This window comes from Myxine glutinosa, chromosome 5 (genome assembly GCF_964187855.1).
Source record: "Myxine glutinosa chromosome 5, kmMyxGlut1.1, whole genome shotgun sequence".
NCBI classification, from domain to species: Eukaryota; Metazoa; Chordata; class Myxini; order Myxiniformes; family Myxinidae; genus Myxine; species Myxine glutinosa.
In genome coordinates, this window is record NC_136265.1 from 51185420 (window position 1) to 51257508 (window position 72089).

General features: G+C 47.0%; 1 protein-coding gene across 5 annotated transcripts; it reads right to left on the reverse strand.

Annotated features, from left to right (window-relative positions):
* Window positions 1-9906: 9906 nt before the first annotated feature.
* LOC137427546 (uncharacterized) lies at window positions 9907-45208 on the reverse strand. Of its 5 annotated transcripts, none has more exons than XM_068117125.2 (9): window positions 44924-45208; window positions 42695-42917; window positions 33906-34128; window positions 27933-28254; window positions 21370-21429; window positions 12493-12822; window positions 11937-12112; window positions 11051-11266; window positions 9907-10720 (listed from the first exon to the last, which is right to left on the reverse strand). In XM_068117125.2, the coding sequence occupies exons 3-9, from the start codon at window positions 33936-33938 to the stop codon at window positions 10130-10132; spliced, it is 1728 nt and encodes a 575-aa protein (XP_067973226.2). In that variant the 5' UTR covers window positions 33939-34128; window positions 42695-42917; window positions 44924-45208; the 3' UTR covers window positions 9907-10129. The 5 variants fall into 5 exon arrangements, 4 of the variants coding, with proteins under 4 accessions (XP_067973226.2, XP_078634147.1, XP_078634148.1 ...); XM_078778021.1 differs by lacking the exon at window positions 44924-45208 and adding an exon at window positions 44253-44330; XM_078778022.1 differs by lacking the exons at window positions 42695-42917; window positions 44924-45208 and having other exon boundaries at window positions 12499-12822; window positions 33906-34366.
* Window positions 45209-72089: the final 26881 nt, after the last annotated feature.

The window sequence follows — 72089 nt, forward strand, 5'->3', positions numbered from 1 at the left end:
GTCGAAGGAACTGCTTGCAGAGCTCAGAGACAGGATTGTGTCGAGGCACAGATTTGGGGAAGCCTACAAAAAAATTTCTGCTGCATTGAAGGTTCCCAAGAGCACAGTGGCCTCCATAATTCTTAAATGGAAGAAGTTTGGAACAACCAGGACTCTTCCTAGAGCTGGCCACCTGGCCAATCTGAGCAATCGGGCGAGAAGGGCCTTGGTAAGAGAGGTGACCAAGAACCCGATGGTCACTCTGGCTGAGCTCCAGAGATCCTGTGTGGAGATGGGAGAAACTTCCAGAAGGACAACCATCACTGCAACACTCCACCGATCTGGGCTTTATGGCAGAGTGGCCAGATGGAAGCCAAACAGTTCAATCTTGGTTTCGTCAGATCACAGAATCTTGTTTCTCACAGTCTGAGAGTCCTTTAGGTGCTTTTTGCAAACTCCAAGCAGGCTTTCATGTGTCTTTCACTGAGGAGAGGCTGGTGCCTTGGCGTAATGCATTGCTCTAAACCGGGGGTGCAGAGTGTCTGATGACCACGTGCAGAGTTCAGAGAGTCAGATAAACATGTGCACCGAGAGGGAGCAGGGGTGTCCAGCCCTTTTTCCTAAGGGGCCACATTGGAAATTTTGCCCCACATGGAGGACCGGTGAGCAAATCTCAGAAAGATGAAGCATCAATTATATCATACCAACTCAGGTTTTTTTTTAGCCAATCGTTTACATGCTTACCTATTGACTTAATGTCCTAAGTTTGGCGCTACCTGTATGCGTGTAGCACCAAAGGTACACATTCACATGGGGAATCTTTCCCCAGCCCCAATCCCACACATCCCCGCATGCTACCCCCAACACAAAGCTGTATTTGAACCCCGAGTTTGGAGTTTGTAACTTAAATGGTGTGGTCATGCATAGAACACATAAAAACAAAGAGAAACAGAGATTTTTGGCTTTTGTAAGTATACATTGTTGCAGTTTTGGGAAACCGCTAAGAAGTAATGAGAACCACTATACAGGTCCCTTAGAATAGTTATTTCATAGCAGAACATTATCTTAGTCCCTTCCCCTTATATGGGTTAGTTTGTCGTTATGCGTTGGGGAGGGAAAGACAGGCCCTCCACTCATAAGGGGAAGCAAAGATTGCATCCCTGCTTCTTCCCCCTTCCAACTTTCACCTTCATCTCCCCAAACCTTCTGCCTCGCTCTTCCCCCTCCTCAAATAACACCTCACTGTGCCTCACCCAATCTCCATCAAACCTTTTGTCCACCCCATTCTTCCCTTTCTCCAAGCTATTCTGAAATCTCTGAAATCTCTGACACACCTTCAACAGCTCTCCCTACCTCTTCCTCCTCTTCCACATCTTACCCTACCCCTCCCCCCCCCCTGTTCTGGACCCGATGCTCCCCCTTCCTCTTCATTAACGGTATGGACCTCAAACATCTGGGGCCTTCGCTCAAACTTGACTGACCTCTCCATACAGGTTGCTTCTGACAAACCAGATGTGATCTGCTTAACAGAAACTTTCCTCCTTCATGATGTCTCTGATGCCTTGGTATCTCTCCCAGGTTACTCCCTCCTCCGGTATGATAGACCTGAGCCTCGTCCTGGAGGTGGGGTTGCTATCTTTATAAAAAACTCTCTTCCTCACTCGCCCTCCACTGCCCTCTCTCCACCTCACCCCCAGGAATACCTTTGGCTACGGCTTCCCCTTCGCTCCCACCTTTTGTTCATATGTGTGTTGTACCGTCCACCAAACAGCGATGACTCCATCTACATCTCACTGTCTGATAATATGGACCAACTTATATCTACCCATCCCAACTCTCTCTTCCTCATATGTGGTGATTTCAATTGTCACCATGCCAGTTGGCTGGGGGTGGGTACCTCTCTCACCAGCCATGGCTCTTCAGCAAAGGACTTCTGCGACTCACTGGGACTGACACAATCTGTCAATTTCCCGACCCGGATCTCAGTCAACGGAGCATCTTCTCTTCTGGATTTGGTTATGACAAACTTCCCTGAAAATGTCTGCTGCTCTTCTTCTGCTCCAATCGGCTCATCTGATCATGTGCTTGTCAAAGTGAACATCTCTCTGACCATTCTCAGAGAGCCTCCTCAGCGTCGACGAGTCTGGCATTTCACTCAGGCCAACTGGCACGATCTTCAAGCAGCCATCAATCATCTGGACTGGTCTCCCATCTCTACCACCTCTGACATCAACTCATCCTGGGAATTCTTTCAAAGTAAATTGCTCTCTCTCATGCACAGATTTATACCATCTCGTCTTCAGTTGTCATACCCTTCCTCCCGTCCATGGTACATGGAATCTTGTGGTGAGGCTGTTGCCCTGAAACAACTTGCTTTCGTCTCCTGGAAAGCAAATCCAACGGAAGGAAATCTCATTTCCTTTCACAAAGCCCGAAACAAGTGTGTGTCCACCCTCAGGGGAGCCAGGAAACAATATCTCACCATTCTCAAGACCGAACTCTCTTATCTGTCTCCCTCTTCCAAATCCTGGTGGCGTCTGGTCAAATCTGTTTCTGGTGTTTGTTCCCCCTCCATCCCCTCCCTCACCTCAAACGGCTTAACGGCTGACTCCGCACGTGAAAAAGCTGAATGCCTCAACTCTGTGTTTGCCTCTAAATCTTGTGTCCCAAACGCATCTCTCTCTGTACCCACCGTACCCAGTCGTACCCAGCTGCTCCTGGACTCTGTGTCCTTTCCTCCTGACAAGGTGGAAAAGTTTCTGTCAACCCTCGACTCTGATTCTGCAACTGGTCCTGACGGCATCAGCCCACGGGTCCTAAAATCATGTTCTTCTGCTCTTTCACTCCCTCTTTCTGTTCTCTTCACCCTCTCTTTTGCTCAAGGTCATCTGCCATCTGCTTGGAAATCAGCCAACATCACCGGTTTGCACAAAAAAGGTGCAAAAACAGATCCCAGCAACTACAGACCAATCAGCCTTCTCCCAATTATCAGCAAAGTCATGGAATCCATCATTGCTTCAGATATTAAATCTTTCCTCTTCTCCAATGGCTTGATCTCTGATCATCAATTTGGTTTCAGACCTGGTCACTCTACTCTGGACATGCTGCTTCTGCTTTCTCAACAATGGATGGAGGTCCTCAACGCCAAACAGGAAATTAGAGCTGTCTCCCTTGACATTTCACGTGCCTTTGATACGGTCTGGCACCCTGCTCTGCTCACCAAACTCTCCTTCTTTGGTATCCATGGAAATCTCCACGCATGGCTGGTGGACTTCCTCTCTGGTCGTAGTCAACGTGTGGCCCTGAATGGGTTTCTCTCAGCTCCTCTTCCTGTTCAGGCTGGAGTTCCCCAAGGTAGTGTTCTGGGCCCTGTGCTTTTTCTGGTCTTCATCAATGATCTCTCTGACTCTCTTGAAAATCCTCTCTATCTCTTTGCTGACGACTCTACTCTCTGTCGCTCCATTCCTCATCCCTCAGATCGGCAGTCTGCAGCCTCCTCACTCTCTGCAGACCTGGACAAAATCACAGACTGGTCAAACAAGTGGAACATGTGTTTCAATCCTGACAAATCTCACACTCTTACAATGTCTCTCCGAAAGGACCGACTGGACAACCCTCCCATCTACTTTCTCAACAATCCTCTCCAAGAAGTTCTGTCGCTCAAGCTTTTGGGTCTCACTATCTGCCATGATCTTTCTTGGGAAAACCACATTTCCAAGCTGGCCTCCAAAGCCAGTCGCCGACTGGGCATCCTCCGTCGTGCGAAGTCCTTCCTTGGCACACCTGAGCTCCTCACCACATACAAGGCTTTCATCCGCAGCTCAATGGAATACTGTTCCCCCCTCTGGGCTGGTGCTCCTGCCTCACACCTTGCTCGGCTTCACGCTGTTGAGGCCAAAGCTTTCAGAATCATTGGAATCTCCTGCGATGTAGTCAACACCGAGGGCCTTTCACTCACTCACCGCAGGCAGGTTGGTGGTCTTTCTGTCTTCTACCGACTCCTCTCCGGCCTTGCTCCCCCAGCTCTCTCTGTGCTCTGTCCCCCCAATATTCCTTCAGGTCGCACAAGATCTGCCTGCAACCCTCTTATGGTTAAACTGCCAAAGTCTAGGCTCTCTGCTCACCTTCACTCTTTCATTCCCCTTTTCTCCCGCCTCTGGAACAAACTCCCCCACTCCCTTCAATCCCACTCCTCCCTCCAGGTCTTTAAAACAGCTGTTCACCACCATCTCTTATCTTCCCCCATCGAAAACCTTGATCTTTTCTACCCCCGGTAATTCACCCCAGAGTCCTTGCAGTGTTCATATGTTTTATTCCTCTCCCACCTCCCCCTAATGTCCCTGCTCTCAAATGTTGTGTTTGTGTCCTTCCCTCTCTTCCCCCTCTCTTTTGTGTCCTTCCCCCTCTCTCCCCATCTTGTCTGCCGCTCCCCTTGTTTTTTGTGTTTTGTGTGTCGGTTTGTCTTTTTGTGTGATTAATGTTAGCTCTTTCACGAGCCTCGATCTTGTATACAAAAAAAAAAATCCACAGATATTGATTCAAAGTCTTGAAGGACAGAATACAGGCCAAAGGCTTCAAGGGTGGATGGAAGCAACAACATTTTGTGGACAGGGAACTTTTCAAAAGCATTAAAGCCCATTGGATTATGCACCAGGTAAAAGTCCCCTCGAGAGGTCTTGTGAGGGCAGCGTGACACAATGGGCCACTAATCAACACCAGAGGAACTTTGGAGAAGGCTTGTGTCGGCAGGGGAAGCGACACTACACCAATCGGCAGCCCGGAAAACACCTTCAAACAGCCCCCCACCCTCGCCCGGGCCTGACAAAATGGCCTTGCGCACTTGATTCTCACTCTTGGCCGGTCTCTCTCTGCTCCTTCTTGCTGAATGTGTGCACGACACGTTCTCTCAGGCCTCAGCACGTGTACTTGATTAATCTCTCTCTCTCTCTCTGCTCCCTCTCGGTGCACGTGTTCATTGGACTATCTGCACTCTGCATGTGTGCATGAATTGGACTCTCTTTGCATGTGCCTCCTTGCCTGCCTGTGTTCGTGCTGTGACTGCCTCTTCGTGTTTGTGCTGGGACTGCCTCTTCGTGTTCGTGCTGGGACTGCCTCTTCGTGTTCGTGCTGGGACTGCCTCTTCGTGTTCGTGCTGGGACTGCCTCTTCGTGTTCGTGCTGGGACTGCCTCTTCGTGTTCGTGCTGGGACTGCCTCTTCATGTCCGTGCTGGGACTCCCTGCCCGTGTTTGTGCTGGGACTGCCTGCCCGTTTTGAGCTGCTCATGCTCATGCTGGGGACTGCCCTTTGCCGGTGTGGTCACAAGCATTTCACAAGCAAAGGTCCTGGTAACATCGTAACCATTTTGCTGACAGGATCCCTACGTTCGTTCCCCCTCCCCATCCCCCGTGAATGTGTGCTGGGCACCCTTGTTGTGCTTATTCATAGTTATCATCATAAGGCAAAGATTAAGCTAAGTTTCTGCGTCTTGTCCTTTTTCTCTCCTATCGATAAGCTGCACTGTAAATACTTGTAAATAAATTGAATCGTTAAACGTTTCCTTTCTAACTGTCCGTGAATGTCCTTTCTTTCATTGGTCCGTCACTGCTCTCACCCAGAGTATCGATCGGCCATAACAAAATTAGCATCAGCCCGGCGGGTAACAACGGTTGCTCAGCCATTCAAATTTCAATCCAGGAACAAAAGTGGTACACCGCTGGAGGGTATGTTCCCCGATTGGAACCGTCACGTGGTACAGGTAAGCGGTGCCAGACGATTGGACCCTGCTATTGTGCGACAGACCAATTGGCGTTCATAGTTGCTGGTTCGCAACCTGCTGAAGTACAAAGTTATTCGCACGCGGCAGCCTCAGATCTGGTAAGTTTGGGAGGTGCGTGCCTGAGTGTGAGGGTGCATGTGTACGGTGTGCAAGTCCTGCGGGCGCGCCGTCTGAATTCATGTCCGCAGCGCAGACGTGCGTGGCGGAGACCGAGCAGCCGGTTGGTTAAGTGAGCACTTCGGTGCTAGCCAAACCATCTGCGCGGGAGGTCGAAGCTGCGCATTTCGTGCATGCCGACACGAGTGAGTGCAAAGGAGTGATTGTGGCGCTGGATCACGAGGATGTGGAAGGAACGCGATTGGGGGAGCCATTGGTAGAGACAGATGGTTTAGTTTTAAATTTAAAACAACTTCCCCATTGTGGTAAGGATTTGAAGTAATGCCGAGTAAGTATGGAGTAAGCCGAGTAAGCCGAGCCATAATGGTATGGAGTAAGCCGAGCGGAGGGGTGGTGCAGGGGGTGCTGTATGTGGGAGCAATAGCGGTTTGGAAATGCTCCCGTCGGGTTTATATCGAACCCGGCGGATGAAACAAATGCTGCCAATTGGGTACGTTTTATCGCTCCGGTAAGCCCTACAGAGAGGGACGGGGCAGCAAAGCCAGATTTGGGCGACGGGGAATCCTGAGAGAACCCTGGTTAAAGGGTGTGGGAAGCTAGGGAGATTTCCATGGTGCCCCTGCGCTAATTGGTGGGTTAGCGAGGGTACCTGCAAGCCTGCAGGTAGGGGTCACGTGGGGACCTGGGGTTATGTGCACGCCAGACCATCAGGCGTATAAGAGGATGGTCGTGCTTGCAAGCACGGCGTGACGCATGGCGCACGGAACGTGCCTTGTGGGGGCAGTACTTGGTGCACGGCAGGAGGAGGTGTGACCACCGTGGCTGTGGTCAGGGCCCACATGATGCACTTTGCGTTTTGCGGGGCCTCCGTGAGACAGCACCGTGGGAGGTTCGCGGCATGAGTGGCGTGTTGGGCATGCAGCACGCATGTGGAGGCAAGGAGGAAGACATGGTGTCGGGGTTTCCCCAACACGCGTGTGTGGAACCAAAGGTGAGAGCCTGGGTCCGTGGGGGAACCACGTGACCCAGAAGGTACGTAAATTGTAGATGGCATTGGTGTAGAGACAATGTATGTCGATGGCAGGATGAAGACTGTGTTATGCTAAGTTCCCACTTTCACGATTTTGAGGATGATTCACGCCGATGTACCAAGATCTATAAATCGTCATCAGTCGCGGCCCGTCGGCACTTTTAGTGCAAATTTCCGTCACGGACATGAGGTTGTTACGATCTCGACGAGGCGAGTACGACAGTGCTACGACACTAGTACGATATGACACGAAACTAATATGAACAACCAAGACATCGATACGATATGCAACGAATTGGCACGACATCCCAAGACATTAACACAATATGTCACGAATTACAATGATCTCCCACGAATAAACTACGAATTACCTACAAGTCACCTTCAACTATCCACGGTGATCTCACGACCATACTACGATGCCACCACGATGTAATTGGTCACGTGGGAATGCGCTCGTCCAGGCCCTATAAATATTGGCTGTGGCATAGTTTTCTCATTCTGCATGTTCACCAACGAAGAAGCACTTCAAGAGGCTGCCATCGAGGAGGAGGAAAGCCTGCTGCTGGCTGCTGCGGCCCTGTTGATACGTGCAAGGCGGCGGAGAAGGCCACATAAAATACCTACGAAAAGGACAGTGTGGGTGAAACCTTGGCTGTTACGTAGGCCTGAATATGAACAGTATGAGAAGCTTTTGGCTGAATTGCATCTAGAAGACGGCAGGGGCACCTGCGCATTGCGCACCTGGTTGATGAAACCCTACCCCCACCGGCTCATGACCAACGCAGAGCGCATCTTCAACTACAGGCTGTCCAGGGCACGTCGAGTGGTGGAGAATGCATTTGGTATCCTGGTGCACAGGTATGCATGGCAGAACTTTCTGCGTGTTGATCCAGACCTCTTTCATGAGCTGGTGCAACGTCTGGGACCCTGAATCGAGAAGCAAGATACCTTTATGCAGAAGGCACTGGAGCCAGGCATACGTCTTGCCATAACACTGTGTTACATGGCAACTGGGGATTCCTACAAGTGATGGTATTCCTCTTTAACTGAAAGAAGAGGCAAGTTTGAAGAAGCAAGAGTGGTTTAATAAAAATCGAACAACACAATTGTGGAGCGCGTCCGAAGATGCAGAGCTTTGTTACACAAAGCAGTACAAGTTCGAGCCACACTGAAAATACTCTGAAACAAGATCCCTTATATAGGCTGGACAATGTCTGAAAAACTCTCCGCTGAAGTAATGACCTTCAGATAAGGACCATGGGCTAGCACAGCCCCTGTCGACGTTTTTTCCTGTGAGAGGGCTGAGGTTTAAGGCACCGATGTGAAAGTAAGATATTTCCCAAGCTATTATCTCAAACAAGCTGGGCCTACAAGGCCAAGGGACGTATTCTCACAAGGGAGTTCAATTGTGTTACACTTGGCAGTAAAACATATTGGGCCAGGGCATGAACATGAGCATACAAATCAAAGGATACATATTACATCATACTCTGCTCAAGGTTAACTGAAGGCAAACAAGAATTAAATGGCAAACTATTCCCATAACTCTTCTCCCTTTGGCAGACGTTGAAAGACATCTTCAAGGCCAGTTCTGACCAAGCCGTGAAACAACATGTTTTGCAAGTGAATCGAACTTTTTGAAGCAAGCAAAGGAAAGACACAATTATATATATAATATCAGGTGCCCTGGGTCACGTGGTGTGCCCCCCATGCCCGACACAAGTCTCCAGTTTGGTTTCAGAGTCGCTCACCACACCATCAGTGAAATAGTGCCGGAGACCTGTGAGGCCATAGTTAATGAATACCTCGATGGGGGTCCTGCCATGCTCAAGGACCCCAGATGCGTGGAAAGAGGTCGCCCAGAACTTTTCAACATGATGGAACTTTCACAACACCATCGGTGCCTTGGATGGCAAACACATTGCCATCCGGTGTCCACCCAATGGGGGATCATTGTACTACAACTACAAGGGCTTTCACTCCAGAGTGCTGTTAGCCCTTGTTGATGCCAACTACATGTTCTTGTATATAAACATCAGTGCCAATGGTAGTTGCTCAGACAGGGGTATCTTCAAAGAGTGCAACATTCGTGAAGCTCTGGAGCAGGCACTGCTGGCCTCCCTGATCCAGAACCACTTCCACACGATGACCAGCCAATGCCATATGCCATTGTGGGAGACGACGCCTTCGCATTGCGCACCTGGTTGATGAAACCCTACCCCCACCGGCTCATGACCAACGCAGAGCGCATCTTCAACTACAGGCTGTCCAGGGCACGTCGAGTGGTGGAGAATGCATTTGGTATCCTGGTGCACAGGTATGCATGTTTTTGTGTTTCTACATAGGACTGTTAACTGTAATAATTTCAATGATTTAAAGTCTTACAACAAGTACCAATTTTATGTCAAATGTTACACTTAAATATTACCTTTAAATGGACAACTACAAAATATGCCACTTTGTTTCGAATTAATTTATAACTTGTCAATGTTGTGACTTCAGGTTCCGCTGCATGCTGACCCCAATGCAACAGCACCCAGATAGAGTTCAGTCCATAGTGTTGGCAGCCTGCCTGCTGCACAACCTGCTCCTCATCCGGTATCCCAGGCAAGCCAACCAGGAGGTGGACAGGGAAGATCAAACAACCCATGAAGTGATCCCCGGTTCCTGGTGGGAAGATGAGACCCTTCTGGGACTGGAGTCCCTGTCCAGGAACACATCTGCCAAGGTGGCCAAGGTCCAGCGTAACTACCTGCGGGATTACTACAACTCCCCAGTTGGCAAGGTTCCGTGGCAGGACACGATGATATAAGGTAAAGTACTCAATATTATAAAATTATATTTTTTTGCAGAGATCCATCTCAACCAAGCCCCCTCCCCCTCAAAACATTTGATATTGTAAGCCCCCCCGCCCCCCGGCCGACCTGCTTTTGGGCCCAAATTACCCAAGTCCCCCTGGCAAATGGCAAAGCATTCAAAACACAAGACTAGAAGTAAAAAAAATTAAAAACTTTAATTGTAGTAACAGATCCAGATCCACACACTTTTTCAAAGTCCTGCAGTCTCACAAGTTTACATTTGGCACAATATGTTTGAAGTTCCATTTTTAAATTAAGGATTCTTCAATGTTCATGGTAATGTTGATGGCACAACATGTTCAAAATTTCACTTTTAATTTAAAGTTTCTTCAGTGGTCAAGGTTCATGGCACAAAATTTACAAGTTTAAATGTTCTCATAAATGGTGGAGGAAAGCATTACATCAGATGAACGGCTGGTGGCCTCTGGTGTCTCTTTGCCAGTTGCCACTTGCGATGGAGGTGGCGCTCCAAAGTGTCCGGTGCTGTACTGCTGGCTTGTAGAGGCGCTGGACATGAAGCTGGACACTGGGGTAGCGCTGAAGCTGGGCTGCTGCTGCTGACCGTAAGCAGGGCTACGTGCTGACACGTATGAAGAGGGCGTAGGGGGCAGGGGTCTTGGTGCTGGGGACCGCATGGTGGTGTAGCTCCTTGGTGGGGTACTTGGTGGGGGCATGACATACCCATATTGTTGTGGTTGCTGGTACTGCTGCTGCTGTTGGTAGGACATGTCTGGTGGCACATGCTCCTGGTAGCTTGCAGGCTGCTGGCCACGGGTGACAAAGTCGTTCATCAACCTCATGGCTTCCATGCTGAACTCGCACCAGTCTTCCCTGCGAATCTGCCGTAACTGGGTTGAGATGTAGCCAACAAACTGCTGGACCGCCTCCTCGTGTGGGAACTTGGGGACTGTGTGAGTGGCCAGGCTCTTCCTCAACTCTGCGGCTTTGTCCGCCCTCTCAAGGAGCCACAACACACAATTGAAAGCATTTATTAATATCATGTTAACATTGTTGGTGATATATACAATTACATGTCATTACAGAAACAGTGTGAATTTGTTTTTCCTTCAACAATAATGATAAGTTTAATGTCAGAACTTTTCTGGGCAAGTACAGCAATATATTAAATTTGATTTAAATTTTTTGTCATTTGCCAGAGTAACGATGTCATGATGACAATTATTTTAAATTTAATTTAGGAGTACTTTCTTTTTATGGCAAAGTTAAAAAATTCATTATTTGCTAATATTTTGTAATATTTGTAAAGACAAAAAAGTTATATTTACCCTGGCTATCATTTCATCACTGTCAGGTGTACTCTTGTCCTCGCCCTTGCCCTTGGCCACCCTTTGGTCAGGCTTGTCATCTAGTGATGGCAGTGGTGGTGGGGCATCCATCTCTGTCACATCATCATCTTCTGTCCCTGTCATGGCCTCTTCCTCCTGGGATTCTTGTGATGTTGTTGCAGCGCTCTTATTAGACTCGGCAGCCCCTTTTGGAAACTGAAAAACATAAAACAACAAGCATTCTGAGTATTGCGCTGCAATACATGTCCCCTACCGGCAGTCTGTCGTCCGGAAAACTGTTGGGGAAATTACCAAAGTTCAAAGTGCCATAACTTTGTCAAAAATGATCGAAACGTCGTGAAGTTCGAACTTGATCTGTAACTTATCATTAGGAAACCATGTACCAAGTTTGAAATCATTAGCATTAAGAGTTTAGAAAATAAGTCCGGAAAGCTGTTCTTTGCGTGACAGACTGACAGACTGACAGACGGAGGGACGGAGTGCAAACCTATAGTCCCCTCCGGGGTACACCGGTGGGGGACTAATAATCAACATTAAACAACAAGTACTTTAAATGTTTTTGTTTGCTTGTATGTCGCAGGTTGTCTGGTCAGGTCCTGAAGCAAATGAAGCTACTCAAGTTGGACTCAAGTTGGCAAGAAGATCCCAACAGCAAATTCATGAAATAAAAAAGATGGAAATTCTTGAAGTCTTTGCAGTTCTCCATTTCAAAGTCAATGCCTTGTAAATAATGTATGTATTGTAAATAAAATTTGCTATTGTACATTTGAAACAATTGTCTCGGTTGTTCTTGGTAATTGTTAACATTTAAATTAAATTAAAATTAAATTTAGATTAATTGACATGGTTTAATTATTCAACACACCTTGGCACTCTGGCGGCTCGGGCAGCGCTTGATGTGGGTGTCCAGGAACCTGTAGGTGTTGTAAATGGTCTGGTCCCTCTCAGAAAGTTCCTCCACAGCCCCCTGGCCTGACTTGAGCGCTGTAATCTTCCCATATCTGGTCCGCATACTTTCAAAGAGAGTCTTCAGCTGCTGGTCTGGAAAAAAAATAACAAAATATTTAATGTCTGCCAAGACTTGTAGCTATTATTTCACTGGAAAAGCATACCAAGAAAACAGCCAATACCCTGTATCCCTGCGACATTTACAAATTGTGAAGGACCCTCTCATTACAGTTTCTTGACATGAATTATTTTAAAAGGACAGGCAGCCTGCATGGTAATATTTTGTCACAATTGGTACAATATTAAGCAGCATTATTTGGCCAACATCTTCGCAATATTTTAGCAATGAGCCCTATTGGGCAAATGTTTGCTTACAATTTCAAACACAAAAATAATGTCCATTGGGCAAAATTTATGGGACATATATTCAGGACATTGGAAATTTTAAATGAAACATTTTAAGAGGTACTTACACGTACAGGGGGGTTCCAACCTTGCTGCCTTTTCCTCCAGCAGCCGCCTCTTCATTTCTGTGTTCTTGAAAGCCTTCAGTTTCTTGTTGTAGAAGCATTCGTTCTCCCGGTACCACTCCGCAAGGTCCACCTCCTGTCGGTCGGTGAAAATGTACGTGGACCCACGAGTCCTCTTCTTCTTGGGTCCCTGTGTTGTCTGGCCGCCTTCTTCTGGATCGTCAGACAGTTCATCTCTCTCCTGGCCAGCCTTTCCCCCCTGTGTATCCTTTTCACCCTGGGCAGCCTGGCCCCCCTGGGCAGCGTGGTCTCCCTCGGCCTCCTGGATGTCCTCTGAAATTTTTGAACATTTCAAAATTAGCGCCACGACGTAAAAGTGCCCACGACATGACTACGACCTCTCCCGACTGCTAAGGACTTCCCCCGACTACATCTACGACACTCCCACATCTCCCCTACGACTTGCCACGATGTTACATCGGCGCGAATCGGCGTCAAATTCGTTAAAGTGGGAAAGGGGACTTAGAGATTGGAGGGGTTAGTGGCGATGTAAATTGACGAGTTGGGAACTAATTATTTTGGAATTGGCAGACGATAGTTTAGCGCCTTCCTTCTTCTTCCTCATTGTCCCGACAATTGAAGGATGAATGGAGGAACGCTTGTTGTGAGTGATGAGGTGTGAATGAGGTGCGTGGCGAATATTTGTTTTTGTAGAAGAAAAGATTGAGTGAATGATACCAGGTGGGTGTTTGTGGAGCAGAGTACACCCCCGATGGAGGTGAACCCTCGCCTGCATTGGCGTTAGAGTAGAGGGGGGTTCAGATGTTTTGGATAAGGGATGTCATTCTGTGGTTGCTGCTGTGTGCAGAAAGTTTTGTTTTGCAAAGGTGCAATGGTGTTGTTGAGAGGCTGGGAGTGTGGCACGTCAATGTGTCCTCTCGTAGGGGGGACTCGCCGGCCAAGTGAGGCCGTAGGGGTCCAGGGGACCAGTTTAGTGTTGTGTAGTGGGCACAGGTACCCAAGGGAAGGGGCCTGGGTCACCAGATGCCATCGTAGTCAACGAGGGGTGAGAGCCAGAGAAGGCATCCCCCATTGTTAGGTTCAGGAGAAGGTGAGCTCAGAGGTGGCTACAGCATCACGGGGGTGCCACCGGTGGGTATGCAGGTAGGTTACCCTGCCAGTAGAGCCACCCTGCCCAGCCAGGAAATTGTGCGATGGCACAGGAAGAAATATTTGAGGGCCGGACCCAAATTTGTAAAAGCACCAACGTGTGGGACATTGGGTAAATTGGTTGCATAGAACCACTGTAGGGGGGGGGGGGGGGGGGGTGTAATGGTAAAAGAGAAAAGTCTTTGGAAATGGTAGGTTAGAGTAAGGATGCTCCCCCTTGGTACCATTGTGTGTGTTTGCGGCCGCTGAGATAACGGGGTTGATTAATTGGCCTTTGCGAGGACTTGTTGTGTCCCAAATTGTTTAGTAGGGGTAGGGGTAAGCACGCCCCCCAGTGGGCTGCCCCACCGGCGAGCCTAGTGGTGCCACTCCACCTCATTAATTTGGCACCGTGTGTGTTTTGGTGTTCTCCCGGGAGATAGGTGTAGATAGGGTGCATTAATGAACCCTGGAGGAATAGTTTAGATTGAATGGTTTATTGGCCGAGATAGAGTAGGGCTAGGTTAAAAAGACTAAAAGGGGGTAGAAGTAGTTAGCGGGATTAAGTGGGCATAGTTAGGATTAGGTTAGGGCCACAACCAGCCGCCTGATCTGCTGCCCCACACGTTCCTGCCCCCATGACGAGTATGAGACCACCATGAGACTTACCATCATCATCATCATATATGTATATGTATATGTCATCACTCGGAGACATATGCATATATGTATATATATATATATATATATATATATATATATATATATATATATATATATATAGATATATATATATATATATATATATATATATATATATATATATATTGTTGCGGATATGAGGACTGTATTTTTTTTATTGTGTGCTTTATTATTATTATTGTTTATTCTGCGCCTCCTGCCTCCAGTGTTGTGTAAAAGTAAAAAGGGCGTCCCGGTAGTTATTCCATGAAACACCACATTGCAGGACCCGATAAGACCCTTGTTCAGTAGCTTATATCTTATTATGTGTTTTAGGGTAAGGCCTTGTCTTCCATTAAAATAATACTCCATTGCACAGAATCAATTAAGAATAGCTCCCCTTCAATACTTCCATTTCCCAGCCAAACTCTCCATCTGCGGGTAAAGCAGTTCACAAGTGTGGGGTGCACGCCCTCTCAATTCGCTGCTATAGTGAATATGTGCTCCGTGCTCTGTTTGAACAGGAGGGGCGGGGTCGCCAGGGAGAGGCAAGCCCAGGGCGCGCCACGAAGGGCGGGGCTGTGCAGCCCCATGCCCAAATAAGGAAACAAGCCCGTGGCTCGCCACGAGGGGCGTGCCGTCGGCGCGATGCCCAAATAAGGAGACAAGCCCGTGGGATTACCATACAAGGTCACGAAACAGAGCACGGGGGGGAGGGCGGTACCGAAACCAAGGGGGGCGTGTCAGACCCGCGCTGAAGGTTTAGACAGAAGGGTGCGACGATCGCTGGGAGAAGCTACACGAGGGATACGGCAGAGGAGTCCAGGTGCGTAAGAGGGCGTGTCAGTCCCGCGCTGGAGAGAAGTGAGAGGAAGGGAATATGAGCTGAGCTGCGTGGAGAGGTACACGACAAACAAAGGGTCCAAGAGAAAGCAGAGGAACTTTTACGAACGAGTTGCAAAGAGATACGGCAGATGAGTCCAGCCCCGTTTCAACCAGCCGCGTGAAGCCCTGACGGGGCAGCGAGTAACCCTGCCGGCGTGCGCTGTAAAGCCGAATACCAGGAGCTGCCGGCGTGCGCTGTAAAGCGGATTACAAGGAGCTGCCGGCTCCCCGCTTCCCGCCCGGAGTGGACCTGCTCGCTGTGCCCTGTGATCCCACCTGCTCATCCCTTCCAGCCATTCCTGCCTGCAAGTTCCCCATTTGCGTACGTGAGTTTGTTTTGTTCGTGCTGTCCTGGGTAGTAACTAAGTCTGTATAAGCTAGTAATTTTCACTGTGTCACCTGCGTTTTCATGTCCGCTGTCAATACCCGTGACTGCTCTTTTTGCTTATGTGTGTGTGTAAATAATAATAAACCCCGTTACTCTTCTGTACGTCTTCTTCTCCTTCCTCTTTGCATTCGTCGTCTTAGTCTTTTCCCCATTGAATATCTGTGGCGCGATACGGCCAACGTTTGGGTGAATCGGGTTTAGTCGGGGAACAACTGTTCGGTCGCGGAGCCTCCGCTCGGCAAACACAACATCCTTAACCGCGGACCGTAACAATATATATATATATATATATATATATATATATATATATATATATATATATATATATATACACACACACACATATACAGGGCATTCAGAAAGTATTCAGACCCCTTCAATTTTTTCACATTTTGTTATGTTGCAGCCTTATGCTGAAATCGTTTAAATTCATTTTTTCCCTCATCAATCTACACTCAATACCCCATAATGACAAAGAGAAAACAGGATTTTAGAAAGTTTTGCAAATTTATTAAAAAAAAAAAACTGAAATTTCACATTGTCATAAGTATTCATACCCTTTGCTATGACACTTGAAATTTAGCTCAGGTGCCTCCCATTCATCTTGATCATCTTTGAGATGTTTCTACACCTTGATTGTAGTCCACCTGTGGTAAATTCAATTGATTGGACATGATTTGGAAAGGCACACACCTGTCTATATAAGGTCTCACAGCTGACAATGCATATCAGAGCAAAAACCAAGCCATGAGGTCGAAGGAACTGCCTGCAGAGCTCAGAGACAGGATTGTGTCGAGGCACAGATCTGGGGAAGCCTACAAAAAAAATTCTGCTGCATTGAAGGTTCCCAAGAGCACAGTGGCCTCCATAATTCTTAAATGGAAGAAGTTTGGAACAACCAGGACTCTACCTAGAGCTGGCCGTCAGGCCAAACTGAGCAATCGGGGGAGCTTGGTAAGAGAGGTGACCAAGAACCCGATGGTCACTCTGGCTGAGCTCCAGAGATCCTGTGTGGAGATGGGAGAAACTTCCAGAAGGACAACCATCACCGCAACACTCCACCGATCTGGGCTTTATGGCAGAGTGGCCAGACGGAAGCCTCTCCTCAGTGAAAGACACATGAAAGCCCGCTTGGAGTTTGCAAAAAAGCACCTAAATGACTCTCAGACTGTATATCGCATACACCAATAGATATCCACGGAGGATGCTCTTCGTAAATCCACTCGGTGAAAAGTAAAATAAAACCAGACATTTGCGACAAGGGCGCATTTGATTTGATGAATCAGTGGTGATTTTAAAACTGGTCCGATTGTATTGTTCCATGGGTAGAAGATTTCAGTGACTGTGGATTAATTATTTCCATACTGTGATGCTCTGGATAATCATTCATTCACCCTCATGACTGAGCACTTCTACTAAATAAATCTTTCTGTTTTATCACTTACACAAGTACTTTTTCTGTCTGACTGTGTATGTTTTCCATCTAATTTCGAATCCCGTTTTTCAAAATCAATCCCCAAAATCAAAAGATACGGGGATAAAATGCCTAAAATTGAGGCATGAATATTTCTCCCCAGATTGCAGGAAAACGCATTTGGAGCAGTACAATTTTCAAATTTTCCTGGGAGAGGACCCCCAGAACCCCCGCTACAGGCTTCGGGCCTTTGGCCCTCATCAGTTGCGACCCCCCTTATTGGAAATCTTAGATCCGCCCCTGCACGGGGTGCCCCCTGTGGTATGAAACTAAGGGAATACATCTCCGAGCAGCGTCCCTCCTCCCATGACCACTCATTAAAGATGCAGTTCTATGACCCATCCATGCGAGTTGTTCGCTGACTATATAAACACCTGTCGGGAGGTAGGGATTCATTTTCTGCATAGTCCAGCTTCAAGTTTGGCAAGGATGATAAACACTATGCCATGTACTTGCCATTGCATTATGATGGTAGCCATTGCCTTATGATGGCTGAAATGCTTGCTTCATAGTGTTTTATACCTTTTGTAGATGTGTCAAATTCAAGTGGATTAAACTTCAGGATTGGAGCAGGTGTGGACATCCTTGATTTTCACCACATTTTTAATCCACTTCGAATCCTATGCTTGGAGTGATGGAAAAACTGCTTCGCCTCGAGACCTTCTGTGGGGATCCTCAGGCGACGAATGCAGTGGGCCAATGGGGGCATTGGTATAGCTCCCTTCAGTATTACATCGCTGTGGTTCCGGACCTCACCCCGCCACAGAAGCTCTCTATTTTAACTTGTCACGTGAGTGATACGGTGTTTTTTTTTTTGTTTTTTTTGTATAGAGTCGAGGCTCGTGAAAGAGCTAACATTTATCAAACAAACACATCAAACAAACAAGCACACAAAGTATATAAAAAGGGGAGCGGTCGACAAGATGGGGAGAGAAGGGGAGAAAGCACACAAACACAACATTTGAGAGCAGGGACATCGGGAGATGTGTGGGAGGGAGAGGGCCTGGAGGGAGACAGGATAGGTATAAAACGCAAGGACACCAAGGACTTCCAGGAAAGAAGACAAAAGTCACCTCAAAAAAGTAGATTTGGGGTGAAATTAGTGGGGGTAGAAAAGATCAAGGTTTTGGATTGGGGAAGATAAGAGATGGTGGTGAACAGCCGTTTTAAAGACCTGGAGGGAGGAGTGGGATTGAAGAGAGTGAGGGAGTTTGTTCCAGAGGCGGGAGAAAAGAGGAATGAAGGAGTAAAGGTGAGCAGAGAGTCTTGATTTTGGCAGTTTAACCATAAGAGGGTTGCAGGCAGATCTTGTGCGACCTGTAGGAATATTTGGGGGACAGAGCCCAGAGAGAGCTGGGGGAGCAAGGCCGGAGAGGAGTCGGTAGAAGATGGAAAGACCACCAACCTGCTTGCGGTGAGTAAGTGACTACATATCTCACTGTGCCACATATGAAGCTGCCGTTGAAACCTTGAGAGACATCTTCATCAAGCAACGCAGCACTTTGTATGGACGTCGCATGCTCGCGACCCGGTGCCAAGACCCGTCGGAGAGCCAAGAACATTACATACAGGAGTTGAGACAACTCGGAAAAGATTGTCTGATGGAACCCCGAATGGTCGCGGAGTCGACCGATGATCTTATGCGTGATGCCTTTGTCGCTGGCATCGCATTGCCAGCAATCAGATTACGGTTGCTTGAGGAAGCTACGCTAACCTTCCAACAAGTGTGCGAGAAGGCACGCGTATTACAGCTGGCGACAACTCGTGCGGAGGCGTACGGCTGGCCCTTTCTCACAGCGAAGGCTGTGGCCGAAGCGCGCTCGGAGCCGACGGCATCGACCGAGCGATCCCACGCTGGGATCGCAGGGGCCCCGGAATCAGCCTCCGCGTTGCTGGTATCAGAAGATGAGGAAAGCTTGAACGCTGCGGCCGCCACCTCTTCCTCTGCGGAGAATGCAAAATGTTATTTTTGTGGCAATAAAAGACATTTGCGTGCTTCTTGCCCTGCAAGGGAATGCGCGTGTCATAATTGTGGCTGGAAAGGTCACTTCGCCAAGGTGTGCCAGACTGCGAAAACCACATGGCGATCGACCCTCGCCGGGACAAACACATCATGCTTGGCGCACGCCGGAAAACCGGACATGTCGAGCGGTTTGCAAAGTGCCGTGCTGCAAGTGCTCATGGAAGGAATTCCCACCCAAGCACTTGTGGACACCGGAAATAGCTCAAGCTTCATCAGCCAAGTGCTGGTTCAACGATATCAATGGGTCGTGGGACAAGATACACGCCGCGTCTATCTGGCTTCATCGGGCTTGTGGGTTCGCACCAAAGGCTTGTGTACACTCAGCCTTGTGGTCAATGATGTGACTTATACCGATGTCAAACTCGCGGTGATCGCTGATTTGTGTGCTGGTGTGCTGATCGGACACGACTTTTTGCGCCGACATGGGCGCCTGGAAATGCATTTTGGGAAAGGTGAAAATACACTCTCTGTATGCGGTTTAGCCAAAATGGATATCGACACTCTGGCTCTGTTTCCTAGCCTAACTGTCGATTGCAAACCTCAAACTATAAAGTCGCGACGGTACACTTGTGCAGATGCTCAGTATATCGCCGATGAGACTAGGCGTTTACTAAGGGAGGGTATTATAGAGCCAAGTAGGTCTCCGTTGCGAGCTCAGGTACTAGTCGTGCAAACAGAGAATCACACTTACGGAAGTGTGATTACGGAAAAAAAATCTTACGGAAAAAGATTGGTCGTCAATTACAGTCAGACAATTAACTGGTACACGCAATTAGATGCGTATCCCCTGCCAAAAATAGACGATTTAGTCAGAGAAGTGGCTAAGTATCGCGTCTTCAGCACCTTGGACCTAAAATCCACGTATCATCACATCCCTATAAGGGAGTCAGATAAGCCCTATACAGGGTTCCAATCCGGACAACGGCTGTATCAATTCTGTCGCATCCCGTTTGGGGTCACAAACGGAGTGACTTGCTTTCAACGTGCGATAGACGATATTTTGGCTATAGAGCAATACTTACAAGACATCTTCGTTTATGTGGACAATGTGACGATTTGCAGACATACCCTGGACGTGACACGTCGGTGCAATGTCACCTTCAATGAGGACAAGTGCCACTATGCTACCAAAACAATAGACCTCCTTGGGTACACGGTGACCGAAGGCGAGATAAAACCTGACACCGAGCGCCTTCTAAACTTCAGGATTGGAGCAGGTGTGGACATCCTTGATTTTCACCACACCCCAATAAAAAAGATATTTCCCCTCTTCAAGAGCTCCACAGAACAATATGCCACCATGGCTGGCACTCACCAGCCAGACAGATTCTGACGGTCCTTTTAAAGCACGGATCACTTTTCCGTGTTGCTTTTCATGATGGGAAGTCCTCACCTGGCACCGCTCTCAAACAAGAGGTGTTTATACATGCAATGTTACCCTAAATCTTACTTACTTACTTATCCTTTTTGTCCCAATGGGATATAAGGCTGCACCTGTTGGCCCCAACTGCGTGTATCTCAAACATCCAATGCCTCGCTCCAACTTGACAGATCTTTAAATCCAGGCTACTGCCAATAAACCAGATATCTGTTTAACAGAATCCTTCCTCCCACAGGACGTCCCCAACTCCATAGTGTCTCTCCCTGGTTACTGTCTCCTCCGATTTGATAGGCCTGAATCACGCACCGGCAGCAGAGTAATACTTCACATCAAAAACTCAATTTCTGCTGTCCTTGTACTGTTCTTACACCTCCCAAACCGCAGGAGTACCTCTGGCTGTGACTTCTCATCCACTCCCACCTCTGTTTCAAGTCTGTGTGTTGTACCGTCCTCCAAATAGTGATGACTCCATCTACATCTCCCTCACGGACCAAGTTTTGTCATAACCCATCCACAACTTTAAAGAGATCGTGCTACATATATCATTTTTAATTGTGAAGAATCACTTTTAAAATTCTAGTATCCACAATTGGATCCTCACCAAATTCTAATCAATTTGGCCTTGTCACACACCCAACATGTCCAACAAGTTTTGTCTGAATCTGTCCATAACCATTTGAGGTATTCTGCTCACAAACAGCCAAACACATTCGTTGGCGGAAGTCATCAGAATTAACATGGCACCAAACCAATGCACTGCTCATAAATAATGAATGACTGGTGCTTGATCGAGATCGATGAGAAACTTCAGTTGGCAAAGCAAACAAACATGGCGTTCCCATTTTATAGTAAAGAATAACTAAAAATAACTATAACATGAAGATTGTTGTCCTACAAACCTTTGTTGAGTGAGGACTGGTCCAGAAACTCGGACTCCACCTTCACAGCCACAATAAAATCTGAAGATAAAACATCGCACTCGATCTCAATTATAAGGAACATTTCTAAACAAACTCGTTATCACAACACGTATTCAAGAAGTCTTTGATTTTCACTCTCCGATAAATACTTATTTTACATATATTTGAAAAAGCAAACCCAATGATCTGTCCCTGTAGTCCAGGAGCCAGAATCTGCTCAAAATGGTTTTGTGCAACACCCACTACACAGTTGGTTTGTCACTTCCAGGTGATTGGGGAACATCTATAGAACAAATCCAGCCCTGATGTACAGTTGAATTGTGGCAGCAACAATAAATGGCAGCCACTTTTCTATGAGGGGGGTGGTGTACGAGGCGTAAATCTGAGATTTTGTCGGATTTCATTTATTTATTTTTTCTCTTAGCCCCTACAGGCAAGATACATCCAATTTTGTTGTGAAAGTTTCATTCATGAGTATGAGACATCTATATGTGTATGTTATAAAATAGTTTTATATTTCGCATGTCATAGTTGTTCATATAATTATGCAAAAATAATATCGCCTAATTCGAGGAATTCCCGAAATTTCCAAATATTTTGCTATCAAAACATTTTACACAGTTGTCTATGCGTTGAAATAGTAGTGATGTGATGAAATATCATATTATTGTTGTAACATGAAACTGCACTTTGTATTTTGCAGTTGTCTGAATAAGAAGCAAGGAACATAACAACCTAAGCATGGCGAGCGAGAGTAGTGCAGAGGAATCTTTCCCACTTCTACCACAAAAACGCATGAAACTAATCGATTGGAAAAAATGCATCATCTGCCAAACAAGCACAGCTTCAGATTTAAGGAACGCAGGTGATGAAGGAATTGCAAAGTTTGTATCAGCTGCAAAATACAGACGTGATGAAACCTACCAATGTCTGGAGAGTTCTATTGAAACGTTGCACGTTATGGAAACTGTTTGGCATCGTGCATGTTACGTCGTACACAAGCTCACACAATCTTAAGTATGTCCATGGAAAGCCAGCAGAGGATTGCTGTTTGAAGGACGTTGACGAAAGTACAACCCAGCTGAGAAGTTCAGCACCTGCTGTTGACTGGTCGTTGTGTCTCTTCTGTCAACGCAAGTACCATGGAAAGAGCAAGGTACTGTACAATATTACAACGTTTGATGCGTGTACCGCAATACAGCAATCAGCATGTGTAAAGGGAGACGACGACATGCTTACCAAGATAGGTGGCATTGACCTGATAGCTGCTGAGGCTAAATACCACAACCCATGTAAAGCTCAGTATACAAGCAAAGCGAACCTCAAGTACCATGCATACAAGGAAGAGAAGCGCACAGAAGATGTCTATTCAGATGCCTTTACTAAGCTCATGTCCTCGGTTGAAGTAGGCATCCAGCGAGGAAAGGCTTATGAGCTCACCAGCCTTCTTGCAAAGTACAAGACTATTCTGACAGGTATGGATGTTAAAACAGCAGATAGCTATACCAGCCAGAGACTCAAGCTAAGGTTCCAGAATCACTTCAAGGACAGTGTGGTTTTTCATCAACAGCAGGATCGAAGCAAATCCCAATTGGTATACTCCAGCAAGATCTCACTATGTGAAGTTATCAACGCCGCTCATTTGAAAGAGAGACAAACTGCAACTACAGATACAGCATACGTTACCCATGACGATGCAGACGCTGGGCCGATGAGCACCATTTACCATGCTGCTCAGATCATCAGGACCGATTTGAAGGACTGTGCAGGCATCCAAATTCGCCCATTGAGTCTTCATGATCTAAATCTGAGGAGGTCCAAGGACATGCTACCAAAAAGTCTATATAACTTCCTGCGCTGAGCCATCTGCAAGGAATCAGCTCCACCACCATACACTGAGGATAACCCTAATGCAGAAGATGAACGTCATGTTATAATGCTTGGCCAAGATATTGTGCACAGCGCTTTACATGGCAGAGTAAAAACACCCAAGCATGTAAGTCTCGCCATGTCAGTACGCCACCTGACTTGCATGAGAGGTGAACAATGCAAAAACCCAAACAAAGAACCTACCACAAGCGACTCAGAGGATGATGATGAGGAAGATTAATGATGACATTTTCGTGATTTTATACCACTTAGAGGATGATTCAGTAGCAAAATATGTGTTTATTTTAATAATACAACAAATAACAGTTATATGTTAACATTGTAATGTTCAGTGAATGACTATGGTTATGATACGCAGCCAGATTTGACCTGGTGAGATATTTTTGCTGAGATTACTTGTGGACTTTTGGTCATAACAGGAGTGGGGTTGATGATTTAAGGGGAAATGAAATCTATATTTTTCTGACTTTACTTAAGGATTGTCCAATTTTGTTTCTTGAAAAGATCATAAAGATATATCATATTACAACCATAACCGCATTTGAACAACGTAAAGATGATATTGCATAATTACAGTCGAAAAGCAAAAACTACATATATCAGCGATTTTGTGTTTTGGGTATACTACAAGGTATAATAATTTAAAAATTTTTAAATCATACTCGAACAGCATAACGAAAATCCCCTCATACTTCCCATTATCCTTTTAATTATAATGTTGAAGAATCCCTATTTGAAGAGCGGAAAAAACAAAAATACAAAAAAACAAATCGTCAATTTCGAGCTTTACGCTACCCCCTTAATAGAAAAGTGGCTGCCATTTATTGTTGCTGCCACAATTGAACTGTACATCAGGGCTGGATTTGTTCTACAGATGTATCCCAAGCACCCTGAAATGACAAACCAACTGTGTAGTGGGTGTTGCACGAAACTCATTTTCTCGGCCTCTCTTGAAAACTGGCTCCTGGACTACTGTTGATCAATGATCTGTCCCTTGACAAAACGAGTAGTTCACATAACCTTTGAACTTTCTTTTCTCTTCATACATTATTAACATAAAACCCACGAGTTGGTGAAACCAAAGACCAAATGTTCAAACAATGGAAGAGAACAACAGGTGTTGTATAATATTTGGTTATGGTAGTCTGGAGGCACAGTTATTACTTGTATTATGTACATCTACAAATGCGTATTGGAAACCTGGAATACAAAGTGGAATGTGATATTGGATATGTGTGGAATATTCTACATCAAGAGTCAAGTACAGACTTTAACCTTTAAATTCTAATAACGCTTTGTTCAGTCCACACAAGAACGCTTTCAGTGGTTGTTGTTGGAGATGGAGATAAATATTCAGGAAAAAGGTGAATTTGTTTATCTCGACCACACCGCATCGCTACGTCAACAACCGTCTCCACCACAAAGAGCCAGAAATCATCATTTGACTCCTCGAATGTCTTACCTGGAGACATTTCAGGAGAGAGAGAGAGAGATAAGTTATCCTCACCTGGAGAGAAGTTAAGACCCGGCTGCATTTCCATGGATCATCGCAAGAACCAAGAAAAACCGTAACGTTTATCAAAAATATAACTGGATATTGGTAAAGTACACCTTGAGACAAACTCATAGGTTTTATTGATTTTTTAAAAATTATTTCAAATAACAAAATGAGGAAGTCTGTAATTAATTGACATATGTGGAAAACTACATGCCCAAACCAGGAATCGAACCCAGGTCCTCTGTGCTCTGGTACGGTTCATCAGAGGGCCTGGATTTGATTCCTGGTCTGGGCGTGTAATTTCCCCACATATATCAATTAATTATTTATAATCCTGTTCATTTATATAATTACCTCTGCCACCAAAGGTGGATGGAGGTTATGTTTTCACCCCTGTCTGTCTGTTTGTCCGTTTGTCTGTCTGTCCGTTTGTGAAAAAAATCTCAAAAGGTTGTGGACGGATTCGGACGAAATTTGGCAGAGAGGTAGCGTGTGACAAGGACGAAATGATTCGATTGTGGTGAAGATCCGCATTCGGATCCGGCTACTAGAATTTTAAAAGTGATTCTTCACCATTGGGAGATAGGGCCAAAAACGATAGGGCCATAGCAGGATATCTTAAAAAGTTGTGGACAGATTTGGACGAAACTTTGTGGACCGGTTGGGTGTCTGACAAGGACAAATAGATTGGATTTTGGTGAAGATCTGAACATGGATTCGGATATGAGAATTATTTAATATTCAAGTGATTCTTCACCGTTGGGATATTGGACCAAAAACTATACAAAGCAGGATATCTCAAAAAGTTATGGATGGATTTGGACGAAACTTGTTGGGCAGGTTGTGTGTGTGACAAGGAAGAATCGATTCAATTTTGGTAAAGATCCGGATCCAGCTAGTAGAATTTTTTTTCCAATGATTCTTCACCATCGAGTGATATGGCCAACCAGGCCGAGGTTTGCTCTCTACTGAGTGCCGTTCTAGTTATGTCTGTAATTCTTCTTCTCCGTTAGTATACAGCATCAGGCTGCGGGGTAGCATCATTGGCTGAGTCCACGGCTGCACCGCCTCTTCACGAAGGACACCGTCGGATTTTTAACCTCCACCAACAAATGCTGGCAGACGGGACGCACAGTTTAATTTCCATCCGAGGGACGTCAGAAACAATGATGATTCACCTTGCCAGTGACATGGGTCGGTCGGGCGATTGTGCATACCACGGGGCCATCCGGCCAGCCAGTTAATATTATTATGCTATTATTATTGGAAATTGATAGATGAATTTGCTGTTTCAATAATTTTGATGAAAATTCAAACTTGGATGACACAGAGGTTGGAGTCGAGATTGGAGGATCAAGGTATATCAAGAACCTCAGGCGTATGCTGATGATACCACTCTGTTGGCAGAAAGTGAAGAGGGAAAGTTGGTTCGTGTCGTGTAGTTTCTTCAAGCGGTGTATGGTCGTCGTCCTCAAAACCCGCTGTTTGTGAGCATCGCTGCATGGTATGGAGTATATGTATGAGATGTTCTCTTTGGACCATTCTGGGAGTGAAGTTTGGCATTTTCGGCAAAACTAACGTGAAACAGCGTCACGTAACACATGAATTCCATCGTGACAGAATCACCATGTGCACTCTAATTTTGAACATATAAGGTAATTATCTTGAACTAGCCGAAACCCGTGGAACATCCACGGAAGGGAGGATGTGGTGTATGGATAGAGTGTACCATTATGGATGGCATAGGGGATTTGCTTGTCCGAGTAAGAGTTAGGAAGCACCTGATGAGGTTAGCGTACACCGTGATCGACAACACCGGCACAAATGCATGCTCTGGATTGTCCACTCAGTGGACGGCTTGCTTTCGCCTTCGCCTGTCCAATCAGCGGACGGCTTGCTTCGCCTTCACCCAGCAGACGCCAATACGATGGCGTTGTATCGGCAGTTAATCGGATGCTTTTGGGCCCCAAAGTCGACTAATTCAGATTTTTCAAGTATGGCTGTACGTGATAAACAAAGAGCGCGGTTGTAAGAAATTATGGTAAACCCACCTGATGAGGTTAGCGTACACCGCGATCGACGACACCGGCACAAATGCATGCTCAGGATTGTCCACTCAGTGGACGGCTTGCTGTCGCCTTCGACTGTCCAATCAGCGGACGGCTTGCTTCGCCTTCACCCAGCAGACGCCAATAAGATGGCGTCGTATGGGCAGTTAATCGGATGCTTTTGGGCCCCAACGTCAGCTAATTCAGATTTTTCGAGTATGGCTGTACGTGATAAACAAAGAGCGCGGTTCGTAGATCGTAAATCCATTAGTGCCGTGGGCATCGGGTCACTGGGTGCGGCGTAAAAGGGATAACAAAGTCGAGTCCTTACGCTATTATTATATAGATGCTAAGAGCAGAGAGAATTCAATTATATGTATTGAACCAGAACTGTCACATGGCTACAGACAAGTACTACTCTCAGTGAGGCTTACCCCGGTTAACAAAATTTGTTACCCAGAATAGTCTTGTGACGGAATCACACTATGTGGACATGGTAAACAGACTAATGAGATTTGATATAAAAACTCTGCTCTGTTAGTGAACACAAGGTCTAGAAAAAAAAAATTTGGGCGTCAACATTAGTACTGCTTTCCTATCGCAGTCTTATTGGTAATGCAATGCAGAAACTGCAAACTATAGGTGGCAGACCAGGTAATGTGACGGAATCACACATAATGTGACGGAATCACACATGCACCTGTGGCATGTTAACACAGCTGAAATGACAAAGTATCCAAAATAGGATTGGAAATCTTATAGCATCTGGGACGTCAGTAGTACATGTTTAGGTCGCAGTTCGGCAAACTTTGACATTCCAATCACAATATCTGGAAATTGTACTTTGAATGTCTGATAGGCCTCAGCTATCGTCATCATCATATGCCGTTTTTGGTGTCTTGTCTTGGGACCATCTGCAGGCCAAATAGTAATGAAGTCTGCCTTTCCAGGCATGACACGAGATATCGAGTCACTTTGGTAAAATGTCTTAACAGCGTCGCTACTATCCTCACCTAGCGCAGCTGCAGATGCATGGGTTTTTACCGAGGGCAATTTAACTTTAAGAACGGTGGAGACTAGACTTTTAACTACCGCTTCTTTCTTACTTGGGCTGTATGGGAGGGCATTCTCTGCACGTCTCCTCGCTCTTCCAAAGGATGCATTAGACTTGTATGTCCCATGTGGACCATGCGTTTTACAGGATTGATCTTTCTTGGGCGCACCAACCATGCCCTTCTTAACACGCCATTTCTCAGTAGCTAGCTTCCCTCTTCTCTTTAATGTATGAAGTTCCGAAGAATCCATACATCCTCTCCTGAAAGCTTTTCTGTCCCTGTCACTTTTGAGGTATTCCTGCCACGTTTCATCGTCTTCACGCAGCCTCCTCCTCCTTTCTCTTTGTCGCTCTGTTGCAGTCTTTGTCATTTTCTGAAAATACACAATAGTATTAATTAGCTAACGTATTGTTTAAAACAATCAATTGACTTACTATCCTGAGTAGAAATCTGTTATTTTTCAATCCAAATGCATATATTTTGCAAGAATAAAACATTTCAAATACATTTTCCTACCTTTCGAAATAGGATAAATACTTTAGAGGAAATTGTTGTGAAATGAAGGGATTATTAAATGAAAGGGGAAAGTTATCACAAACCAAAAATAACATTTATATTATACATCGTCAGTGGAGTTACAAAACTATTGGAAGTTCGATGGCAATATATTGTGACTCCGGCACACTAACTGTGATTCCGTCACACAAAACTGTGATTCCATCACGTTGACTGCGATTGGCTGACTGGGTAATTTCTTGAGGAAATCACACAGAAAGCTTGTTTACATTACTGAAGAGGTTAGACAATCATAACTTCATAACGTCCTTGCTTGCAAATGAGACGTAAACAATATCTAACTTGTGTGACGGAATCACAAAATATGCACGCTTTCTCCCTGTTGGACAGAGCGTTTGCAACAATCCATTTTTGACTGAAAATCTACCGTTATTGATTTCAAACTGGTGTCTAAGTAAACTATAGATCTATATAATAATAGCATAAGGACTCGACTTTGTTATCCCTTTTACGCCGCACCCAGTGACCCGATGCCCACGGCACTAATGGATTTACGATCGACGAACCGCGCTCTTTATTTATCACGTACAGCCATACTCGAAAAATCTGAATTAGCCGACGTTGGGGCCCAAAAGCATCCGATTAACTGCCGATACGACGCCATCTTACGACGCCATCGTATTGGCGTCTGCTGGGCGAAGGCGAAGCGAGCCGTCCGCTGATTGGACAGGCGAAGGCGAAAGCAAGCCGTCCACTGAGTGGACAATCCAGAGCATGCATTTGTGCCGGTGTCGCGGTCGTTGTTCATATACGCACTCTTCATTCTCATCATCTTTCTTCCTAAATCTTACTCGGACAAGCAAATCCCCTATGCCATCCATAATGGTACACTCTAGAGTCCCTGTATATAGAGAGTTGTGTCAACTCAAATTTGGACGCCATTTTGTGTCTAAGTGTATCGGATTAGATATACATGTACATTCGCGATATGGGGTGATATATTCTAAACCTGCTAAAAAATATTTTACTACGCATATTTAGTCTTATTATTACATACAGGTGATATTTGTTTTGTCAAAAACTCAGTTATTGCCGTGAAAAAGAGCTGTGTGGTGATATTAAAAGTGGTATGGCAATGCATATTACAAGCCAACACTGCATATAAGAGCTAACATTATAAGTAAGACAAACCAATGCTGTCGTTCTCTGAATTTTAATAACTTTTAGAAAGGAGTGTGGGCATATCCAATATTTTTTAAAGGGTGCCGAGAGCAATTCCGGTGTAGGACTTCCAGCCGACATATAGTCTAACACACTTAAAACAAATTCTGTACGTGGTATTGCCATATTTCTATAGTGTACAACTTTAGTTTTATCGACATTTATATTCAATTTCCATTGTAATGATTTAACAAGCTGCAAGTCAGCTTCTGTCTCTGATATAAGGAAAACGTCATCGGCATCTAGTAAGATTGAAACGTTCATTTATTACTACACCCTTGCCCAGAACTCTGATGGATATTGCCTGATCGATTAATATGTTTCATAGCTGGCGACTTAATTAACACTTAATTTTCGACTGCGCCAAGCCGTAATTAAACAGAGAAAAAACTTTAAAAAATACCTGCAGTGTGCACGGTTCGTCTAGTCGAACAGATATGGAAAAGCACAGATACGACGTCGTATTCACCATAACTTGTTTAATTTCACCAGGAACACGATGAGGCCAACACAGTAAACATTCAGTACAAAACTTGGTTCATACATTCAGTACAGAACATGATTCATACATTCAGACCGTAAGAAAACTCTGCCCGTAATACAACACTCTGACCAGACCAACACTTCATCCCACTACGTTCATTCCTCACAAGTGAAACTCATCACTACTCCGTTCACTCTTCACAAGTGAGACTCATCACTACTCCGTTCACTCCTCACAAGTGAGACTCATCACTACTCTGTTCACTCCTCACAAGTGAGACACCATCACTACTCCGTTCACTCCTCACAAGTGAGACACCATCACTACTCCGTTCACTCCTCACAAGTGACTCATCACTGCTCCGTTCATTCCTCACAAGTGAGACTCATCACTACTCCGTTCACTCCTCACAAGTGAAACTCATCACTACTCCGACAAGTGAAGACTTGAATATGACTACAGACGGAGAGACTGCTCACGATACGGCGAGAAGAGACCTCATCTGTCTTCTGCGATGAGTGCAAGAGACCTCACGACAGCCACGTGGATGAGAAGAGACCCCGTACGAAGAGAAGAGACCCCGGGAGTTCACATGACCATTTCACTTCTTTCACACCACACACACAGCCTGCTTTCCTCGACAACACGTGTAGAAAAGACAGTATTTCCTATCTCTTGCACCTATATTGCAGCCTCAACCAATTACAGGTTGCCACTCTGGTCACATGACCAACATCACACAACTTGAGCTCAATGTCCTCTGTCAACTCACAAGCGCTCTCTGCGCCTGACTGCACACGACACCATTTCCCCCACTCGAATGCCCAACACAAGGAAGTTCACACAGGCGACAAACCAGTCTATTTCCCACTATATAACAAATATACATAGAGAATAAGAGCGGACTTAAATTCCAGCCTTGTTTGACTCAACATCTATCGGAAACCAGTCTGTTAAAAAACCATTAATTCTTACACAGCATTTTACATTATCATACACAGAAATGAGAAATTTCATAATATTGCCATGTCGGCCAAGATTTGAAGTTTGTTCCACAACATGTCTCGTTGAATATGATCGAAGGCTTTAGAGAACCCTAAATATACTTAAGTTAATTCAGATTCACATTAATTGCTGCAAGTGATGTGGTAACATGGGATCTTGCGTGCAATCTTGTCATAGCAGTGAAGAGTAAACCAGCATGCGATCAGCTCAATCAGAAGTACTGTCAATGGCACAAGTGTCACAATATTGTCAGACTGGAACTGCATGAACAGGGTTTACTTTAAATTATCTACCAGTTTCCTCATTCCCATGCTCTTGCTGCCCAATTCACCGCCAGTCCTTGTTCTTGCATATTTCTTTTTACTTTCATCGTTCATTTTCTGGCAGTAGATGCGAAGTCGTACATTGATATACTTTGCTAGTATCTTCTGCTTCAGGCCGTGGCAGTCGGGCAGGTCGACGTCCTTTGTGCGCAGTTCTACCCTTGTCAGTATTTCCTTCTTGATGTTGGTACCTGTGATCAAAGACGCTTCAACTTGGCGAAACAAAAACTCTGCACACAGTATCATGTCAAACACTTTGTTCGAGACCTGGACCAGGGCGCCTTCTCGAAACTCTTTCAACAGTGTGAGCTTGGATGACTGGTGGTCATGTTCTCCGGCTCCTTTAACTGCTTCCGTGAAGCACACAGCACAGTGTTTCTGACTCTTTTCAATACTGTGCAGACAGTAACCAGCCAGGTGATAAAGGCTAGCAAGTTCAGCAGATGATAGCTCTGTCATGTTCTGTGCATGGGAAAGATTGATGTTTGGCATATCTTTCATCTCCATTGTAATTGCTATTGGTTGGTTCAGAAATTCAGCCAAGAATGCCGAGTCATCGGCTTCGTAGCTGCCTGATCGAGCGACTTTCAGAAACTGGGCGCAACTGATGGTTTTCAGGGCGTACTTGAACTCTAATGGCGTTGGCACTGGTTTTCGAATTCGAACAACCGAGAAGAGATTTTCCAGGCAGTCCTGTGCAAGTCGCGATGTAAGCAAGAATTTGTGGCCAGCGTCCAGAAGATCAGAAGCTATGTCTATCACGGATGATGTGGATAGAATCAGCCCAGTTTGAATTGGCTTCCAATTGCCTCTGACACCGATCTTGATGGTCTGGAATAGCTTGATGGTGGAATGCAGGAATGTGATGGCTTCTTCATATTTTGCTATGTTCAGCTTGCTGAGGGCCATAACTGGATTTCGACTGGACATGATCTCAAACCAGTGATGCAGAGTCTCTATCAGCCACGCAGTTGTCACATTGTCTTGACTTCTCCCTTCATTATCGACCAGATACCTTATCGCGCTGCTCACATCATGGCTGATGACATGTGGGGCATTGCACTCTTTCATTTTGTCGAAGTGTGTTGGGGTTAGGTGTGACATCTTAAGCTTTGGCGCCAGTTTCAGATCTTGATCATTCTGGAATTCAGCAAGGTCGCGAATAGGCTCAACACCTGCTTTAGAAGATGACAAAGTGTTCTCTTGTACTGTTTCCACAGGTAAGACAAATGACTGTCCATTGATGAGGGCAGATTTAATGTTTTTCAAGAGATGTGGCACATCAGCTAGGAAGTAGAGGAACTTGCTTGTATCTTGGGGATGTGGGATCTTGTTGACAGTGCGAGAATATTTCCCACACACAATGCCGAACTTTTTCCACATAGCGCGATTCACACTACCCATGTCGGTGGTCACAGACACCACATGCAATTTGATAGCTGTCGCACGTTGAATGATGTCGTCCACAATGTCTTTCATCACAGATCCGTCTGTAGAATTAGCTGTGAAATGGTAAGCAACAGTTTGTTTCCATCGGGTTGTGATACCTGCAAGCATGAACACAAGGGCATGGGTTGCCGTTCCACTATGTCCTGGTAATGTGACATTTCCTATCAGGGACCCAGAACTGGCATCGAAGTCAATGCTTGGAATGAGACTCATTTCATCGAGAGTGAGAGCGCACAGTCTTTCTTCTGGCCGGAGGCCTTCCACTTTCAATTTGAGATAATCGAAGACTTGCACGAGAACCCCGGGCTGGAAAGGCACATGACTCATTCTTCGTTGTAGAGTCCGGTTAGCAGGCAAAGGATAGTGCTGCTTTATCAGCATGCTGTACCCAGATGCACCACAGGAGAATCGCAACTGAAGGGCCTTCTTGATTGTCACGGAGCTCCATTCCTTCCCTCGCATTGATCCTCTAGAGAGTGCCTCCAGTTGATCCCGTGCGAATAATTTTGATATTCGAGCTTCCTGTTTCAACTTTGCTTTGCATATTGATCTTGCTGTTCTTTTTGTCTTCCTCAATTGATCGTTCAGTTTTTTATTTTTCTCCTCCAATCTCAGCAGCCGTTCTTCAATAGAATCACTAGTATCTTGGCCCTCTTGTGTATCAGTGTCCATAGGTTCACTCTCAGCTACAAAAGAGCACATATACAATTAATGGCCAACTGGAAAATTGGTATGTACAATTGCTCAGTATTCTGTAGATAAATGTTGTAATCGGGAAAGATAATTTTATACTTAACGTTAAATATAACACAATTTTTTTACAATTTAATTTTGCAAAATATTTAGAATAATGTAAAAAGAAAATGGCAACAGGAAGATAGTCATCATAATCTGAACGTACAATTATAGTTCAAAGAGCTATACAAATATAGACAAGCACATGCCTGTCATTTTGTAATCGTTTAAAATATGTCATTGATTGAACATGTCCTGCCATGATTTTGTAATAAATAAAACAATTCTTACATTGAGATTCATTTGAGGAGTCAATACGTTCATGAGTGGAGTAGGTGTGGTCGGACAAGTTTGGTAGATGTAGTCTCTCAGTTCTGGACGGTCCACGCTTCTTGGGGGAGTTGCGCAGCTTCACGGGTTTCCGGTAGCTAAATATTGTTGGAACTGCAGAGCACTTCAACCTCTTTTTGTCATCAGCTCGCCCCCTCTCAAACTGATTCACATCGAAATGTTCCTGCAATCATACAATGAGTGTCCTTGATGTATTTATTTATTGAAATTTTTATTCTAACACAACACAGTTTAATTTTAATGAGCTGTCATGTACTAGTACTTCCACAACAGAAAATCACATGGACAATCTTCCGGAAGATGGCCAGACAAATCGCTAGCTCTATCGACCACATGTATATTGATATCAAACAGGGATAACAGCTTTTGAAAGTTGAGCCAGTTTTAAATGTGGGTACACAAATACACCTGTTTTACTGCATTAATCACCTAGAAATATTGTATGTTTTGGGAACGATAGCTGTCACCAGGTTAAATATTGTTGCGGATATGAGATTGGCCTCCATCCATATCCGCTTGTAAATATTCCCCTATTTCCCCAATACTTCCCAACTATCCCCAATCCCCCATTCCCTAGTCCCATTTTCTGTAAACACCACTCTGTAGACCCGACCTCCCCCTTTTTCCCCCCCATTAAATGTCGCACCCAGGTTCACCGCATCTCACGTAGACAACTATAGGACATCTTGCTAGTTATTCTTAGTCTATGTCAGTTAAGGACTCGTTTCCATTAATTCTGACTCTTCGTTGCACCAGAATGTGATTGTATGGCACCGTTAGAAAGTTTAGGACCTCCCAATACCTCCCCGCAGCTCTTCCTCATGGTACAACAACAACTACAACAACAGCGGCTGCGGCGCGGGGAGTGTGCGTCCTCACTCCGGCTTGGTTAGCCGCCATTGAACATGTGCTCCGACGGGGTTACCACGCAGGGGCTCGCTGTCAGCTCCTCGTCAAGGGCGGAGCCCGGTAACCCCCCGCACCCAATGGAAGCGGCGGACCGATTCCATCTGGGGCGGAGACAACGAGCCGAGGGCGTGTCACTCCCCGCTGGGCATGCGCAGGAAGGGGGAGGTGACGTCAGATGCGCCCCCAGCTTGGAGAGAGAAGACGCCACCTCCAAGCGCTGAATACCTCCCCGCATCTCTGGACCGGACCGCGTTTGATTCTGCCCCTGAGCCAAGGTGCACCTTGAGCTATCGACTGCCTGCCCTTCCTTGCCATCAATCCCTGTGTAAGTCAGTCTTGTCCCGTTTGTCTGTGGTCTGTCGCGGATAAGATAAGACTGTGTCTAAGTGCCCATCTTTTCTGTGCTTTACCTCTTACCGTGTAATCTACCCGTTCTGCATCACCAATATTATATCCTCCTCCGGAGGTCTTGAGAACTGTACCCCTTGTGTCGTTGCATTTATCCCAACCGTTGTGTCCTTTCCTTCATTGATTTAGCATAGCGCGACTTGGTCAACGTCGAGTGGAATCGGGCGGGATAGGGTTCTAATCGGGGAGTAACTGTGCGGACGCGGTAATACCAAACCGCTCGGTAAACTAACATCTAAAACCGCGTCTGTAACAATTGGTGTCAGGAGTGGGATCGGACCCGAAGCGCGCTTCACGCGCTCGAAATTATTAACGGCGAAATTTGATTGTGTTTTACAAAAATAAAAACCCGAATTTTGAAAGTCGCGCTATGGCAGATCAAGACGGCTGGGTTCCGGTAGAGGAGAGTGAGGCAGGTTCGATCCAGGACCAAAATGAGGGACGAATTGAGGGACAAGAGGAGAGCGAAGCAGTGAGGGTGGCAGGTTTGCAAAATAGCGTCGTCGCGCACGAGGTTACGGGCGCGCAAAATGGCGCCTCGCACATGGCCACGGCGACCGCGCCCGCGACCGTAGTAGCGCCACCGGTGGATTTGAACCTTTTTTTTATGCAAATGAAGGCCCTTATGGACAAGAATAATGAAGAAATGGAAAACAGAATGATGGGGGCCCTTATGGGACAAATGGGAGACCAAATTGGAGGTTTGAAAAACAGTATGGGGGCCAATAGCCAACGGTTAGAACAAAGGATGGGGTCCAATAGCGAGAAATTGAGGGAGGACATGGGGTCCAATAGCGAGAAATTGAGGGAGGACATGGGGGCCCAGATCGGAGGGTTAGGGAGTAGAATAGAGGGATTAGACAATAGATTAGGGGAAATACAGGAGGGGTTAATGGGGGTAGAAAACAGAATGGCCGCTCAAGAGAATCAAATGGAAGGGATGCAAAAGCGGTTAGAGGGGTTAGAAAACAGTATGGAAGGCAAATTGAGGGACATGAGGGACCAAGCGGAAAGGGAAGTTAAACAAATGGGGCAGCAGATAGAGGGGGTCAGAATGGGGGTAGAAACTAAATTGGATGCTCACAGGGAGGAAATGGAGCAGATGAGGGTGGCATCTGGGCAGGAGATGCAAGTGATGGGAGAAGAGATCAGAAGAGGTGTGAGTGAGGAGGTCGGAGGAGTGCGCGAGGAGGTGAGGCACTGTAAGGAGCGCATGGAGAAGGAGGTGAGAAAGGGGACTGTAAAATTGCAAGGTGGTATAGAGGAGTTGACGCTGGGAGTAGAACAACTGACAGTGGGACAAAAGGAGTTGGGGGACCAGGTAAAGAAGAACACAGCGGTAATAGAGGGTTTAAAATCGACACAGAAGGAGATGAAAAAGGACGTAGGGGTAATTAAAAAAGAGTGTCAGACGGTACATGAGGACCTGACGAGGAAAATGGACAAGGTGGTAGAGGTGATGGAGGTTAAAGAGCGGGAGGTGCGGGAGCACATAGAAAAAAATAAAGTGGAGTTAGAGGAAGAACTTAAAGGGGCGCACGAGGAGATGAAGGAGGTGAAGCAGAAATTAGAAGAAGTGGAAGAAGGGGTGAGCGAAATTAAGAAGCGACGGAGAGAGGATAAGAAAGAGATAAAGGAGGAAGTAAAAGAATTGGTCCAAAGTCTGTGTTCGGATCGTGATGATGTGCTCATTAACCGGATGAGGGATTCGCAGGTGATGGAGGAGAAGCGAAGAGGAAGAGGACCCGGTGTAAGTGGTGACCAATATGGTCGTGCGTATGATGCGCCAGGTGATTTAAGAAGCTTGGGGGTCGAGATGGACCCGGGTGTTCGTGAGAGGCCGTTGGTGAAGTGTGCGACAGGTCTGGTGTGCGAAAAAGGAGGTGTGCGAGAAAGTCCGACTCTGGGGTGTGTGAGGAAAAAGTGCGTGCCAAGGAGTGAGGGTGCTGTCGAGAGTGAGTCGGTCGTAGCGCGTGTGCGAGGGAGCACATGGAAGCGCGGTGTGGTAAGTGTTACGGAGGAAGTAACGGGAGAGTGTGCGCGAGAAAGGTGTGTGACGGACAGGTGCATGGGGAAAGAGTGCGCTGTCAAAGGCAAGGAAGAATGCACGCCTGTGGTGAGTGTTACAGAGGGTGTGACGGGAGAATGTGCGCAAGAGTGTGCGCGAGAAAGGTGTGTAACGGACGGGTGCATGAGGAAAGAGTGCGCTGTCAAAAGTAAGGAAGAATGCACGCCTGTGGTGAGTGTTACAGAGGGTGTGACGGGAGAGTGTGCGCAAGAGTGTGCGCGAGAGAGGTGTGTAACGGACAGGTGCATGAGGAAAGAGTGCGCTGTCGAGAGTAAGGGTGAGTGCGTTGTCAAGAGGGGTGGTGAGAGTAGTGAGAGTGGCACGGAGCGTGAGTTAGATGTGACAGGTGAGCGAGGATGTACACCTGGAATGGAAGGATGCACACCTGGAATGGTAGAGCGTGAGTGGGAATGCACGCTGGAATTGGTAGTGAGGCACGTGGTTGGGTGTGCGAGTGAGAGCACACCTGTGATTGTCACAGAGGAGGTGACCGAGGAAGGGGCGCGAAGAGGTGTGTTGGTGAGGTGTGCGAGCGACGAATGTGTGCCAAGGTGTTCGGTGGTCAGGTGTGTGACCAAGTCGGTGAGCGGAATGAGTGTACCGAGGTGTGTAAGGAAAGGTACGAGGAGCATGGGAACAGCTGGAGGTATGAGCAAGAAAGGGGTAGCGTATGCTTGTAACCATGCAAGTGAAGCATCGACGGTAACCGGGGTAGAGTTTAGAACGACTTATAGCCGAATCGGGCCCTCGGTGCGCGTCGGGCAGCTTCGCGTGCCGCGAGGACCAGCGGGGATCCGAACCACGGCAGTTTCGAAAGAACCGCCGTACGCGATCCACGCTGTGCCTCGCTTGGAACGGCCGCGTCCATGCTCCACTAGGCGGCGCGGGCAGCCCGATAGGAAGGGTCGTCATGGCGACCACTTTTTGTTGAGGCATTCCGGCAGGTCGAGATCGGGCCATGGGATGGCTCCGTGCCGAGATGGTGCGTGGGATCTCGGCCCGGGTAAACCTCCTTCCCTGCACCGAATGCGGGACGTATCCAGCCGCTGGCACCAAACAACCCGCATTCATTGCTCGGCTTTACGAAGCCGGGCTTTGGACAGGAATTGGCGCACCAAGAGGCATTAGTGAGTAGACTGTGTGATGAGGTTAGTGTTTTGGACCCAAAATTAGAAAAAAACAAAATTTGATGATTGGCAAAGGATTGGCAGTAATGATTGGCAGATGATGAGTAGTGATTGGCAAATTTTTGATTTGTTGAAATTTGATGTGCAAAATTGGTAGTGGGAGATGCCCGATGTGGTGGGATGGCAACTCTGTCATCCCTCACAAAAGTGGGGCAAATGCGCAATAGATTATGGGGTGTATGGCAGTGAAAACTAGCCCGGGTGGGTTAGGATATTGATAGGGATCTAGCGAAGATGACCTTAGGTGACGTTAAGATTAGTTAGTGACAAGGATACCTGTAGTGGGGATGCAGGTAGATTAGAGTGGATGATAATGACGTGGGAGCACAATAGTTTAAAGGGACGACTGGGAAGCGCAAGTTTCAGAGGGGAGTAGTTAGATGAGATGATGCTGTGTGAGAACTGGACGGGTGTGTGGAGCAGTGAGTGTTGTGGATCAGCGCGAATGCGCTTTGGGGAGAGAAGGGTGCAGGCGGCACCAAGTATGAGAGCACAGGTGTGCAAGTACAGGTGTGTGGAATACATGGAGTAAGTGGTACGGAGTGGTGTGCATGGTGCGAAGGTATGGATGGGGGAAGAGTGGACCCCTTTCACGAGTACCCGGGGCGGGTAGTGTAAGTGTTAGGTAGAGGGTATAGGTAAATTGTGGTTGGATATTGGCATTTGTGGTGCGGTTGCAGAATGGTATTGTGGATGGGTGCATTAGTGTTGTGGAAATGGCTGGGCGTGTAGCCTGTTAGTGTGTGTAGTTGGTTTGGGCACTCCACCACTGTGAGGATGTCGGCCAGGTGAGGCCGCAGGTGGGCTCTGGGAGCCGTTAGTGTCAGTGGGTGCCTGAGGATCCCGGGTGTGGATCGGGCAGCCCGTGCCAGTGAGGGCACTGAGGGGGTGAGAGTGCGAGAGGGCCTTCCCCAGTTAGTTAGGTTAGGGTGAGGAGCAGGTAAGCTCGGGTGGCAACTACAGTGGTGGAGGTGTGCAAGTGGGTAGACCTGCTGGGAGAGCTACACGTCACAGCCCAGAAATTGTGCGAGAGCACCGAGTGTTGAATCGGGGGAGTGAGACCCCAAATTGAAAAGCACCACAGTTTGGTCAATGGGAATTGGTTTTTAGAACCCATAGTGTAAGTTGGCCAATGGATTGGCAGGGAAAGACCCCGGGTAATGTAAAGTTGTTAAAGTCATTTAGGAAATAGTTAGGATTGATGAACCTGTCGCACCATACGCAGCCACTTACCTGAGGTGATGATGATGACTCCACACCTGTGTTTCTTTGTTTTGTGTTGCAGGAAATGAGAATTGCTGTTGGATTTGTGAGACGCATCACGACGTGGATGAGACATTGGGGTGATTCCATCTCTCCCTCCTTAGGAGGGACTGATGATGAATTGGTGATGGCAAATTTTGATGTTGAGTTGAAGATGGCAAATTTTGATGAGAGTTGGAAATGGCAAAATTGGATTGGTTAGGAGGGAGAGAAGACGAATTTGGTTTATGGGAGGAACGGGGAAGACAGTAGGGACGTTTGTTGATATGTAAAGTAGATGTTTATGGGTAGTGTTGTGTTGTGTGGATACAGTAAGGGGTAAGGGAGGGGCAATGTAGGTTACCTAGTGGGGGGGGGGGGGCGTACGGTAGGAACGTACCTGTCTCACCTGGTTCCCATGTGCCCCCAGTGTGCATCACCTTGTATTGCGTGCACTTTTGCGCCCTTACCACCTTACTCACTTGTCTTCTTCTTTTGTCTCCCACCTCCGAGGATCTGGCTTTGGGGCAGAGAGAGAGGAGAGAGAGGTGCTGGCTCTGCAGTTGTGGGCCTGTACTTTCGCTGCTTGCTGCCTGGATCGATACACCATATGGACCGCAATTTTTGTGGCCGCCCACCATGGACCGCAGTTCTCTTGCGGGCAAGCACCACCCGTTGATGGACCTATGGGTCAACGTGGCACCTATGCCATACAGGTGAACCACTTTTAGTTGGCCCCCCTGACGGCCACAATTTAGAAATGGACGCGGTTGGCGCCTTTCTTTATTTTTGAAGGAAGCCAGAACACCAAGTGGGCTCCAAGGCAAGACCAGCGGCAGAACATCGGCCGGCTGCGACACCACCGGTGATTATTGAACACTTTATTGGTGCACCGGATGGTGCTGACTGTACATGATGGGGTGGTGCTTTTGGTGCTTGGATGGGGTGCTCTGCACATTATTAAAGGCCGTAAGGCCACAGGGCACTCGTGGGTTGGTGTATCGATGCTGGCATGCATGCTCTCTCTATGCATAACATCTGCATGTGTTCCTCCAAAAACAGGTCCTGGATCGTAGTGTAAATATCAGTGTAGTCTTGTATAAATGATGCTCCCTACCGGCTGTATGTTTAGTTTGAGGATTCTTTCCGCGATTCGGTTATCCTGTGGGTGTGTTTCTGTGAGGAGAAGGGTGCAACGTCGCAGGGGGACATATTTACTCATTCGTGAACATCTGTAAAACTGTCACACTCAGGGTTGAGTTAATAGTAGAGGGAACTACATCTGAGTGCCCCACTAAAGTAAGTAAAAATTTATCGGGTCGGGACGCCCCGAGGTAGAGAAGGGTGCAATGTTGCGGATATGAGATTGGCCTCCATCCATATCCGCTTGTAAATATTCCCCTATTTCCCCAATACTTCCCAACTATCCCCAATCCCCCATTCCCTAGTCCCATTTTCTGTAAACACCACTCTGTAGACCCGACCTCCCCCTTTTTCCCCCCCATTAAATGTCGCACCCAGGTTCACCGCATCTCACGTAGACAACTATAGGACATCTTGCTAGTTATTCTTAGTCTATGTCAGTTAAGGACTCGTTTCCATTAATTCTGACTCTTCGTTGCACCAGAATGTGATTGTATGGCACCGTTAGAAAGTTTAGGACCTCCCAATACCTCCCCGCAGCTCTTCCTCATGGTACAACAACAACTACAACAACAGCGGCGGCGGCGCGGGGAGTGTGCGTCCTCACTCCGGCTTGGTTAGCCGCCATTGAACATGTGCTCCGACGGGGTTACCACGCAGGGGCTCGCTGTCAGCTCCTCGTCAAGGGTGGAGCCCGGTAACCCCCCGCACCCAATGGAAGCGGCGGACCGATTCCATCTGGGGCGGAGACAACGAGCCGAGGGCGTGTCACTCCCCGCTGGGCATGCGCAGGAAGGGGGAGGTGACGTCAGATGCGCCCCCAGCTTGGAGAGAGAAGACGCCACCTCCAAGCGCTGAATACCTCCCCGCATCTCTGGACTGGACCGCGTTTGATTCTGCCCCTGAGCCAAGGTGCACCTTGAGCTATCGACTGCCTGCCCTTCCTTGCCATCAATCCCCGTGTAAGTCAGTCTTGTCCCGTTTGTCTGTGGTCTGTCGGGGATAAGATAAGACTGTGTCTAAGTGCCCATCTTTTCTGTGCTTTACCTCTTACCGTGTAATCTACCCGTTCTGCATCACCAATATTATATCCTCCTCCAGAGGTCTTGAGAACTGTACCCCTTGTGTCGTTGCATTTATCCCAGCCGTTGTGTCCTTTCCTTCATTGATTTAGCATAGCGCGACTTGGTCAACGTCGAGTGGAATCGGGCGGGATAAGGTTCTAATCGGGGAGTAACTGTGCGGACGCGGTAATACCAAACCGCTCGGTAAACTAACATCTAAAACCGCGTCTGTAACATCCCCAATCCCCAATCCCCAATCCCCCATTCATAATATTTTTGTCATCAGCTCGCCCCCTCTCAAACTGATTCACATCGAAATGTTCCTGCAATCATACAATGAGTGTCCTTGATGTATTTATTTATTGAAATTTTTATTCTAACACAACACAGTTTAATTTTAATGAGCTGTCATGTACTAGTACTTCTACAACAGAAAATCACATGGACAATCTTCCGGAAGATGGCCAGACAAATCGCTAGCTCTATCGACCACATGTATATTGATATCAAACAGGGATAACAGCTTTTGAAAGTTGAGCCAGTTTTAAATGTGGGTACACAAATACACCTGTTTTACTGCATTAATCACCGAGAAATATTGTATGTTTTGGGAACGATAGCTGTCACCAGGTTAAATATTAAAATAATAATATGTCATTGATTGAACATGTCCTGCCATGATTTTGTAATAAATAAAACAATTCTTACATTGAGATTCATTTGAGGAGTCAATACGTTCATGAGTGGAGTAGGTGTGGTCGGACAAGTTTGGTAGATGTAGTCTCTCAGTTCTGGACGGTCCACGCTTCTTGGGGGAGTTGCGCAGCTTCACGGGTTTCCGGTAGCTAAATATTGTTGGAACTGCAGAGCACTTCAACCTCTTTTTGTCATCAGCTCGCCCCCTCTCAAACTGATTCACATCGAAATGTTCCTGCAATCATACAATGAGTGTCCTTGATGTATTTATTTATTGAAATTTTTATTCTAACACAACACAGTTTAATTTTAATGAGCTGTCATGTACTAGTACTTCCACAACAGAAAATCACATGGACAATCTTCCGGAAGATGGCCAGACAAATCGCTAGCTCTATCGACCAAAATGTATATTGATATCAAACAGGGATAACAGCTTTTGAAAGTTGAGCCAGTTTTAAATGTGGGTATACAAATACACCTGTTTTACTGCATTAATCACCTAGAAATATTGTATGTTTTGGGAACGATAGCTGTCACCAGGTTAAATATATAGGGATTGTCCAATGTGCAAAATCTTCCATCACTACAATTTGGCCATAAATCCTGGGGTGGGAAATATTTGAGCTAATATGCCACAAGACGCATGAGCACTGTACAAAGCAAACAATAACTAGTCAAATTTTGGACGTATGGATGGCTGCACAACCCGCAAAAAAATTGAGCAGGCCCCCCCCTAAAATTGCTTTTATGATTGCCGATTAGGCTAAAGATTTTAAACCAAAAAAATAACTTGCCTCGGAATAAGTTTGGAATGGATGGACAGACAACTGAAAACAAAACGGACCATGGGTTTCCCACCCCTATAAAATCAAAATTAATTCCCTCTGAAAAAGTACAGTGACATTGCCAGCAGACTACCCAACCGCAGACCAGGCAATGTCACTGTACCGGGACATTTCATCAATCAATGACAATATGCGGTCCGCTAGGACTACCCGAAAAAAATTGAGCAGGGTTCTTCCCACGGAAATGCATTTTTGGTCAGCTCCTTGAAGATTATAAACAAACACAAATCACTTCCCTTTAAAAGGGTTTTCAACGGACAGACAACCAAAAAAAAACCGAGCAGATAGAATTGCTTTTGAACATCGATCATCAAGCGGCGTGGGCCTACCTGGCAGAGTCTCGAGGAGTCGATCGCTTTCCAGCTCTTTCGTCTGACTTTCGCTTCCCAAATTTGTCTTCTGACTTTATCACTTGGAAATCTATACATCTTATATTTCCCAGATTGGTTTGAACAACCAAAAGCAGAACAACCAGTCATTTTGTTTGGCAATAAACAACATTCCCGTACCAAGCTGACGTTCACGCACGGTGAAGTTGGACACAAAATGGCGCCACGAAATCACGTGACCAGAAATCTCGGGTCAGCGCATGGCGCAACTCTCTTTATACAGGGACTCTAGTACACTCTATCCATACACCACATCCTCCCTTCCGTGGATGTTCCATGGGTTTCGGCTAGTTATCAATAATGACATACATAACTTTGTGTCCATATACTTACGTTATAACTATGGATGGCGACAGATATTGCATCACTCTCAAATTCAAAAAGCGCACTCGTCTCTTGTTTACTTCCGGTGTCGAACGGAAAAGTTCATCCCTTGATACAAAACGAAATTAAAAGTTAGCGTTTCTTTTTGTTTATAACCAAAACCTACGAGATATATGGCACAATAAAATCAGCACAAGGAGTATAAATTAATGGATTTAATTTTTTACACGTGGGTGACGATTTTCATGGAATTCATGGAAGCGGTGTATGGTCGTCGTCTGCAAAACCCGCTGTTTGTGAGCATCGCTGCATGGTATGGAGTATATGTATGAGATGTTCTCTTTGGACCATTCTGGGGGTGAAGTTCGGCATTTTCGGCAAAACTAACGTGAAACAGCGTCACGTAACAGCTGTAACGTAATGATGTCATTAGGAAACGTGACAAATGGGATCCTTGTTGGCATTCGCAGAACCAACACAAATAATGATCAATAGAATGACGTATTTTAACCAAAGAAACGAAAATGTTTCTTTCTCAAGATATACAAGATGAGGGAACGGGAAGACACTGACAGGTACATGGAGTGTGATTTGGAAACGATCGAACTTCTCAAAATCATCCATTAACGAATCTGCTCTGAGGAATCGAAATCGAAAAAACGAACGTTAAATCTCTTCACCTTCAATCTCTGGCGCTCCGTACATGGTGTGATTCCCTCATAACTATTAACATACATAGTGCACAGCACGGACCCAAGAACGTCACGTACCGGGTCCGAACTCCTTATCCCCGGGAGATCCTCCCGGAACTAGCAGGTCCCTCCCATCGGAGACCCTCGTGCATCCCGGAGGGTTCACCTTGTGTTTCTTGCCGGAGAGATCTCGGTTCATCTCATACGGTGTAGTAGGCCTACAGTGTAGTACAGTACAGTCCAGCACAGTCGAACAACAATGTCCGAGTGAAGATCCTCCGCACCCTTCAAACGATCTCTCAAACTCCTTTAACTCCACAATTCCAAGTCGCAGATTCGCCACAAACCGAAGATTTCTTCATAAATATTCCCGATTATGTTGTTACATGTGAATAGGAGGCGAGCTATCGCCGGCACCCTGAACAATTACATTTCAACCTACAGGGGGCACTGCGTCAGCGGCACAGCAGCGACATCAGCCAATGATGCTTCCCCACAGGCTCCTACCGAAGGAAGGAGAGGCGTTTACCTTCACTGACAGATACATTCAGAAGAAGAATTACATCAGATAGACATTTCGTGTTCTTATGCTTTGCATGCTGCAAAACATACAACTTAAATAGTCCTGTGGTATAACATGCTAAGCTTGTATATTTTGTCTGTGGGTATACATATTGTTACAGTTTCCTCTCTCGCACCTGCCTCGACATTTGACCCTGAAGCTGACGAGCCATGGATAACTCCTTGACCCTAACGGGTTGCTAAGCAACCATGGACGCAGTATGGGGTAACTAAATCTAACCAGCGCCAAATCTCGCGTTAGCTTACCTGTGATTTCACTGCCCCAGATGGGGAACCGTGCTCTCGACATCCCACCTGTCTGTCAATTACGTACGGCTGAGCGGAACCGTATTTGTGACGTCGGCTCGTCTAGTAAGGCGAATCATGGGGTACAACCTCCTGTCTACTTATGACATACTATGTCTAACCAATGGAGGAAAATAGACAACAACAGGTTTGGAAATAGTAAACACAAAAAGGCACGTATACACAGCAATGTGGTTTACAAAAAGAAAGATCACACAAGTGCTTTATACAATCAGCCTTAAAATGAAATACAGACAGCCGCCACATTCATTCCAGGAAGTTACATAAGAAAGGGTGATAGACAGAAGGAAGATAAGTCGGTGGCGTATGGTTTTCAACCCCGGTCTCACCAGTGTGGAAGCTGGATGGCTCACGTGTTACGAACGAGGTACAGATGCAGATGAGCGAGAAGTTCGGGTGGAAGGTGCGCTGTCATGCGGTATTGCGTAGTGCTAAAGAACTATTGAGACTCGAGTTGATACTCCACAACAGTGTGAGCAGATGGGGTGTGCATGCTAGCAGATGCAAAGGTATATGGTGTGTGTGAGATAATCAGTTCCACTGTAAATTCGTCAGCACCCGCCCCACCTGGCACTTTGGGGAGTGCTTCGTTTGGTGCCTTTTGTGCCCTGCGTCCCGATGGGAGGGCATCGCTTTCTGCTTGACACCCTCTTATTCTGCCTGGCACTCCTGAAGCCTGGTCAAACCATCCAGGTCTCTTCCCTTCAGGACGAGTACTCTCTTAGAATCTGAACTCGGAACAAGCCCTCAGCACTGTCCTGCTCTGCACCGTTCTTGGACTGCTTTCTTCCCGCGAACCGAGCTGCACCTGATTTGCACATGACCTCCCTGAAACGACTCAGTTAAGGCTTTTTATTGTCTCTGCACTGTATCTCCAATCACGTCCGCTTTCGGCAACGCAACCAACATCGATTTTCTGAGGCGCAATAGGATCCAGCCGCTGAGTTTCGTCCCCGGAGCGCAGGGGGCGGGCGCCTTGCCAACGCTTTGCATGATCCGCCATCATCAAGATGCCGAAACGGCAAAAGATTATGACAATTGCAACGCTGGAATGGCGATTATTTGATCGAAATACTGGTCAGGTGAAGTGGTTTGACAATGTAGCATGAGAATGGAGGTTCGAGTACGTGTATCGGAAATTTGAGGGTTTGAGAATGAGGTTTGAATACAGAGTTGGAGAATGAAGGCTTGGAAATGGGGAAGAGAACAATAGGAAAGGTTCTAACTACAATCACAATACATTTCCCCGTGCCTGATATGAGGGGATGGGTATTGAGTAACCTAACGAAACAGAATCACTGTGGAAATATTTTAATCTTTAACGTGTTGGATGCAACTCCTCAGGGTCTTTCCACAACCGCAACAATATATTACTGAAATATTCAATGGAATATGGAATAACAGAAAACAAACAAGGTGTCATTCATATTCTTGTTGTTTATTCCAATGTCACATGTTCCACAAAACATTTGCATTAAAAACACGATCTTTAAAATTATGATTTTATTAAAATTGAAGTACAGTATTATACTTGACCGGTGATTGGGGTATCATGTTTTATGAACTCTCCAGTTCTTACTGCTTCAATTTCATGTGCAGCATCTTCTATTCACACATGTTTGTGGAAATCTTTTGCAACGTTTGTTGGAGATACCTTTCCTGGCCTGTCTTCGTGTTTCTATACAAATTGGATTTGGTAGTCTTTTGAGCTTCTTAAGTCCTTTGCCAACCCTACACTCGTTGTTCTGTGCACTTGGTTGAGCTCAATCGGGCCACCACCTGCTCATCGTTTCGGCAGGTACATTCTCGGGATGCATTGGTTTTTCGAGAACGTTTTGTGGACAGTGACGATGAGTTTGCTTGTTTCAGTATCTAGTTGATTTCCGAGTTTGGCCAGTGTACTACTCCACAACTATATTGGAACATGGCTACTGCGAGTTGGTTTATAGCTTTGATTTTGTTTCTTTGGGAGAGGCATGTTTTAAGGATCAGTGTCGTTCTACGTCGGTATTCTTTGGCAATTGTTTTGCGCATTTGTTTTAGACATGTTTGGTAGCCCACCTATACTCATAGGTAATTGTATGATACTTCGTTGATCCGATACACTGGCCTGCATTTTACCATGCATGAATGTGTGATGCCATCAAAAGGTATATCCAAGCTGTGGACAATTCGGTGCCTTGTAACTTCATTGTCCAGTATGGCCTGGTTCAGTAATAAGAGGTGTATTGTTCCGTAGCATCCCTTCTGCTCTACTTGTTCACCTACTTGTTGCTAGGTGGTGGTAAATAATTTCTGTGATGATTCCTGTTAAACGTTAGTACGTTGTTAAAGGTTAGTACATGTAATTGGCCTATATTTGTGAGCAGTTGGGTTTCTTCAGATTTTGGGATAAGGAACACATTAACGAGCCTCAATGTTGCATACAAAAAAAAAAAATTATTACCATCTGCGAGCCATTCATCCATTACTTTTTCTCTTTGGAAATAGTTAAATGCTCGAGTGGAGTGATTGTGGAGACCATCTATCTGATTTATCCAGAAATTTGGAATCCCATCTGGGTCAGGATTTTGATGGTTGGTAGTTGTTTCATGTTGGTGAGTTGTTTTCTTATTCTTTCTTTGTCAGATATCACTCGGGGTATTTCCTCGAGATGTTGGTTTTTATTTGGCAAGTTTCAGATCCATTCCGTCCATTTATTGGTTTCTTTTTTGGTCTTCATAAACTCTTTTGTAGAATTTTTCTCGTTCATAATTTTCCGGGGGGTTAATGAAACTTTCGTTGAACTCGAGGAAGACTGAGAAGAAGGCCTGTTTGGCAGAAAGCTTGTCGGAAAATAAAACATCTATCGTCTTGAAGCTACGTCTGCCACCTATTTAATTTCTTCCGATTATTTATTTACTGCAAATGAGGCACTCTGCTCACATTGTAAAGTTTTGGCTATTTCCCACAGTTATATATATTGTCGCGTCCCTGGCGATTAAAATCTTTCCCAGAAACAAATAGTCGAACAAGCTGTTACTCCAAGGCGTTCATCAAATGTAGCGGAGTTAATACACTCGGGGGGGGGGGGGGGTGGGGAGGGGGAAGGGGGGTAGGAGGAGGAGGATGCTGAAGAGCACTTACCTGCACGGATCCCACCGGCAGTCCTCAAACCTGCAATAAATAAATTCAAACGAAACCGGATTTAAAATGTCCAAAAATACCGGCTTTATTAAAAGAAATGCAGGTAATACAAAATAAAACACGGTCAAATAAATTCCTAAATTGGGACATCCCCACAACAGACTTGAAAACAGACAAAGGGGAAAGATAAATGAAAATAATTGTGTGTGTGGGTGCACTTAACTCGACTCGACCAGTGCGTCTTGGCTGAACTCTTCCAGGCCCTGGGCGTGCGGTCTCGACGCTGCTCTGATGTTGGCGGGAACTCCGCTCGCTCATTGGCGGGAACCGCCCGTTCCCACGTAGCAGGCCTCACTGTGCGTCCCGAATCACAGGCGTGCAGCTTGCTCATCCAGCCGCGCCGATAAAACCGCAACTCTCCATCCTCGCTCTGCGTTTTGCCTCTGCACGTCCAACAGCCTGCTGCCGGAAGACGGCTGCTCGCGATGAATCCTCCCCGGGTACTATCGCTTTTGGAACGAGAGGCGCAAGAGGGAATGTTTGCCCTCATTGCCCAGACGCCAGATGAACAGGACAACGAGAAGATGCTGGCACACAACCGTTATTGCCAGACCCAAAACCGAGAAGGGGGGGGGGGGGGGGAGGAGAGGAGCACTCACGACCGATCGCTATGGCATCCAAAAACGAGAAGGAAGGTGTAGCCACCAAGCAGCACGAGCAGGTAGTGGCGATCCCAGCACAAACACGAGCAGGTAGTCCCAACAGGAACAAGGGCAGGCGAAGTCATGCACACAGAGGGAATCCGGCAGCCAGCAGAGAACAATGAACACATGCTGAATGAACAAAGTCCAAAGCGAAGCGGAGTGCCAATAAAACGTGTTCAACCACAAGGCCCAGTGTGAGAGAGAGTCATGCAGGCACATGCTAGGTCAACAATCTAGGTCCAAGAGTGAAGCACACGTGCTCAGTGGAAACGGCAGAGAGAGACCCAGGCCAAGCGAGGGAATGCACGTGTCTGAGTGACAAACTCCAGGCCCAAGAGAGGGCAACAACGTGTTGAGTGTCACCAGCAGAGAGGAACAGGCCCAGCATCTCCAAAAACGTGTTCAATCTCCCTTTGTTCACCCTCATCGAGGGGGGGGGGGAGGGAGGGGAATCTTTGAGGTGTCCTGGCTCCCTATTGGTGGAGCCCGTTACTTCACCCAACAAACTCCCTCAAAGTGTCTCCGGCCCTGATTGGTTGGTTTCTGAGCCTGGACACCATGGTGTGCCTTTGAGCCTGGTGCATTGCCAGGTAAATTATCCCTTATGAGAGGAGGACCCGTCTTTCCTTTTCCCAACGCAGAAAGACATACTAGCCCGAAATAAGGGGAAATAGCTATTCTAAGGGACCTGTATGGTGGTTGCCATTACTTTTTAGTGGTTTCCCAAAACCGAAACAATGTATATATAGTCGCGTCGCCGGCAATTAAGATCACCGGTGACGGATAGCCGAAACAGTTTTTTTACTCCCGATGCGTCCAGCCGAAAATGGTAGTTATGTGGGCGCGCGAGATGGAAAGAATGAGAGGCATTTTTCTGAACGAAAAAATACACGGGTTTATTCCCAAACCCACGAACAAAGAAACACGACAGTAAATTCAACAATCAAATCATTTAATGAAAATAAATGAAGGATGAAATGAATATTAAGGTAAACTAATTGAAATTCCTACTGATGTAAACTATAATCCTACTGTGAGACGTCTACACACAGTCACGAATACGAGCACACAGGGGAAAGTAAACTGAAAATAAAATATAAAAAAATGACCAGTGTCCTGCTCGAGCAAAAAAGATCGTGCACTCTTTTTCTTGTTCACACCTGAGAGCCAATCATATTGTTCACCTCCCAGTTCGCCCCGCCCACATCCCACGGTCGAATCACATCCCTCGGGGCGTGGCCTTACGGCCTTTCTTGACCGCCAATTTCTCTGCCTCTTGTGGGCGGGCTTTCGCTGATTAGGTCCTTTGGGCGGGGCTTCGTTTGACTGGCTCTTCCTTGGCTTTTGTCGGTGGTAAGTGTTCATGGGTCCGGCTTAGCTTGGCTTGTAAAATGTTCGGGATTGATCACAGGGAGAATCACACACTGGGGAAAACTAACCTTAATCCCAACACTAATTAGCACTGGTTCACCTACCCCCCCCCCCCCTGCCCCCATGTGAAGAACAATTAAACAACCTTAAGCGATAGATTCCCTACTTACTGTTGTTGAAGATATTTTAGACAGTATGTAATAGATGAATCAAGAATTCAATGTCCAAAAACTTTTGTCAGAAGAAGAATCACTAATTTTAATTCCCGAGGAGGATATCACTTTAGTTTACAAGGAAATACACAGGAAGAAACAATAACCCTTATCAAACCAAGAAGAACATACTACAATTCACGAAAGCACATTGCAAGATTCACAACAAAATCCTAGATAAAAGTCCTAAGTGAAAAAATCCTGGTACAGTAGAGATGTACATCAAAGGAAACATCATAAGGATACACCAAATACACAGTAGCATGCACATTATACAATATCGGCAAACCAAGTAAACAATATCAATATACTGTATTTACAAAACCAAGTGAATCCTAAGTACAATATCAACATACAGAATAAGTGAAAATCCTCAGTCCAACATCGACATTTAGTATTTACAAACCTAAGTCCAACATCAACATTCAGAATAAGTGAAATCCTAACATTAAAAGTTAGTCCTAACTTTTATACTTGCTAGAAGTGGGAGGAGAAAGTGGAGAGGGAGGAGCAAAGATGGGATTGGTTGCATGAAGAGAAGGGGACGAAAGCAGTAGGATTGGTTGAGCAAAGTGTAGGTGGGAGGGATGAGGGAAGTGAGGATTGGTCGAATGAAATATTGGGGTGGGAGGGAGCAAAGATCGAGGGATACATCGTGATTGGTCGAGTGAAATATTGGGATGGGTGGACTTCCCGCATAGTAAGCTTAGGGAGCAAGTCTGCATTTCAAATCCTTTAATGAGGTACATCTGTTCCCTTTATATTCTGCCAGGCCTTGCAGAGAATTCTGAAGGTCATTCATTGACTATCTTCAAATGTGAAGCGAAATAAGTGGATATATCTTTACTCATGTTTACTTACCTTATACTATGTAAATGTAAACTACAAAAACTTTATATATTTACTTATTAAACTTCTAAATATTATCTTAGAAACGAGCACACCAAATCCATCTTTGTCAACCGCAAAACTCATCTTTAACATTATTAAGTCAAATATCATTATAAATGAAATATATATATATATATAGTTACGGAACCCAACGTCGGCCTCGGATCCCCTTAGAGGGGGGATTAATCCCCTCTTCTATAACTGACCGACGTGGTCCCTGGCGCTGCACAGCGACCTCCGGAAAGGCCGGTGGCACAGCCCCGTTCGTACCGCGGCCAGATGTTAATTGCCGAGCGGTTTTAAGCAACCGCGGCACGAACTGTTAACAGATACTAGACCCGATTCCTGAACGTTGGCCAAATCGTGCCACGGGTATTCAATGTGGAAACCTCAAAGACGAAGGATGTGAAGAAGAAGAAGAAGAAGAAGAAGAAGAAGAAGAAGACAAAAGGTAGGAAATACGAATATGATTTATTACTACTATTTACAACCAAAAGAAACCAAGGAAGAAGGAAGGATAATAAAATAAAGACAGAAAGGAGCCAGGAGACACAGTGAAACTCTAGCTTAACTAAACAGGCTTAACTTATACCCCAGGACAAGACAAAAGACAGACGACAAGCACACTTACACGGGGGATGATGACAGGAATGGCAGGAATGGTTTGGGACGGCAGAGAAGGGTCCAGGCAGATGGTAGGCGTCGAGGTCCAGCTCCGAGCGCGCGCTCCGATCCACGCTTTTGGGGTCGAGGCGAAAACCCGGCAAAAACAGCTCCGCGTCGGGCTGGCAGAGAGGAGCCGGCAGCTCCACGTATTCGGTTTCACACTGGCAGCTTGCTTTATCCGTCCTCCGCCTCCGAAGTTCGCTTTACACTTCCACAGATCTGCCTCTCGCCCAGCGCACCTCCCTCAGAACTCTCTCTCTCTGCTCTGCCGTTTCTCTTGGTGTATCTGGACTCATCTGCCATACATCCCGAAATGCTTGCGCGGGCGCTTTTATAACGCGCGTTCAGATCAACCCGCGCCACGCCCGTGATGGTATTTCCCCAGCCCTGGTTGGCTGGTCAGGGCTCGCTGGCTCCACCCTTTTGATGACGATGGGCGGGCAACGCCCGTGATTTGGCTCCTCCCCCTTCTTCTCCGAGATTACCTCATGGCTAATGGAGTCTTGCGGCGATGGAAAACCACTCGCACCGCTGGGATGAAAACGAAAGGGGACCTAGCTTATTTGACTTCGGTGCAATGGAGTATCAATTAAAGGAAGACACAGCCTTAATCTAATACACATAATGAGGAGATAACTACTGAACAGGAAGATCTATGATTTGGCTACGTGATTGTATATGACCTAACTAAGGGACGCCCTTTGACCTTTATACACAACAACTGGAGGAAAGAGGGTGATATTTTTTACAACACAAAAAAAACACCATTCTCAAATTCATAACACTATATATATATATATCTATATATATCTATATATATATATATATATATATATATATATATATATATATATATATATATATATATTGCTGCGGTTTTGAGATTGCTACAGTAAAGGTTAATAAATGTTAAAGGTTTGCCCCCCATAGTTAGTCACACAAGCAACATATAGGCCCATTTGTAGTATAGTTATGTCTTAGTATGTGTAAGAATAGGCCATTTCCCCTCTTAGTACCTGTGTTGTGTAAAGACAGGAGAATAGGCCCTACATTCATTTTGCGTACACCTCCATTCTACCTCTATGGACACAATCCATCCCGCGTCCCATTTGGCTGTCCACTAGTCAAGTTACCACGAGATAGGCCTCGAAAGGTGCAGGAGGGTTGAGCGGCAGCTCAACCGGCAGCAGTGGGGGCGGTAAGAATGAACCAGCCAATCAGAGCTTGAGCGGAATGGCATGAGAGGGCGTGGTGAAGAGCGTCTGGTGAGTTCCAGAGGGTTCTAAGGGCATGGCAATAAAACCCTTTGCGCGAAGCCCCCACCTCAGTCCAGTTATGGGAGAGGCGCTGGTGAGTCGTGGAGTCCAGTTATGGGAGAGGCGCTCGTGAGTTGAGAGGGTTGCACGCAGACCAGAGTTACGGGAGAGGTGCGCTGAAGTGACTTCTGAGTACGGAGAAAGGAGACGCGCTTGACGGGAATCACCTGCGCTGAATGAACTTTGTTACGTGGAATACGTGGGCGCAGACAGGGCATTGATAACTCATGCGGTTCAGCCAAAGCGAGTGAACGCGGCTGAGTAACCGCCAGCCGCGCGAAGTCCGCCCTCTACCGATCGCCCCGAGATAACCCGCTTTGTTCGAGCGACACGATACGCGGTCCTGCTTTCGCCTACCTCCATCTTCGTGGGACGTGCCGGGGACCGTGGAGAGTGAGACGGAGCCGATCCTATACGACCACCGCGGCGCTGGTGAACATCATCCCGCCCATCAGCAATCCCCGTGTGAGTGTGTGTGTGAGACGGGCCCGTTTGTCCTGGGGTATTAAGAATAAGACTGCCAAAGGATTTCCCTGTGTCTCTTCGTCCTGAGCTGTAAATACGTGCAATCATAATTAAACATATTTGTTCTTCCTTTTCTTCCAATTCAATCACCTTTGTGATTTCTCCATTGACTAAGCGTGGTACGAATAAGATCGCTCCAATCGGGTATAGTAACTAATAATAGCGCGGATCACATGTACGCAAACCGCTCGGCGTATCACCATCACACGTGGTTCGTGCCAGGCTTATTCCCTCGCTTCCAGGGCAGCGCTGGTACTTGGGTAACAGCGAATTTGGTCCTGAAACCCTATTTAGCGCTGTCCGGAAGGGACGTAATAGGTCTCAGGTCGCGCTAGGTCAGTAAAGACAAGGGGATTAATCCCCGCCTTGATAAGGGGAGAAGGCCGGCGACAGATCCACAACAATTGGTGTCAGGAGTTGGGATAGGACCCGAAGTGTGCTTAACGCACTCAAAATTACGAGCGACCAAAATTTAATTATTAACATCCAAATTAAATTCGTGCCGTGGCTAGCCAAAGCGGTCGAATGCCTGTGGGGGTAGAAAAGGAGGTATCTGACGAAGTAGAATCAATAACCCAGGACCCCTGGGAAGAAGTGGGAGAAGAGGAGGACATCGATGAAGGGCCGGCAGTAGGGGGAGAGAATGGCGGCGCCTCGCACGTGGCGGTGGTAGCCGAGCCCGCGATGCCAAGGTACATGCAACTATTCCTGACCCAAATGACAGTGATGAATGCGAAAATGGGCGCCCAAAAGAATGACAAATAAATTAAATGGGAAAATGGACATCCAAGAGAAAAAGATGGATGCTCAGAGCGACAAATCCACCCGGGAAATTAAAAAAATGGGTGATGAATTTGAAAACAAAATAGGTGGCCAAATTTTAAAAAATGGGGGAGGACATTGAGCGCAGGTCGAGCGGGAAGGTCGCGGTGGTACGCGACAAGGTAACGCGATGTGAGGAACGCGTGGAAAGTGAGGTAGAGCAGAGCGCGGCTAAAGTGACCGAGGGTGTAGAAATCGCGACTCGGGGTGTAGGAAAGCCGACCGCCGCCGAATTGGAAAATACATTTTAAGCGCGCCGGTGGTCGTTGAGCTAGAAAAAGAAAAAGAAATTATCGTCGAAATTGGGGCTGAAGAGACGGCAGAGTTAGGAAATGTATCACCGGAGGTCGAAATGGAATGCACTCAAAGTCCGGATTCGCATTGTGATGTCGTGCTTCCTAACAAAAATGAAAGTTTGCAGGTGCTGCCGCGGAAGAGGGTCCTGAAGGTGAGTAGGAGTGTGTAAGGCGCGAAAGTGTTTGGCGCGAATACATTTTTGGCACGCTTGGGATCCCGACGAAATCCGGGCGCTCGTGGAAGGTCCGTGGTGAGGTGTACGAGAGTGAATGGCGTGCGTGTGCGAACGGCACCGGAGCGCGAGTGTGTAACAGGAGAGTGTGTTACAGAGTGCGAGGAAGAATGCACAACGGAATGTGAGTGGGAAGAGTGTGTCGGAGATGAGTGTGAAACCGAGTGTGAAACGGAGTGCGACACAGAGTGTGCGATGGCCAAGAGCGAGAGCGAATGCACACCGGAGCGTGTGATTGGGTGTGCAACAGGAGAGTGCACACCCATGGGTAAGTGTGCGCTGATTGGGTGTGTACCGGGAGAGTGCACACCCGTGGTTGTTACTGAGTGTGTAACAAAAGAGTGTGCGCGAGGGTGTGCGATGGCCAATTGTGTGACGAAGTGTGTGGAGGAAAAGTGTGTAACGGAGTGTATAAGTGGTACGAGTGTGCCTGAGTGGTGTGCACGAGAGCGGGCGGTAACAGAATGTATGGAATGTATGGGAGGCGCTGGAGCGCCTCGGTGTGCGAGAGTGGAGTGGGTCGAGAGTGTTGAAAACGCGGCTCGAGCATCGACGCAGACCGGGGCAGCGTTTAGGGCGACGTATAGCCGACGTGAGCCCTCGGTGCGTGGTGTGCTTTGTGTGCAGCGGGGATCGGCAGGGATCGTTGCCGCGGCGGCGTGCACGATTTGTGCCGGGCCCCGCCCTTTATGATCGATGCCGTGCCGTGGCGAAAGAGGCAAACGGCACGGTTCAAGGGGGGGGGTAGGAGAGGTCGGAACCTCGCCCCCTGGCGGGCGCGGTGCTCCGACCGTGGGAGGTTGGGCCATCATGCAGGGGACCGAAAGGCTCTGCGCAGAGATGGCGCCTGGAACCTTGGCCCTTCAATGCCTCCTCCCCTGAATCAAAAATGCCGGACGGACCCAACCTACAGGAGACCAACCACCCGTACGCATTGCTCGGCTTTTTGAAGCCGAGCTGTGATGATGAAAATGTATTTCCGCACCGAGAGGCTCAAGTGGAGTGGACGGATATCGATAGTGTTGACGAATGGTACCCTGTGTGGGGGAGTGGTGGTTCGCCATTCCTCACACGAATTGGGGCACATGAGCAATAGATTATGGGGTGGCAGTGTAAACTAGCCGAGGGCGGGCTAGGTTAATTGTTAGGGATTTAGTAAATGACGGTAGGGACAATATTTAAGTAGAGACTTTTGTACAGGTAGAGGGGACGTAGTTAGATTCGATGGATGTTAATGATGAGGGAAGTGCTTAGTGTAAGGGAAGACGGGGAAGCACGAGTTGTAGGAGAAGTAGTTAGTTAGATGATGCTGTGTGTGTGTAGTAGTGTGGAGAAATTGTGTGTGTGGATGAGCTTGAGCAAATGAGGAATTGAATGGGGATAACCAGAGGTGGTGTATGAGTGGTGTATTGAGGACAGATGGAGTGTGTTGAAGTGAATTGACTTGCGTGGTGTGCAAGTGGATTAGCAGTTGTGTGAGCACAAGAGGTGTGCAAGAGAACTTGGTGGGTGTGGAATGAGTGGCGTGGAATGCTTGGTGTGACGTAAAAGGTGTGGAATGCATGGTGCGAAAGCGTGAATGGGGGGAGATGGACCCCTTCACGAATACCCGGGGAGGGTAGTTTAAAGTCAGGTAGAGGGCTTAGGTAAATTGTTTGGATATTGACATCTGTGGTGCAGGAAGTAGCAGGAAGTGCTTAGTTGGGTGCATGAGTCTGTGGAATGGCTGGGCGTGTGGGCTTTATTGGTGCGTAAGGTTATAATCATAATAATAATAATAATACATTTATTTTATATAGCGCTTTTCAAGAAGCCCAAAGACGCTTTGACAGAGTACAAAAAACAAGTGCAAAAAGACAAAAATCAATAGGTAAATAATCAAAGCAAAAGGAAGGAGAAGGAGAAGAGATAGTCAGGTGTTAAATGCTGTGGGTTAAATGTTGAATGCAGTGTTGAACAGGTTATTGGGGCACTCCGCCACTGGTAGTTTGTCGGCCAGGTGAGGCCGCAGGTAGGCTCTGGGAGCCAGTCAGTTAGGGTCGTGAGTAGTGTTCAGTGGGGCCCGAGGATCCAGGAGAAGGACCCGGGTAGCCCAATGCCAGAGAGGGCATCAGAGGGGTGAGAGAGCCAGGAGGGGCCTTCCCCAATTTAGGTAGTCGCAAGGAGCAAGGTAAGCTCGGGTGGCGACTTCAGTGGCGTAGGTGCGCAGGTAGGTAGACCTGCTAGTGGAGCCACATGACCCAGCCCCGAAATTGTGCAAAGGCACAGATTGAAAAATTGGGGCGTGAGACCCAAATTCGTAGGGCACCACAGGGTGGGCCAATGGGAATTGGTTTTTAGAACCGCATAGTTTAAAGATGCCAATTGGCAGGGCATGACCCTGGGTTCGTTTAAAGGTTAATGTCAGTAGAGTAGTTAGGATTTGAGGAAGTCCCCTCGCACCATCCACATTCATTCACCAAGGTGACAAAGCTCCGCACCAGCACCAAGTGCAATGAATTGAGTGGGTGAGAAACATCTCAACGTGGTGTGACAATGTGTTTATTCCATCTCTTCCTTCTTGGGAGGGATTGGGAAACGAATTTGGTTTAGAGGGGGATATGGGAGACAAGATGTAGAGACGGATTTGTAAATTGTAAATACAGGGAGGGGCAAGGGTAGTGTAAGCTGACATGGGGGGGGGGGGGGTACGAACGGTTAGGGACGAGCTTGCTCTGCTCACTCTCCCGCGCCCCTCATGTTGCATTACCTTGTGTTTTGGTGTACCCTTCTGCCCTTTCCTTTGCTAACTGTGCTTTGTCTCTCCTCCCCACCCATGGACCCATTTTGGAGGAGTTGTGCAGCAACCTCGAACTGTGTGGCTGCACTTTGCAGCTGCACCTGGCTACACCTGTGTGGCTGCACGTTGCTACACCCGTGCAGATGAACGGCGTGGTACTTTACTGCCGTACTCCTTATTATAACTTTGCTGCATGTGCACAGACACTTTGCTGCACCACATTACACATGGACCACACGTTTTGTGGCTTTACACTTTGCTGAGCAGTCATTTGCTGCAAACTTGCCTTTCATCTTTGGACCATGTATTTTGAGTGGCATCAATGTCAAAAAGTTGGACCACATAAGGTTGGCCCTGCTGACAAATAAAAACGAACACGGGTTCTTGTACATTTTATTCTGGTGTGCCAGGAAAGAAGAACTAAGTTTTTATTGCACACAGAAGATGAAGCAAGAAGAAGATGTGGCCCAGCAGCAAATGGTGAACTTTTTGAACTGTGCATTGATGAATGTGTTTTGGTGTATTGGTGCATTGCTGTGCTTTTTCTCCCCTCCAATCTTCTTTCCACAAAAAAAACAGGTCCTGGGTATAGAGATGTAAATAATTAGGTTCTGTAATTGTAAATAAGATGCTACCCACCGGCTTTATGTTTAGTTTGAGAATTAATTCCGCAATTTGGTTAGTTGTGGGTGCGAGTCTGTTAGTTAGTTACACAACGCAGTAGGTGGGACATATTTAGTGTTGTAAAACTGTCGCATACAAAGGGTTTTTTTTTTTTTTTTTTTTTTTTTGTATACAAGATCGAGGCTCGTGAAAGAGCTAACATTAATCACACAAAAAGACAAACCGACACACAAAACACAAAAAACAAGGGGAGTGGCAGACAAGATGGGGAGAGAGGGGGAAGGACACAAAAGAGAGGGGGAAGAGGGGGAAGGACACAAACACAACATTTGAGAGCAGGGACATCGGGAGGACTTGGGGGGAGGTGGGAGAGGATTAAAACATATGAACACTGCAAGGACTCTGGGGTGAATTACCGGGGGTAGAAAAGATCAAGGTTTTCGATGGGGGACGATAAGAGATGGTGGTGAACAGCTGTTTTAAAGACCTGGAGGGAGGAGTGGGATTGAAGGGAGTGGGGGAGTTTGTTCCAGAGGCGGGAGAAAAGGGGAATGAAAGAGTGAAGGTGAGCAGAGAGCCTAGACTTTGGCAGTTTAACCATAAGAGGGTTGCAGGCAGATCTTGTGCGACCTGAAGGAATATTGGGGGGACAGAGCACAGAGAGATCTGGGGGAGCAAGGCCGGAGAGGAGTCGGTAGAAGACAGAAAGACCACCAACCTGCCTGCGGTGAGTGAGTGAAAGGCCCTCGGCGTTGACTACATCGCAGGAGATTCCAATGATTCTGAAAGCTTTGGCCTCAACAGCGTGAAGCCGAGCAAGGTGTGAGGCAGGAGCACCAGCCCAGAGGGGGGAACAGTATTCCATTGAGCTGCGGATGAAAGCCTTGTATGTGGTGAGGAGCTCAGGTGTGCCAAGGAAGGACTTCGCACGACGGAGGATGCCCAGTCGGCGACTGGCTTTGGAGGCCAGCTTGGAAATGTGGTTTTCCCAAGAAAGATCATGGCAGATAGTGAGACCCAAAAGCTTGAGCGACAGAACTTCTTGGAGAGGATTGTTGAGAAAGTAGATGGGAGGGTTGTCCAGTCGGTCCTTTCGGAGAGACATTGTAAGAGTGTGAGATTTGTCAGGATTGAAAGACATATTCCACTTGTTTGACCAGTCTGTGATTTTGTCCAGGTCTGCAGAGAGTGAGGAGGCTGCAGACTGCCGATCTGAGGGATGAGGAATGGAGCGACAGAGAGTAGAGTCGTCAGCAAAGAGATAGAGAGGATTTTCAAGAGAGTCAGAGAGATCATTGATGAAGACCAGAAAAAGCACAGGGCCCAGAACACTACCTTGGGGAACTCCAGCCTGAACAGGAAGAGGAGATGAGAGAAACCCATTCAGGGCCACACGTTGACTACGACCAGAGAGGAAGTCCGCCAGCCATGCGTGGAGATTTCCATGGATACCAAAGGAGGAGAGTTTGTAGAGCAGAGCAGGGTGCCAGACCGTATCGAAGGCACGTGAAATGTCAAGGGAGACAGCTCTAATTTCCTGTTTGGCATTGAGGACCTCCATCCATTGTTGAGAAAGCAGAAGCAGCATGTCCAGAGTAGAGTGACCAGGTCTGAAACCAAATTGATGATCAGAGATCAAGCCATTGGAGAAGAGGAAAGATTTAATATCTGAAGCAATGATGGATTCCATGACTTTGCTGATAATTGGGAGAAGGCTGATTGGTCTGTAGTTGCTGGGATCTGTTTTTGCACCTTTTTTGTGCAAAGCGGTGATGTTGGCTGATTTCCAAGCAGATGGCAGATGACCTTGGGCAAAAGAGAGGGTGAAGAGAACAGAAAGAGGGAGTGAAAGAGCAGAAGAACATGATTTTAGGACCCGTGGGCTGATGCCGTCAGGACCAGTTGCAGAATCAGAGTCGAGGGTTGACAGAAACTTTTCCACCTTGTCAGGAGGAAAGTACACAGAGTCCAGGAGCAGCTGGGTACGACTGGGTACGGTGGGTACAGAGAGGGATGGGTTTGGGACACAAGATTTAGAGGCAAACACAGAGTTGAGGCATTCAGCTTTTTCACGTGCGGAGTCAGCCGTTAAGCCGTTTGAGGTGAGGGAGGGGATGGAGGGGGAACAAACACCAGAAACAGATTTGACCAGACGCCACCAGGATTTGGAAGAGGGAGACAGATAAGAGAGTTCGGTCTTGAGAATGGTGAGATATTGTTTCCTGGCTCTCCTGAGGGTGGACACACACTTGTTTCGGGCTTTGTGAAAGGAAATGAGATTTCCTTCCGTTGGATTTGCTTTCCAGGAGACGAAAGCAAGTTGTGTCAGGGCAACAGCCTCACCACAAGATTCCGTGTACCATGGACGGGAGGAAGGGTATGACAACTGAAGACGAGATGGTATAAATCTGTGCATGAGAGAGAGCAATTTACTTTGAAAGAATTCCCAGGATGAGTTGATGTCAGAGGCGGTAGAGATGGGAGACCAGGCCAGATGATTGATGGCTGCTTGAAGACCGTGCCAGTTGGCCTGAGTGAAATGCCAGACTCGTCGACGCTGAGGAGGCTCTCTGAGAATGGTCAGAGAGATGTCCACTTTGACAAGCACATGATCAGATGAGCCGATTGGAGCAGAAGAAGAGCAGCAGACATTTTCAGGGAAGTTTGTCATAACCAAATCCAGAAGAGAAGATGCTCCGTTGACTGAGATCCGGGTCGGGAAATTGACAGATTGTGTCAGTCCCAGTGAGTCGCAGAAGTCCTTTGCTGAAGAGCCATGGCTGGTGAGAGAGGTACCCACACACAGCCAACTGGCATGGTGACAATTGAAATCACCACATATGAGGAAGAGAGAGTTGGGATGGGTAGATAGAAGTTGGTCCATATTATCAGACAGTGAGATGTAGATGGAGTCATCGCTGATTGGTGGACGGTACAACACACATATGAACAAAAGGTGGGAGCGAAGGGGAAGCCGTAGCCAAAGGTATTCCTGGGGGTGAGGTGGAGAGAGGGCAGTGGAGGGCGAGTGAGGAAGAAAGTTTTTTATAAAGATAGCAACCCCACCTCCAGGACGAGGCTCAGGTCTATCATACCGGAGGAGGGAGTAACCTGGGAGAGATACCAAGGCATCAGAGACATCATGAAGGAGGAAAGTTTCTGTTAAGCAGATCACATCTGGTTTGTCAGAAGCAACCTGTATGGAGAGGTCAGTCAAGTTTGAGTGAAGGCCCCGGATGTTTGAGGTCCATACCGTTAATGAAGAGGAAGGGGGAGCATCGGGTCCAGAACAGGGGGGGGGGGGGGAGGGGTAGGGTAAGATGTGGAAGAGGAGGAAGAGGTAGGGAGAGCTGTTGAAGGTGTGTCAGAGATTTCAGAATAGCTTGGAGAAAGGGAAGAATGGGGCGGACAAAAGGTTTGATGGAGATTGGGTGAGGCACAGTGAGGTGTTATTTGAGGAGGGGGAAGAGCAAGGCAGAAGGTTTGGGGAGATGAAGGTGAAAGTTGGAAGGAGGAAGAAGCAGGGAGGATGCTTTGAGGAGGAGGGGTGAGAGGGGAGTCTAGGAGGGGAGGAGCTAGGGAGAGTCTCGGAGGGGAGGGGTGTGGGAGGAGTTTAGGAGGGAGGGGAGGGAAGGGGCAAGGGGGGAGATTTGAAAGGGATGGGTGATGGGGAGGATTTGGAGGGGAGGGGTGAGATTGGATTTTGAAAAGTGTACGATTCATGGGAAACGAACATTTTTTGCAAAATGAGTTTGAGACCTTCGAGTCAAAAATACGTTTGAGGACACTGGAGGAGGGATGGAGTTCTGGATAGTTTAGGGAATGTAGAAAGGAGGAACTGTAAGAGATGGTATTATATATATTTTTTGGAATGAATAGATTTGGTGAGCAAGACGAAAGCATCCTTTTGTTGGAAAAGAAGAAAAGGGTGTTATAATATATGAGAGAAAATAGTTGTTCAGGGGAGAGATTATACATTTCTAACCGCGTGATCGCGAACGAAGAACGAACGAACAAAAAGAACAACAAATAAACGAATAAGACCTGGGAAGGAAATATTTTTTTGGGGGTTTTTTTTTGTTTGTTTTGTGAGTACAGATATTAAACAAGGAGGTACGGGGTGAACGACTGGTACGAAACAGAGAACGAAAATAATTTCAGCGCATTCGACAAATCGCTGAGAGAAAAACAAACCACAAGGTCGGAGACGGTACGGTAGTCTAAGCCTACGAATACTAGGCCGCAGAATACTCGATACCATTAACCGACGATTGTGTATACATGTACGAAAAATTAGCACCGAAAATTTTCCAAAAGATACGCTATAGGTACATACACCGAAAGATAGATACAGTCTCGACAAAAACACAATTGAGAAATATCACTTCGCTTCGAAAGCGTGAGCGCATGGAGCAGCTTCGAAAAGACGTGACCTCGCCGTGATCTCGCGAGATCTCAAGTAAATGTTAGAGGTTAGAGTAAATGTTAGAGGGGAACCACATCTAAGTGTCACATGTAATTAAAAACTAGTCCCAAGTCTTTCTCAAAACTGGTCGTTCACACCTGTGTGGGTTCGACTCGGGGACGAGTCTGACGAGGGAGGGGGGCAGTGCTGCGGTTTTGAGATTGGTACAGTAAAGGTTCATAAAGGTTAAAGGTTTGCCCCCCATAGTTAGTCACACGAGCAACATATAGGCCCATTTGTAGTATAGTTATGTCTTAGTATGTGTAAGAATAGGCCATTTCCCCTCTTAGTACCTGCGTTGTGTAAAGACAGGAGAATAGGCCCTACATTCATTTTGCGTACACCTCCATTCTACCTCTATGGGCGCAATCCATCCCGCGTCCCATTTGGCTGTCCACTAGTCAAGTTACCACGAGGTAGGCCTCGAAAGGTGCAGGAGGGTTGAGCTTGGCACGGCAGCAGTGGGGGCGGTAAGAATGAACCAGCCAATCAGAGCTCGAGCGGAATGGCGTGAGAGGGCGTGGTGAAGAGCGTCTGGTGAGTTCCAGAGGGTTCTAAGGGTGTGGCAATAAAACCCTTTGCACGAAGCCCCCACCTCAGTCCAGTTATGGGAGAGGCGCTGGTGAGTTGTGGATTCCAGTTCTAGGAGAGGCGCTCGTGAGTTGAGGGGGTTGAGCGCAGACCAGAGTTACGGGAGAGGTGCGCTGAAGTGACTTCTGAGTACGGAGAAAGGAGACGCGCTTGACGGGAATCACCCGCGCTGAATAAACTTTGTTACGTGGAATACGTGGGCGCAGACAGGGCATTGATAACTCACGCGGTTCGGCCAAAGCGAGTGACCGTGGCTGACTAACCGCCTGCCTCGCGAAGTCCGCCCTCTAACGATCGCCTCAAGATAACCCGCTTTGTTCGAGCGACACGATACGCGGTCCTGCTTTCGCCTACCTCCATCTTCGTGGGACGTGCTGGGGACCGTGGAGAGTGAGACGGAGCCGATCCTGTACGACCACCGCTGTGCTGGTGAACATCATCCTGCCCATCAGCAATCCCCGTGTGAGTGTGTGTGTGAGACGGGCCCCTTTGTCCTGGGGTATTAAGAATAAGACTGCCAAAGGATTTCCCTGTGTCTCTTCATCCTGAGCTGTAAATACGTGCAATCATAATTAAGCATATTTGTTCTTCCTTTTCTTCTGATTTGATCGCCTTTGTGATTTCTCCATTGATTAAGCATGGTACGAATAAGATCGCTCCAATCGGTATAGTAACTAATAATAGCGCGGATCACATGTATGCAAACCGCTCGGCGTATCACCATCACACGTGGTTCGTGCGAGGCTTATTCCCTCGCTTCCACGGCAGCGCTAGTACTTAGGTAACAGCGAATTTGGTCCTGAAACTCTATTTAGCACTGTCTGGAAGGGACGTAATAGGTCTCGGGTCACGCCAAGTCAGTAAAGACAAGGGGATTAATCCCCCCTTGATAAGGGGAGAAGGCCGGCGACAGATCCACAACAATATATATATATATATATATATATATATATATATATATATATATATATATATATATATATATATATATATATATATGTATATATATATATATAAATACATATATATAAATACATACATATAAATACATACATATAAATACATACATATATATATATATATATACAGTATATATATATATATATATATATATATATATATATATATATATATATATATATATATACATATATATACACATTATATTATAAAACCTACAGATATATTGTGCAGTGTAAGAAAAGTATAAACTTATATATATATATTGTTACGGTCCGCGGATTAGATGTTATTTTTACCGAGCGGAGGTAACAGTTGTTCCCCGACTAAACCCGATTCACCCAAACGTTGGCCGTATCGCGCCACCGCTATTCAATCAGGAAAAGACTAAGACGACGAATGCAAAGAGGAAGAAGGAGACGTACAGAAGAGTAACGGGGTTTATTATCATTTACACACATAAGCAAAAAGAGCAGTCACGATTATTTACAGGGGACATGAGACGCAGGTGACACAGTGAAAATTACTAGCTTATACAGACTTAGTTACTACCCAGGACAGCACGAACAAAACAAACTCATGTACGCAAATGGGGAACTTGCAGGCAGGAATGGCTGGAAAGGATGAGCAGGTGGGATCGCAGGGCACCGCGAGCAGGTCCACTCCGGGCGGGAAGCGGGGAGCCGGCAGCTCCTTGTAATCCGCTTTACAGCGCACACCGTCAGCGTCAGGGCTTCACGCGGCTGGTTGAAACGGGGCTGCACTCCTCTGTTGTATCTCTCGTGTAGCTTGTTTCGTAAAAGCTCCTCGGCTTTCTCTTGGACCCTTTCTTTTGTCGTGTCACTCTCCACGCAGCTCAGCTCGTATTTTTCTTCCTCTCACTTCCCTTCCAGCGCGGGTCTCTCTCGCCCTTTCTTTCACTTCTCCTTTTAGCGCAGGATTGACACGCCCTCCACGGTTTCGGTACCGCCCTCTCCCCCCGTGCTCTGTTTCGTGACCTTGTATGGTAATCCCCCGGGCTTGTCTCCTTATTTGGGCATCGTGCCGATGGCACGCCCCTCGTGGCGAGCCACGGGCTGTTTCCTTATTTGGGCATGGGGCTGCACAGCCCCGCCCTTCTTGGCACGCCCTGGGCTTGCCTCTCCCTGGCGACCCCGCCCCTCCTGTTCAAACAGAGCACGGAGCACATTTTCACTATAGCAGCGAATTGAGAGGGCGTGCACCCCATGCTTGTGAACTGCTTTACCCACAGATGGAGAGTTTGGCTGGGAAATGGAATTATTGAAGGAGAGCTATTCTCTATTGATTCGGTGCTATGGAGTGTCATTCTAATGGAAGACAAGGCCTTACTCTAAAACACATAATAAGATATAAGCTATCGAACAGGGGTATTCTATGATAGGCTGACGTGTTTGCTTTATGGACTAATTATGGGATGCCCTTTGACCTTTACACACTGGAGCAAGGAGGCTCAGAATAAAGCAATAATAATAATACACACAATTAAAAAAAAAACACAATCCTCATATCCGCAACACTGCACCCTCCTCCTCTTAGGCACGTTCCGGGCCTATAACTTTAATTTAGTGTGACACGTAGGTGTAGTTCCCTCTACTTTTAACCTGACCTTGAGTGCGACAGTTTTAAAACATAGATAAATATGTCCCGCTGCTCCATTGCACCCTGCCTAACAGACTCACGCCCACAGCTAACCGAATTGCGGAATGGTCTTCAAACTACACACTGACGGTGGGGAGCATTATTTGCAATTGACACTACTTTTATTTACAAGACTAACCCAGGACCTGTAATTGTTCCTTCTGGGGGGGAGACAGTCTGTTCTGCATCAATGCACCATGAAAGCACCCTAACGCACCAACACACCCTCAAGCACCAATCGGTGCAGTCATCAATTCAATTTTCAGTTTCAGTGCAGTTCATCAATGTTCAATGAATAAAAAATAAAATCAACAACCCCTAACCCTGCAGGTGGTCTCTTGCTCTTCGGCTCCCTCTGCTGGCTATTATTATTTCTTCCAGTTGTTGTCTTTTCCTTCATTTTCTTACTGGCGGCCTATTTGCAATAAAGTGTGCCCAACGTGTCCATGTTTATTTATTTTATTTATGGCCCACAGGGCCGACTAGTGTGGTTCACCTGTGGGGCATCGGTGCCCTGTGGCCAAGGTCCGCCAGCAAGATTTCGGGCCCTCATGGCCGGTTCCAGCAGAGGGGCCATGCCCCAACCCATGGGGTCCATCAGTGGTGCTCGGCCACAGACATGTGGTCCATAATGTGGTGCATCGATGCAGACAGCTGGTTCTGGGAATTTCGGGCGCACAAGGGCCGACTCACGCACGCTCCCCTCGGCGCCCAATGGCGCACAGGTCATGTGGGAGACAAAAGGGGGAAGACAAATGAGCGAGGGGTAAGGTCACAAGGGTACACATCAAACAAGGCAATGCAAGGCGAAATGCGTACGGAGAGCGAAGTGAGAAAGCTCGTCCCTACCGTACGTCACCCCCCCCCCCCCCCCTGTCACCTACACTACCCTTGCCCTTACCCCATATTTACAAAAATCTACACATTTACAAATTCGTCGCTACCGTCACGTCTTCCCCATATTTCCCCAATACCAAATTCGTCTCCACAATCCCTCTAACCAAAATTTGCCATCATCAATTCATCATCAATCCTCATAAGGAGGGAGAGATGGAACAACAAAGCACAATGTCACACCCACGTCATGATGCGTCTCACAATCCAAAACATTTGCATCAAAAATAATAAAACACATGGCATGGTGCGGAGTACCTGTCACCTCAGGTGAGTGGATGCAGATGGTGCGAGGAGACTTCAATCCTATCTACCCTCTAAATGACTTTAACACACGTTACACTACCCGGGGTCTTTCCCTGCCAATCCATTGGCCAACTTACACTATGGGTTCTAAAAACCAATTCCCATTGACCAAACTGTGGTGCTTCTCAATTTGGGGTCTCACTCCCCCGATTCATCTCTCGGTGCCCTTGCACAATTTCTGGGCTGTGACGTGTAGCTCTCCCAGCAGGTCTACCCACCTGCACACCTCCACCACTGTAGTTGCCACCCGAGCTTACCTGCTCCTTAACCTAACCTATCTACTGGGGAAGGCCCCTCCTGGCTCTGTCACCCCTTGGTGCCCTCTGGCACTGGGCTACCCGGGTCCGTCCTCCGGATCCTCGGGCCCCATCCACAACAACTCTACCGGCTCCCAGAGCCCACCTGCGGCCTCACCTGGCCGACATCCTCACAGTGGTGGAGTGCCCAAACCAACTACACACACTAACAGGCTACACGCCCAGCCATTTCCACAACACTAATGCACCCATCCAATCACCATTCTTCCACCCGCACCACAGATGCCAATATCCAACCACAATTTACCTATACCCTCTACCTAACACTTACACTACCCGCCCCGGGTATTCGTGATGGGGGTCCACTCTTCCCCCATTCACACCTTCGCACCATCCACTCCACTCCATAGTTTCCATCATACTCACTCCACGACCATCCATTCCAATACTCCAGATATTCCACACTACCATTTATTCCATACACCTGTTCCTCATACCTGTTGTTGCACACCTGTGCACTCACACCTGGTGCCACCTGCACCCTCCTCCTCTTCCTGGACCAGTTGGTCAACACAACACACATCACCATTACCATCACTCAAACACTGCTCCATACACCTGTTCAGTTGCACACCTGTGCAATCACACCTGTTCACCATACACTTTCAATCCTCAAACACACGGCATCATCTCATCTAACTACTCCCTTCTGGAACTTGCGCTTCCCAGTCGCCCCTTTAAACTATTGCGCTCCCTCGTCATTATCATCCACTCTAATCTACCTGCGTCCCCACTACAAGTGTCATTGTCACTACCTAACCTTAACGTTACCTAATGTCAATCTCTAGGGCCCTAAACACGATATATCCTAACCCACCCGGGCTAGTTTTCACTGCCATCAACCCCATAAACTAGTGCTCCTTTGCCCCCCGCTGTGAGGGATGGTGGATTGGCCATCCCATCACCTGGGGCACCTCTCACTATAAATTTTGCTCGTCCAATTTCCACAAATCAATCATCTGCCAATCACTGTACCATTACCAATCATCACTCTGCCAATCCTTTGCCAATCATCAGTTTTTGCCTTTTTCTAATTTTGGGTCCAAAACACTAACCTCATCATTACAGTCTACTTACTAATGCCTCTCGGTGCGCCAATTCACTTCTACAGCCCGGCTTCGTAAAGCCGAGCAATGAATGCGGGTTGTTTGGTGCCAGCGGCTGGATACGTCCCGCATTCGGTGCAGGGGAGGACGCTTACCCGGGCCGAGATCCCACACACCACCTCGGCACGGAGCCATCCCATGGCCCGACCTCGACCTGCCGGAACGTCTCAACAAAAAGGGGTCGCCATGACAACCCTTCCTATCGGGCTGCCCGCTCCGCCTAGTGGAGCACGGACGCGGCCGTTCAAAGCGAGGCACAGCGTGGATCACGTACGGCGGTCCTTTCGAACCCGCCGTGGTTCGGATCCCCGCTGCTCCTCGCGGCACGCGAAGCTGCCCGACGCGCACCGAGGGCCCGATTCGGCTATAAGTCGCTCTAACCGCTAACCCGGTTACCGTCGATGCCTCACCTGCATGCTTACACCCCGCAGCCCGTTCCTTGCTCATACATCCAGCTGTTCCCATGCTCCTCGTCATTGCACCTTCTCTTACACACCCAGGTGCACTCATTCCGCTCACAGACTTGATCCCACTCCTGACACCAATTTGTTACGGTCCGCGGATTAGATGTTATTTTTACCGAGCGGAGGTAACCGCGGCCGAACAGTTGTTCCCCGACTAAACCCGATTCACCCAAACGTTGGCCGTATCGCGCCACCGCTATTCAATCGGGAAAAGACTAAGACGACGAATGCAAAGAGGAAGAAGGAGACGCACAGAAGAGTAACGGGGTTTATTATCATTTACACACATAAGCAAAAAGAGCAGTCACGATTATTTACAGGGGACATGAGACGCAGGTGACACAGTGAAAATTACTAGCTTATACAGACTTAGTTACTACCCAGGACAGCACGAACAAAACAAACTCACGTACGCAAATGGGGAACTTGCAGGCAGGAATGGCTGGAAAGGTTATGACATGGTTATGACAAACTTCCCTGAAAATGTCTGCTGCTCTTCTTCTGCTCCAATCGGCTCATCTGATCATGTGCTCGTCAAAGTGGACATCTCTCTGACCATTCTCAGAGAGCCTCCTCAGCGTCGGCGAGTCTGGCATTTCACTCAGGCCAACTGGCACGGTCTTCAAGCAGCCATCAATCATCTGGACTGGTCTCCCATCTCTACCGCCTCTGACATCAACTCATCCTGGGAATTCTTTCAAAGTAAATTGCTCTCTCTCATGCACAGATTTATACCATCTCGTCTTCAGTTGTCATACCCTTCCTCCCGTCCATGGTACACGGAATCTTGTGGTGAGGCTGTTGCCCTGAAACAACTTGCTTTCGTCTCCTGGAAAGCAAATCCAACGGAAGGAAATCTCATTTCCTTTCACAAAGCCCGAAACAAGTGTGTGTCCACCCTCAGGAGAGCCAGGAAACAATATCTCACCATTCTCAAGACCGAACTCTCTTATCTGTCTCCCTCTTCCAAATCCTGGTGGCGTCTGGTCAAATCTGTTTCTGGTGTTTGTTCCCCCTCCATCCCCTCCCTCACCTCAAACGGCTTAACGGCTGACTCCGCACGTGAAAAAGCTGAATGCCTCAACTCTGTGTTTGCCTCTAAATCTTGTGTCCCAAACCCATCCCTCTCTGTACCCACCGTACCCAGTCGTACACAGCTGCTCCTGGACTCTGTGTCCTTTCCTCCTGACAAGGTGGAAAAGTTTCTGGCAACCCTCGACTCTGATTCTGCAACTGGTCCTGACGGCATCAGCCCACGGGTCCTAAAATCATGTTCTTCTGCACTTTCACTCCCTCTTTCTGTTCTCTTCACCCTCTCTTTTGCTCAAGGTCATCTGCCATCTGCTTGGAAATCAGCCAACATCACCGCTTTGCACAAAAAAGGTGCAAAAACAGATCCCAGCAACTACAGACCAATCAGCCTTCTCCCAATTATCAGCAAAGTCATGGAATCCATCATTGCTTCAGATATTAAATCTTTCCTCTTCTCCAATGGCTTGATCTCTGATCATCAATTTGGTTTCAGACCTGGTCACTCTACTCTGGACATGCTGCTTCTGCTTTCTCAACAATGGATGGAGGTCCTCAACGCCAAACAGGAAATTAGAGCTGTCTCCCTTGACATTTCACGTGCCTTCGATACAGTCTGGCACCCTGCTCTGCTCTCCAAACTCTCCTCCTTTGGTATCCATGGAAATCTCCACGCATGGCTGGCGGACTTCCTCTCTGGTCGTAGTCAACGTGTGGCCCTGAATGGGTTTCTCTCATCTCCTCTTCCTGTTCAGGCTGGAGTTCCCCAAGGTAGTGTTCTGGGCCCTGTGCTTTTTCTGGTCTTCATCAATGATCTCTCTGACTCTCTTGAAAATCCTCTCTATCTCTTTGCTGACGACTCTACTCTCTGTCGCTCCATTCCTCATCCCTCAGATCGGCAGTCTGCAGC

Excerpts from the sequence above, each read along its gene's own strand:
- LOC137427546 (XM_068117125.2), bottom strand. The coding sequence starts at position 33,938 with ATGAACGTATTGACTCCTCAAATGAATCTCAAT. Across the intron at positions 28,255-33,905 it reads CTCCTCAAATGAATCTCAAT|AAAATGACAAAGACTGCAAC; the intron begins GTAAGAATTGTT and ends GTGTATTTTCAG. Across the intron at positions 11,267-11,936 it reads CGAGCCGCCAGAGTGCCAAG|TTTCCAAAAGGGGCTGCCGA; the intron begins GTGTGTTGAATA and ends TATGTTTTTCAG.